This window comes from Dipteris shenzhenensis, chromosome 19 (genome assembly GCF_047967505.1).
Source record: "Dipteris shenzhenensis isolate YYH24624 ecotype China chromosome 19, Dip_SZ_1.0, whole genome shotgun sequence".
Classification (NCBI taxonomy): Eukaryota; Viridiplantae; Streptophyta; class Polypodiopsida; order Gleicheniales; family Dipteridaceae; genus Dipteris; species Dipteris shenzhenensis.
In genome coordinates, this window is record NC_141614.1 from 2860001 (window position 1) to 2919714 (window position 59714).

General features: G+C 45.1%; 2 protein-coding genes across 9 annotated transcripts; both read left to right on the top strand.

Annotated features, from left to right (window-relative positions):
- Positions 1-1688: 1688 nt before the first annotated feature.
- On the top strand, positions 1689-22718 carry LOC147889932 (putative prolyl 4-hydroxylase 4). Its single transcript, XM_087390118.1, has 8 exons — positions 1689-1857; positions 2026-2106; positions 2199-2256; positions 2369-2473; positions 21059-21116; positions 21240-21415; positions 21690-21750; positions 21829-22718. The coding sequence occupies exons 1-8, from the start codon at positions 1760-1762 to the stop codon at positions 22122-22124; spliced, it is 933 nt and encodes a 310-aa protein (XP_087246244.1). The 5' UTR covers positions 1689-1759; the 3' UTR covers positions 22125-22718.
- A 26702-nt stretch (positions 22719-49420) lies between these two features.
- On the top strand, positions 49421-52106 carry LOC147889933 (protein trichome birefringence-like 25). Of its 8 annotated transcripts, none has more exons than XM_087391094.1 (4): positions 49421-49985; positions 50436-50519; positions 50595-50872; positions 50949-52106. In XM_087391094.1, the coding sequence occupies exons 1-4, from the start codon at positions 49979-49981 to the stop codon at positions 51690-51692; spliced, it is 1113 nt and encodes a 370-aa protein (XP_087247220.1). In that variant the 5' UTR covers positions 49421-49978; the 3' UTR covers positions 51693-52106. The 8 variants fall into 8 exon arrangements, with proteins under 8 accessions (XP_087247220.1, XP_087247219.1, XP_087247216.1 ...); XM_087391093.1 differs by having other exon boundaries at positions 50458-50519; XM_087391090.1 differs by having other exon boundaries at positions 49421-50519.
- The last annotated feature ends 7608 nt before the right edge of the window (positions 52107-59714 follow it).

Here is a 59714-nt window from a genome sequence, read left to right on the forward strand (position 1 = left end):
TAGTATTGACTTAAGGAATTAAATAATGATCTACTCCTTGACAACCTTGCTTTATTTGGGGCACAAAGGGTTCCATTTATACAATTATCTCTCTCTCTCTCTCTCTCTCTCTCTCTCTCTCTCTCTCTCTCTCCATGTATAAAGCTTCCACATATCATGCTTGTTGGATGCCATCCACCGCCTGCGTGTTGCTATGTGTGATGAACTTGCCGCGTTAGAGTGTGACTCAAATGCCTGTCTCTTTGTTTGCACAGTCCCTCCCTCTCCCTCATGGCACGTGGCAATCTCTCTCTCTCTCTCTTTGTGTGCATGGGAGCGTGTGCGTGCGTGTGTGTGTCCCTACTACCGTGTGGCAGTCTTCCCTCCTCGCTATCTCTCTCTCTCTCCCTCTCTTTCTCTCTCTCTCTCTCTCTCCCTCTTGTAAAAAAATAAAATATAGATAAATATAACAATCTCTCTCTCTCTAAGATAAATAGGGAGAGAGAGAGATTGTTATATTTATCTATATTTTATTTTTTTACCCGTCCCTCTCCCTCCCTCTCTCTCTCTCTCTCTTATATATATATATATATATTTATATTTGTATTTGTATTTATATTTATATTCATATTTATATTTATAAATATATGAATATATATATACATACATATATATATATTATTTTTGTCATACTCCTAAATAATATATTATATATTCTCTCTCTCTCTCTTATATATATATTTATTTATAGGTATTTATAGATATAAATATAGATATATTTATTTTTATATAAAATAATATTAAAATATAAACAAATATATAAATAAATAAGTATAAATATATATATATTTATAAAAACCTCCCCCTCTTTCTCTCTCTTGTCTTCTCTCTCTCTCTCTCTCTACTCGCCTTTCTCTCTCTCTCTCTCTCTCCCCGGCCCCTGTGCCACCGTGTCGCCAAATATTGTGACGCCACGTGCCCGCTCTCGCAGTCGGATCCTTGCGCACAGTTGCTGATGTGGCTTGCATGCAGTCGTGCGACCCTATGCAACCCCTCACGGTGCCACATGGCAGTTGATCCCTGTGCACAGTCTCGCTGATGTGGCTTGCGTGCAGTCTTGTGCTGTGCCCCTGTCTTTGCAGCCCCTCGCGGCGCCACATGTCATCTTGAGCCGCGGACCAACTTGATGGCAGCCATCCCACACGTGCAGTCTCGTGCTGTGCCCCCTCGCAGCGCCACATGTCATCTTGAGCCGCGGACCATGTTGATGGCAGTCATCCCACACGTGCCATGTGGTGGCTCTGCTTGCTAAGGCTATCTGTGCACTGTGCAGTCCTCTCGTTGTTCACACAGTTTGCGAGTCCATCATCCCCCAGGTGGCAGTTTTATGTTCTCCTCTTCCCGAACCTGGCTCCTCCTCCCCCGAACCTCTATAATTCCTCCCCAAACCTCCAAATCCTCTCCACGTCGGAGGTATGGTATTTCCCTCCTTAAGAAATAGTATAGATAGTATAGATAGAAGTATAGATATAGATATAGAAGAAACGGAAAATTTATAAATCACACAAAAAATAGTTTTCGCTTCTTCGACATAACCTTTACATAGACCTGCTCCTACGGCGGCAGGCCAAAAATGGATAATTTTTGAAAAAAAAAATTGGCTATTTTCTCATCGTGTCGAATCGCCTTCACTTAAGACCTGCCTAAAAAGTCGCTTCCCCATAAACTTGACAAAATTAAACTTTGAGCTGAGCATTACGCTTGCCTGAGAGGGCTTGCTATGGCTATCCCTTTCCTTCTCGTCTCCCTGCTTCTCTCGATGACTTTGCGACCGCTCGTGGGTGATGTTGATGATTTTCCTGGCTGGATGGGCGAGAGGTGCTTTCTTGATTTCGCTCGAGATGGAGAACTTCTTTCTAGATTTACAGGCGCTTTGTTAATGTCGACATTAGTGGTGGGGCTGAAAGACGCTATTTTTTGAAGTATCAGTTGGCTCCTTGAAAGTTTCTCATATCTCTGAAACTGTGGGCTTTCCGTGTAATCCAGAAAAAAATCGACTGTTGAGCACGATTCAACCTCGTTTACTATCGATCCAACGAAGGTGATCAGCATTTCTGCGAAACCTAGGTGTGTACGCAAAACTTTTTAATTTAACTAGGTCTCTTCACAGAAAAATATATGCCGGAGAACAATTGATCCATTTGCATTGCTGCATGCAGAGCTTTTTTATATAAGGAATTCTTGACAGAGGAGGAATGCGACCATTTAATTTCACTGGCAAGATTCTAAGACAAGTTTACTTGTATGGCTTGGATAACATGTACGTTTGCAGCCTTGTTTGCTGGATCAGCAATTTTGTTGAGGTAAAACAAAAAATCTTTTCTTGCAGGCTAGAAAAGATTTACAGCGGTCTGCAGTTGCAGACAATGATTCAGGGAAGAGCGTCTTAAGTGTGGTGCGAACGAGCTCTGGAATGTTCATCGAGAAAGATAAGGTAACTGGGTAATTTTGTCGTATCTTGTTGGGTTAACGGAACTGGAAAATATTAATTTTATCTTCCTCTAATGGGTATTCCTAACACGGCTCTTGTCATTTTATACAGGCTTTTGCAATCTTCTAGCTGCAATTTACGGATCCTTATTAAGAAACATTTACTCTATTTTACTATAGCGATGGGGGCACTTTCCACTTTCAGGGCAATCAACAATCTGCACGTCGCCTTATCCCATACATGATGGCTTGCCTTGACCCGCCTAGCCAATGGCCCATAAAGACAACATTCAATCCTAAGAGTGAATCTCTCTCTCTCTCTCTCTCTCTAATGTGGGGGTAGTTGGGGGGGGACATCCATGTAGTTCCACGGCCTCAACCTCCAGAAATCCTCGTACAAGGGCTGACTTTGTTTCGGCTACAAAGTGGAGGATGCCGACGAAGAGGGGAGTTGTGGGGGGCAGCCCTGTCTTACCTTCCTTTGAAGTCGAAGATGAAGCTTGGACAACCTCCAAGCTCTAGAGAGGGGTGTTAGAAAAGTGACCTCTCACATAGAGGGTATCCCGCAGTGGAAGTCTGATAGCTAGCCCAGGAGTTACACGCGGAAGTGTTCACTATGGAATCAATGCTTCATCAAGTGTGTGTACTTCACAACATTCAAGTATATGTGCAAACTAGCAAATAGACAATGCTCAGAGACAAATATAGAAGCAACACTTTATATTTCCGTCCGTTCACAAATTGGACAAGATAGAATACCAAAAGGTTATCCTATCAAAGCCTGCGTGCTCCACTGAGCGTATGTAAACTCTTTGCCAAAGGTTTGCTGTCTGGAAACCAGCCTAGGTGGGCAGCACCTACTAGCTTAGTCTGCAGCTCCTCTAGATCTCCTTCACCCTCTAGGAATGGGCCCAAGGAATCCCTAACTGCTGCTCCTGTCTGCTCTGTGTTGGCTGCTCCAGGTGATGGGTTATGGGGGCCTCCTTCTATAGGGCAAAAGCCCTAAGGCAGGGGCCCAGCCCCTAGGTCTGCCCTATATAAGGCCTGGTTGGCTGGCTTCAGCCAGCCCAACCAGTCCCTTCATATAGCCGACTCCCTCTGCTGGTCTTCCTCGTCTTGTTGCGCCCTTTGCTGGCACCCTGATCTGCCCACATGTGCGCCTCAGCTCCGTACAGTTCTATACTATTGCTGATGTCATCCGTGACCTGCTCCAGCCAGACAGTCCTCCATGTATCTGCTCCTGACAGCCAGGTTCTTTTCTTTGGCTTGCTGCCACATGGCAGCCCATGTGCTGCCCATGTGGCAGCCCCATACATTTTCTCTCTCTCTAGTCCACCCCCCCTCGATGCACACCTCATTTGGGGGACTCACAAGTGGGGAGGTGACCATTCATTTTCCAACACCCCCTCTCACCGACCCACATTGGCCCAACACCAACACGTCGACGACGATACTCCAGTAGCTCCCGTGTCATAGTCCTCTAGAAAGGTCCGATGCCAAAATAGTCCTTCTCTGGCTTTTCAACCAGTGGCTGCTGCCCCGCCACACACCGGTCTGGTACACAGGTCTATCTTGAGCAGCAGCTGATGGCACCACCACCTTCAGTTACGAACCCTCCTTTGAACTTGAGCTTTGCAGGCACCAACATCCTCCAGCTGTCCCCCTCGTGATGGGTGAACAGTCTGAAGTCCTCCGGGCTCTCAGGGTCTGTTTCAAACTGTCCATCTGGCTAGGTCTGCAACCAAACACAATACCCGAGACATCATATCTCAGGCACAAATCCAGTTTACATGGACCGTCAAGCTCCATCTGTGGTTCTTTGTTGTTGTCCCCCTCTAAGTCACAGTCACCGTTTGAGTTTGAGTCTACAGGTCTTGTTGAAGAATCCCCCTCTGCTTCAGCAACCCCAGCCAAGCGCCCAGATGATTTCAGGCACTCGTTGCTGTCCATCACCTTCACCTGACTCCTCTTCTGACCATTCCTCAATGTCTGGCATCCTGATAATAACACCGGGGTCCATGTATCTAATCTTAGCAGCACATGGAGTGGCCACCAAGAAAAGTTCCCCTATTACCACTTGAGTTGACTCCTCTGATTCTGAGTTGGCACCCTTCTTCTTCTTATCAGCCTTCTTCTTTTTGCAATCTTTCACAAAATGTCCTGGCTCATCGCAGTAGAAGCTATTCTTCTCTTTCTTTCTCCTCTTCTTGTTGTCTTCTTTTGAAGAGTCCGCTCCGTCGTTAGTTTTGGGCTTGCCTTTGCCGGGCTTACCCTTGCCCTTGCCTTTGCTCGTCTTGAGCTATTAGGACCTTGTCATCCTTGTTCGTACCATTGTATTTCTTTTTCCTAGCAACAGAGGAACCAGCTCCTCGAAAGTCACCAGCGCCACTTTGTGCCCTGCAGTCATTGTAGTCACAAAACTATTGTAGCTCCGGGGGAGCATTCCTAGCAACAACCTCGCCCTCCTGGTCGAGATCGTCCTTTGACCCACTGCAGCCAGTTGATTCCGCTCCACCTTCATCTTGGTGATGTATTCTTGTGCCGATTCCCCTTCATCCATACTCTTGCTAAACAGCTCTGTCTCGAGGTCCAAGATTCTCGCCTCATTGTTGAGCTCCTACATACCCCTCAAAGCCGTCTAGGCCTCGTAAGAAGCGTTCGCCATTTGTATATGTGGCAGCATCGCATCCGCTGTCGTACCCACAATGATAGCCAAGGCTTCCATATCCCAGATATGCCATGCTCTCACTAAGACAGGGTTTGCAAGCGTTCACCGCTGTGAGGTTGATGCAGTTGGAGTAGTCAAGGTGGATTGAGGTATTAGCTCCATCCGCGTTGCAATCCCCCACGACTCCCTCAACACCAAATGGCTCCGGACCTTCATCTTCCACAACGGGTAGTTCCCGTCGAGCTTGCTTGTCTCACCAAAGTTTGGGATCTGGTATCTATTGGCCATGATAATGAATTGAAATAGGACAAGGGTTTAGATTGTTGCACACTTGTCTGAACCTGAGCCTCCCGTTTGGGTACAATCCTTCAGACTTTGTCAGCTAATTCCTACGAGCAATGAATCAAGGTCGTCCTTTAGCAACGTCCTTGCCTTCAAGCTCCACTTCTCGAGAACTTCTGTCACGGCTTTGATACCATGTTAGAAAAGTGACCTCTCACAAAGAGGGTATCCTGTAGCGGAAGACTAATAGTTAGCCTTGGAATTACACGTGGAAGTGTTCACTATGGAACCAATGCTTCATCAAATGTGTACTTCACAACATTCAAATATATTTCAGACTAGCAGGGTGTCACACAGCGGCAACTATTTTATGCTTGGAGCTTCATGCATCTCTTGGTTCAGCAAGAAGCAGTCTACAGTTGCCACATCCAGTTGTGAGGTTGAGTACAGAGCAGCTTTCATAGCTACAGTAGAGTGCGTTTGGCTTCGCAAGTTACTTGTAGATCTTGATATCACTCAGTCCGACTCTACTACGATCTACACTGATAGCGAGAGTGTTGTGGTGGTTGCCAGAAACCTAGTGTTTCATGCGTGCATAAAGAATATTGAGGTTCACTGCCACTATGTTCGAGAGTGACTGTCTGGTGGAGACATCTAGTTGTCCTATGTTCCCACGGAGGACAACTTGGCAGATCTTTTCACGAAATCTTTACCACAGCCCAAGTTTGAGGCATTTCGACATGCTTTACCCTCGGCTCCTTATATTACGTGAGGGATCACTCTGTACATATCATAGGTTGCTATATCCCTCTGGGACGAATATGTGCAACCATGATGTAGTTTCCAAGGTATTCTTGAGATGTTTCCAGGATACTTCAGCCATACCATGGAGGGGGGTTTGTTAGCACTTAGCCCTAGTATGTGCCTTGTAGGTCAGGTCAACTCATAGAGTTGACTTCATTGGTCAACCAAATGGTTTTCTTGGGGGCCAAACAAGCCACCCCTTTGTATTTTCTCCTTATCCATTTGAGTAGTACTACGTTTTGCTCTAGCTTGTTGTTTGCTTCTTGCACTCCACTCCGGTTCCATTGCCTCCTTCACCCAACATACTTTTCTCGTATTATAGCCCATTCTGAGAAGTAATAAGGTTAAATATTGAGAGATAAGTGCATTCTTACTTGTGCAACCTATAGAATTGGGAGGTAATTACTCCATATTTAGCCATATCAGAAAAACACTATTACCATGAAAAATGCCTTCTTAGAAAGAAATGTGTCTTTATAAGAGCTTTAAGATACTCAAGATAGTGTGTCAATCATCAAAACTGGAATCCCATCTAAGATGCACATAAGCCAAAAGGTAGTTTTGTGCTTCATACAACTCACACACTTCTTTCTTATACATACTCTATTACATGTGCGTGCACCGCCATAAGCAAAATCACTGTGAAACATGCGCTTTGCTGCAGCCACTAATCACCTCCCAAATGCGATGAGGTCACGGTCAAACATGCGCTTTGCTGCTGCCTCTGATCACCTCCCAAAGGCCACCAATCGTCATCTCAAAGCCACATGAAAACCATAGAGGCTGATAAAGCTAAAAATCATTAGAACAACGAGGAAGGCAGCCTAACTTCTTTCTCATACATACTCTATTACATGTGCGTGCACCGCCATAAGCAAAATCATTGCACCGCCGTAAGCAAAATCATTGTGAAACATGCGCTTTGCTGCAGCCACCAATCACCTCCCAAATGCGATGAGGTCATGGTCAAACTTGCGCTTTGCTGCTGCCACTGATCACCTCCCAAAGGCCACCAATCGTCATCTCAAAGCCACATGAAAACCATAGAGGCTGGTAAAGCTAAAAATCATTAGAACAAAGAGGAAGGCAGCCTAATGGGCTAACATAGCTTCGTACAGAACCTGTATGGACAAAATGCCACATGATTGGCTATGCAATTTTCACCAATAAGGGCCTTGACAACGTATGCATATATCTAGATGGATCCAGGAACATGCCCAAACTCATCCTCTAAAACACAACATAGTGCAGTTTCAATCTCAAGATAGTCACTCATAAGGCTGAAACCATAAACCCATCACGCATAGTACGGACTAGCTACTATGACATCCCCACTAACGTCATCAGTGCCCATTTATATATACAAATCCACACACCCACACATACTTGAGCATCCATTTATACAAAGGTCTTCGTACCGAGTTTCTGTTGGCACTTCAGAGGTGAAGGGCAAACTCAGCTGTGACAAAGGTGAGCAATAAAGGAGAAGGCTAATAAAAAAGTAGTCCACATTCTCTTCATTCAAGCTACAACTTCTTGTGAAGACTATAAAATTTCATTTTAGTCTCTCCAAAACAAGCATCCAAGTAAAAATGCTTAGGTCTTCTAGCTGATAGGGCAACGCAATGCTTAAGATAGAAAGAATTAAACGCAATACCAGTAGACTGCAACATGGACGAAAACTTCACGAGGTGAAATTTGCATGTCCGCTAATACGGCAGACACATATCTCTAGATGAATCTAGGAACATGCCTAAACTCATCCTCTATAAACCCAACATAGTGCAGTTTCAATCTCCTGATAGTCACTCATAAGCCTAAAACAATAAACTCCATCATGCATAGTAGGGACTAGGTACTATGACATTCCCACTAACGTCATCAGCGCCCAACAGTGGGTGTAGTGTTAGAACGTGACCAACAGAGGGTGCGCACAGCGAAAGACTGATAGAATAGTCCAGGAGCTCAAGTACTGTGTGGGGAGTGGAATCACAAACTTTTTAAACTTATGTGCATCAAATAGATGTGAAGACTCATCAATAGACACTGATCCATCCAGATATGGAAGCTACCAAAACAATATGTTTCCGTGCAAAACTATAGACACAACAAAAGAGAGAGAGATCCAAAGTACCACCAAAGCGTGGTCCTTTGATCTTACTACAAGGTACTTCTACTATCTGCCGGATATCTCTAGACTTGAGCGTGTGTGCTCCACCTCGAGCGTATGTAGACTCTCTGTCCAGATCACAACACGTTGCTGCCCTGAGAGACAGCCAAGGTTGAGCTCCTAGAAAGCTTAGTCTGCAGCACACCTTCAACTCTCCTTCACCTCCAGTATGAGACCCAAGGGAGTGGCTTCTGGCTGCTCCTGTCTGCTCCTGTTTCTGTTTGTCTTGTCATGAGGATTCGACAAGATGGGAATGCTCTTTTTTATCATGTGGTTTCTACAAAAAGAGAATGGATTCCCCTAGACCTTGGTTCCGGATGCGCAATTCCTGGAAGTGGTCTATGTCATGCCTCGTTGGCTGCGATGTACGTGGTGTACTAGTCACATTGGGTGTACTAGTTGTTTAGTTTGTTATCTGCAGCTCTACAAATCGTATATGCACTGTTGGTGATTTGTTGGCGGCATGGTTGGCTGTCCACTCAGATTTGGATTTGATATCTTAGGTACTTCGGATGTTCATGATGTACCACTAGTGTGGGTCTGAAGAGATGGCCATAGGTGGGTAAAGGCATGCATGAACTATCCTTGGATAGTACGGTCTGAGTATTTATGTGCATGCATTAAGTGTTTACATATGCTCATGATGTACCACTGGCAGTGGGTCCTTAGGGATGGCCATATGTGAGGTGGATCGGACATCGTGAGGTGGATCGGACATCGTGGGGAGCATATTGTTGGTGAATGCATGTATGTGGAATGTTTGCTTGTCTTTTGCCTAACAAACATTGTAGTGCTTCCTCTTGGTTTTCTTTTGGAGGTAATTTTTGGCAATCGAGGACGTTTGCCTTCTTTCAAGAGGGGGGTCTGTCACAAGGACGTGAAATTATGGGACTTTTGATTTGCGACTCCCGTAATTTGTACATGACTACCTTGAGCCTCTGGGACGCAAGGGTTCGGTTATGGGGCGGGACTTGGGGAATTAAAATTCCCTAGTGGGCCCTTGGAAATAGTGAATGTGTGCCCAGTTACTAGGCAATTAATTCCTAGGGCCAAAGTGTGCAACAGGGGGGCGAAAAGAGTGGTGCAATTAAAAATTGCTAATTTTAGCACAGGACTCCAAAAAGAGCCCATAGCTCTTCTTTTGGGCTTAGAAGGCCAAATCAGTTCCAAAAGGAGCCAGATGATCAGTTGGGAGTCGCCAGAGCCTGCCAGGTGCTGCTAGAGCAAAATCCTATACCAGGAGCTTCTTGAGCTTGCCAAGAAAAATCGTCATCAGCTAGGGCCAGTTCCAGGGCATCCAGGGCCTGCCAGAGGGAATCGCACCTGATCCAAGAGCCTGTTGCAGATTGCGATTTCAGCCAGGGTGTCCTTTGCAGATTGCGATTTTACTTTCAGGTCCTCTGGGCTGTGCCAGGTGAATGTGTCCTGTTCTGGGTCTGTTTTCAGGTGTTTCCAGGCTGCTACAGGAAATTGTGATTTGTTTCCAGGTGTTTTCAGGCTGTCCAGGCTGTCCCAAGAAATTGTCATTTGTTTTCAGGCTGTCCAGGCTTTGCAGGAAAGATTGCGATTTGATTTGTGGAGACTTTTGTGTGTTGTTGCTGATTTTGGTAACTTTCTAGGCATGGGTGTTCTCTTCTAAGCTGCTTCCGGAACTGTACCAGAGCAGAATCATCTTTCTTTGCAGGATCTAGGGTTTTTCAGCCCGGGTGACCTTTCTTCTATGGATACTAGGTAGAAGAAGGCTTGTCTTTGCTTGCTTTTGCCGTTCCCTGATTGGTTGCTGGCTAGTTATTGGGTTTGGGTTTCTTTCCTTGTGAAGAAAGGTTGATTCTTGCTGTTGGGCACTGGTCAGAGAGGCTATAGATAGAGGCAACCTGTTTGGGAGTGCTTTGTCGATTGATTGCACCAGAGTTTGGCTGTTGAGAGCTTTGTCTTGCAGTTGTTCAGCCGTGTCTGGCTGATTGGGCACTTGGTTGTGCAAGTGCAGGTGTGGTATGGACAGTGGATGCTTTTGGGGTCTATGTTGCATGCTTTGGTTGGCTGAGGACAGGAGGTTGTCTAGTGATGGGATGCCATTCACCGTTTGGACTTGAGTAGGGAATTACAGGGTGGGCTGGACGGGGAGTCTACAGGTGTTGGTTTGCTTGTGGTGCAGCTTCCGAGAGACCTTTGTAATCAGCTGCTTGGCTTCAAATGAATGTTAAATAAATACTGCAAGGGGCGCCAACGTTTGGGGCCAATCGGTGTCCTTGTTTTTGAGTAGGAGCGCTCTCGCTGTGTATGCTGTAATTAAGTGGATCCTACCACCCTTTACGTTGTTGAGGCTGGTTTCAGCCATGTTGGTCCCTCCAGGTACCTTACTCTGTTTGATGTGAGGTGCTAGCAGCCCATGTGGGAGCCCAGGTCTCCCTCCCCCACGCTCTCCTCATATGGACATGTAGACCATAGTATAAACTTATGCTCTCACACATACAAATCCACACACCCACACATACTTGAGCATCCATTTATACAAAGGTCTTTGTACTGAGTTTCTATCAGCACTCCGGAGGTGAAGGGAAACTCAACTGTGACAAAGGCTAGCACTAAAGGAGAATGTATGCATGGCTAAGAAATCCCTTGAGCTCACGACTTAAGCCCTATGACTCCAACAATCCCCCTCTCGAGCTTGAGAGGGAATAAAAAATCACAGCCCCCTCTTCATCCAATATTTGGACCCCTACACAAGAATGTCCACTTGCTGGAATAAAGAAGACTGTGCAAGAATCGAGTTCTCTACACAAGAGCAACTCCCAAATTTCAAACAAATACCAAGCTTTCTACATGAGCTCACCAGAGGAATAATACCATCGCGAGTTCTCAAGAAATGATAGGTAAGCTAGGGAAGGGGGGTTCAAAGCGCTACTAAAACGAGCCTACCATCAATTTGGACTGCACAACCGCAGTTAATACCGTTATGTCTATGTCTGGCCTTAACAAGGCTTGTGTTATGGAGGTCAGGTTAACCTAGGGCCATCTAACCTAACCTTGGGACAGTTAGGACATGGCATGCCTTTAGTGCAATTACAATAGTCTTAGGATTGAGACAAGTACGGCACTCAATGCCTATACAAGTGTGAGCCTTAGCTCTTTTGGGGGTTTCGTGGGAGTCTTGAGAATATCCAGCTAGGAAGAAGCCCATGCAAGCCTATGATGTCTTAACGATATTTGTGCACAAATGGGGCAGCAATGTATGGGACACATACTCTTACCTAGGAATCATTGGTCCGTGGTTTCCTTGACCTCTACCTCGAGGGTGATACTCGCAAGAACCTACAATTGGCTGGTCACACACTAGCATACACCTTGTGTGTCCCTGTGTCTGTTCTAATCTTTGGTGGTGTTTGCAAGTGCTCATGGATAGTTGTAGCTAGCCTGTAAGGGGTATTTTACAACCAAATGGAGAAGGAAGATCTTGATTATTATTACCCTCTCTCTATTACGAACTTTTGCTATATTTCACATCCATACCACACACACACACTCTCTCTCTCTCTGTGCAAACACACTAGGGCCCAGAACAATTTGTCGGATTGGACCCTCTCGAAGGCTTTTATCATCAAGAGAGAATTTGAATACAAGGCTGCAGCTCAAAGCTGATTTTACAAACGTGAACAATCTGAATCCAAGGGAGAGAACAACTCTCCACACTTGGTAAGTGCCATGTGTCAATTCCCTAGCTACTTTCTAGATTACATGTCACATAGGGCAGCTTTGTAGTCTTCATAATCCTCAGTCACATGGACACCTTTTGGATGCCTGCTAGGCTCCACACTTAGTGGATATTAAACCATTCTCTTGGTACTGTAACAATTAATTAAATGCACATAGCCATGGCACCCATTAATCGTTAGCGCTTTGCATGCAAAATAAGCCTCTAGACACTGTGAGCATCCCCACTAAACACATGTGCACACATAACATGAAACATTCTTTGGTTGACCGAGGCATAGTTACTAGGGAACGGGAACATTTCGGCAACGTGGGGGATCGGAACGAGAACGTATCGGGAAGAGGGAATGGGGGAATGGAAACGTGAACGCCACGTCATATGACACATCATCAAATCACATGGAAACATACCAAAATATGCTAAGAATAACCATATGTAGCAGCTCGAAGCTTTCCATTTCAGCATTATACTTTTACAGACACAAAATCCTTAGAAAACTGAAATATACATCAATGCAAATTGCAATGGGCAATGTACATAAACTTTAAAGCTTTAAGCCAGAGAATTGCAGATTACTATAGATCATAGAGGCTAGAGCATATAATATGCAAAATACAAGAAAAGGAGCTTAGAAGGTAGTGGAAGGGGTTGAGCCTTGAGGCTTGAGAGCTTAGAGAGGGGGGCTTAGTGGGCTAAGAGGGGGCTGAGTGTATGAGAGCTTAGAGAGTGGGCTGAGTGCTTGAGAGAGGGGGACTGAGAGACTGAGTGGCTGAGTGGAAGGGGGTGGAGAGTGGTTGGAGAGGGCTTAAAGCCCCCCGTAGGTGCCAAAATGGTGCTCCCGTGCAGCCCTAAACCCAGAACTCTAGAGACCCAGCCCGGAACGCGTTTCGGCTGTGTTTCCGAAACGTTTGGGAACCTTTCATGATGCATTCCCAACTTCTAGAAATGTTTCTAGGCGTTCCCAGACGTTCCCAGACGTTCCCACATTGCCATCAATGAAACCGGCCTTAAGGGAAGTGATCTTCTTCTACTCAGTCATAAACTTTGTAAATAGCCACAAAGCAAACTTTAGTCACTTCAACCACTTAGCACAACTTCAACAACAACAAAGGTGAGGCTAGAATGCCCCTGGCATCCACTTCTGATCTGACCCAACTGAGAGGCATTCAGGCATCCAAACCACTGGCAAATTGAGCTCAAGAAGCCTCAAGTTTATCACATGCATCCACACACTGGCCTTGGGCCTACCACAGGAATACCCTTGCCTCTGGGTGCTTGCTCCAACCTGTAGGAGTCCTGAAAGGATTGCAAACAACACGCATGCACTGCAAAAAGGTGCAAAGCAAAAATGAATAAAGAAAAACGGAACCTGGAATCAATTCCCGCTGTCTGTGGCAGAGGGGCGAGCTCTTTCCTCGCACCCATTCTTTGTCCAGGCCCCCCGTAGGGTGCAGGTGACTTCTAGCAACCAGGATAAGAGAGAAATGAAGGTAGAGAGCGGAGAGTGAACAAGAAAGACCTGTAGAGGAAAGATGGTACATAGATCTGCCCCAAAATGATTGCCTCGGGATCTGTGCTAGAGTCCTCCTAAGAGAGCATGCCAAAAGTACCAGGGGAAGTTTCTCCTGCAGCCTGCACTGATCCAGAACAGCTCCAGAAGCGAGCACGCAGCTAGAAACACGTGTAGAAAGGTCCAGAACAGGAAAAGACAACTTGGGCACCTGCTGGAGACAGTCGTACACGTCTGTACACAAATTCTCAGCTTGTTTTGTGCGGCTTAAAACGGGCTGAAAACAGGCTTGAAATAGGCTTAAAATAGGCTTAAAATAGGCTTGAAACAGCCTCTGTTTTCAAGCCTATACGAAAGTTGGAAATAACTGATGAAAACGGCTGAAAATAGGCTTGAAATAGCTGAAACAACTCAAAAACTGCACAAGAACAACTGAAAACGTCCAGTACCTTTGGGAGAGTGAGGGGAGAGAGATGGAAGGTGGGGGAAGGGCATGCATACACATGCATGACAAATGGCACCTCCTTCTTGCCATTTGCCCCTTCATTAAAGTCCTAATCCCCATACCAAGGACAACGTTGGTTTTCCTTGGGCCCCACTTTTAGGACCCTCTTTTAAAGCCTTTGCCTTGCCCCTAGGACCTAGTGGTGCACCTAGACTTTGTCCCTAGGAAGTGTGCACTTCCTCTGGCCAATCCCTCATGGCCAAACCATTACTACACTTAACCATGGTTAATCTTGGGTTAAACGTGGGTTGAGTTACAAAGATACTTTTCACGTCCCCGTGACATTCCACCTGGGAAAGGCGTTCCCACTTTCCACAGGTGGAACGACGTTCCCACTTTCCAGGAAGACGGAACGCCGTTCCCTAGTAACTTTGGACCGCGGTCAACCCTCTTGATTGTAATTAAGGGGCTTTGACCAAGGGTTGAGGCGCCTTAATAAGAGCCAAAGCTCTTCGACATGAGTCGGGTATATCTTGGCTGACCAAAGTTAACCCTCCTTGGCTAAAGCCAAGCTTTGATGGCCGAAACCAACACTCTCGAATCGTAGTTGGCGTTGTGGTTCTCTGGTTAACCACAGTTAACCCTCTTGGCCTAAGCCAAACCAAGGTTAGGCTTACTGAATTGGGATTAATTATCTTTGACCGAAGTCAATACTTTGACCAATTAGAAGAATAACTACTTGACCATAATTAAATAAATGGAGAACTCTATAACTATGATCAAATAAATTCAACTGGAGCTTTTGACTTCTAGTATTTACACATCCCCTCGGCTTCTCTTCAGTTGCTCAACTGAAAAGCTTCCTTGTAAACATCCAAGAGTTGTGAATGATCAAACAACATGTCTTCATCCATCCGCTACAGCAAGTCTTCACGCTGAAAATCGATGGACTTTGATGTGCTGAAAGACTAGAAACACCTCGAAAATGACTGGAAATGCAGCTCCAAGGTTTTGAAATGCTGCAGCAGCAACAAAAGAGCTTGAAATTGCAGTAGCAGCTCCAAAACAGGTCAAAAAACCTTCAAAAGACCTCGAAAATCTGCAATGAATGCTTACTGATGGTCAAATTCAACTGCAATAGCCTGCAAACCCTAAAAACGGGGATAGAATAGCCCCTATGCAGGCTTTTCTTGGAAAACGTGCCAACCAGCCAAGATATTCCACACGTGCAAGCACTTGGCATTCAATGTGGATTAGTTCTTGAATTTTACAAGATACCTCTGAATTCCTTGCCCTAGGGACCTTTGCGTAATGTATGGTACACAATCTGCTATGGCTAAAGGACTTCCTCCAACTCATCTACTTCCGGTGGATCTTCTATTAGTGGCTTTGTAGGCTTCGGCTCTTGATATTTCTTTAGAAGACTCACATGAAAAGCATTGTGAATCCTCCAATGCTCTGAGAGTTCCAATCTATATGCAACTTCATTAATCTCATATGAAACCCTGAAAGGTCCATAATACCTGGGAGAGAACTTTGCACACACTCTCTCTTTGCTCTTTAGCTGGCGGAGCTTGACTTTTTCAAACTTCAAAAGTACCCAATCCCCTTGCTTGTTCTTATGCTTCTCTTGAGATCTTTCTATTGCTGTCCGGACCTGACTGAAAGTTGTTTGGAGGTCTTTGACATACTAATCAGCTGCAAATATTTGTCTTTGGTCCTTGTGACAGGTGGCAGAATCACCTTTCCATAAATGACCTCAAATGGGGCCTTCCTTGTGGAGCTGTGGACAGTGTTCTTATAGGCAAACTCCACCAGTGGAAGGTACATTTCCCAATTTGATTTTGATCAGCCACATAGCATTTCAACATATCTAGGACTGTTGAATTTGCTATTTCTCTTTGTGCGTCTGTCTGGGGATGGAAAGAAGAAGAAAAATTTAGATTCGTCCCCATATATCAAATAATGCTCTCCAAAATAAGCTGGTCATCTTGGAATCATTACTAACACTGGACTTGGCATACCATGGTGCTTAAAGATCTGTGCCATAAAAACTTTAGCCATATGATCAGCCTTTACGTACTAGAATAAAATGGGCTTGTTTACAGAATCTGTCTATGATTGTCCATATCCCATCATTCCCTGTCTTTGATCGTGGCAAATCAAAGATGAAGTCCATTGCAATACTTTCCCATGGTGCCTGAGGCACGGCAAGAGGCATAAGTAGGCTAGGAGCCTTCCACTTGTCATATTTAACCTTTTGACAAGTGAGGCATTCTGTAACAAATTGGTATACATCTTTACGCATAGCTAGCCAATAAAAATACCTCTCCAAAGCTTGAGTGGTAGCTGCCATTCCTCTATCCCTAGCATATGGAGGTGTATGGCATTCCTCCAGAATCTTTTGCCTCATATCTCCGGTGATGCATAAGCAGTCATCCTTCATTAAATACCCATCTTTTAGGGAATACTGACTTGAAGACTGTCCCTCCTGTATTTGTTGCAATATTTCATCAAACTTTGCATCAGTGGCATAGTGCTCTTTCATGTCTTCAAGATCCCTGTGATAAGCAATTGTCACTTTATTGACCTAGGGCCACTCTATTTTGTGCTCCCGGAGTATGGACAATTTGAAAATGATACATTGACAGCATATCTTCCCATTTAGTGCTTCCAAGTAGTAATGGCATGAATTACAGCTAGCAACTCTTTTTCATAGATTCCCGAGTATCTCTTGACGTCCCGTAGTCTTCAGCTTTCATAAGCCACTACATGACCATTTTGATGCAATGCAGCCCCAACAAATCTAGCTGGTCCACTATCCCACTGTGCCCATCCAATGTGTGTGAGCTGGCCTAACATGCACCCCTCTGAATGTCTGACCTCCGAGTGCCATATGGGCGGCTATCTCTCAAACTCCTCCCTACATGATGGCCTAGCCCGAATGAGTCCTCCCGCCAATCTCTGCGACACCCTGTAGAGACTCCTCATCAATGGAGAGCCCTCTCCTGTCAAAGGAGCCTCGAAGAAGATACACCTGTAAGATTGGTACGACTGACCTCCTGTGCGAGGCGTGTTCCCAAGAAGTCCCCGCTAGAGGAGGAGCTTCCAGGGTTCAACTCCTTGGGTGAGGCCTCTCACTACCAGCTTGCCCAAAAGGGCTCATGGCAAGGACCTAGTTAACCACCAACGCTCAGCCTTCAAGCGAGAGTTTGGTGGAGCTCCAATACAATAGATTACGCCAAACACTCTCTAGGACTGAATTGAACTGTTGCTCTGCAGAGGTATCAATGCCAACTTGGCAGCCCAAGTATCTCGCCATCTCCCCTCTCGGCATCCACCGAAAACCAAAATCAGCTCCTCAATCTCGAATATCGCGGATCTCCTCTTGGCTTGTGAAGAAACCAATAGATTTGGTCCAATTTATGTGAGCTCCGAAAGCCTTGCAGTAAATGGATAGGGCTCCTGTGACCCTCTCTAGACTGGATGCTGAGCCGTACACATAGAGAGTTGTATCATCTGCAAACTCGGAGTTTAGGAGCTCCTCCTCCCGTTGGATCAGAATCACCAAAACAAGCTTGGAGTCAGGCCATTCTCTCCAGGGAAATTCTGGCTAGAAAGAGCCTATAGGGCCTCCCAAAGCTCCTCAACAGTAAAGGGCACCTCCAAAAATCTGCTAAGATGGTAGCCCATCATGACGCCACTGTCCAAAGGAGAACCGTAGGCTGCTCGAATGCTTGGTAAACTCAGGCTCGCGACATGGATCCTTGCCGCTGATCGCACGCACAAATAAACTGCTCCCAGGTACTTCTCTCCCCAACTGGCATCTCTGCGAAAGCGGCTCCTTCTTGGTTATCCTCTGTAAACTCTAGGTTGTTGAAGTCGCCTCCAACAATCTACGTCTCCACCTATGGGAGGCAGTCTGTGAGTTGCCGCTTGAAAGCCGGATGACGCTGTCTGCTTGCGGGTGTGTACACATTCATGATACCAAACCGAGCGTGCCTGCTTGGACAGCTCGACCTAGTATGCGCTCACCTTGTGCAAATATCTTGGGGGCCACCGCCTGGGATATCGATATGCACACCCCTCCGCTCCTAGCAATTGCGAGGGACCAAACCTCTGGCCCCCTGTCTGGGAGGAGATGGTGTCAACATGTGATGGCCGGTGCTGAGAACATATGCTCTTGAATCGAGAGGAAGTCAACTGGTCTACCTACCAAAGCCCGTTGTAATTCCTGACGGAGAACGGTTGACTAAACGCATGGTCGTGAAGCCCATGCACGTTCCAACTCACCACTGTCAAGCTCATGGGGATGGGGCGACAACGTACAAGGATCGCCTCCGCATGGGAGCTTGCTCTAGGAAACGGGATTTCAACAAGTTCGTCGGAGGTTTTGAGGGAGAGTAGTTTGTGTTTGTGCGCCGACGAACTAGGGTCGCCACTAGCTCAATCCCAACCCTCTGTGCCTAATATTGTATGAAGGAAGCGTCTACGCCAAAAAGATGAGTGCACTGCTGTAGCGTCTAATAGTGGGACTATGTGAGTACTGCCTCTGGTGGCAAGCGGATCAATGCTACTGCTAAGCTTGATCCTGGCTTTGCTTGGGAGAAACCAAGCTGAAAATACGTGGAAGCACAGTGAGCGAGCCAAAGTTCCATGCCCTGTGGCCCCATCCACTTGTCCATCATCTAGTATACCTGATGCTCCATCATCGCGTCGAAAAGCTCTAGAGTCCACTTCTCCATCCATGTGGAGGTAAAATGGAGGATCCGAATTGGATGGGGTGTGGGATCCTACTGCGCTGATGTCCCCTTTTTAGTGGAACGGGAGTGGATTGTAGGAAGTAAACAAGTTGGAGCAAAACATAGTATTGCTCAAATGGATAAGGAGAAAATACAAAGGGGTGGTCCCAAGTCAACCATATGGTTGACGAATGAAGTGAACTCTCTGAGTTGAATAGAGTTGACCAGACCTACAAGGCACATACCAGGGCTAAGTGCCAACAAAGTAAAGAAGAAACTATGCTTGTCCTTGTAGTCGTCATACCTTCAGAATTTCGGCTTTGGGTATGTTTAGGATCCTTGAATGTAGAATCAAAATCCAAAGTGGGGAGCTTCGCTTCATAGTGCATTTTCATTTTACTTCTTAGGTTTGTTCTATTTTTCGAGTTCATCTACTCTTATTTATTAGTTTAAATTTGAAATAAACAAATAAAAAACGAGCTAATTAAAAAATAATGATAATAATTTTTTCCTTGTTTTTGCCTTGGAGTTTCTTTCTTTTCTTATATGTACGTTGGTTTATCTTTGCTCTCTTGTGTTAGAACATCAGTAGTTGTTTCGTTCTTCTTCTTTCAAATTTATTAAAAAAAAAGTTTAAGTTGTGTTGTGATGGAAATTCAACCTATTTTCATTCTCTCTCTCTCTCTCTCTCTCCCCCCCCCCACCCCACCCTCCACCCCTTTCTTCGCATTTCTTCTTCTAGTTTCTGCTTTGTTTCTATCAAAGTTTTTGTTGCTTGGTGGCGATTTCGAAGCTTATTAAACATTGGGTTTACCCAAGAGATACTGGAATCGTTCGAAACCCAGATGGCAGCTTATGCTTGGGTATTGATGAGAATAAAAGCTTGGCTTTACTTACCAAGGTATTATTCTTTTTAATTTTTCTCATTTACACAAAATTTTGTCTAAAGTCACTTACAAACTCCCTTCTTTCCTTTGTTCTATTGTAAGATTGGATACATTCTAGTCTTATGAAGGTATATATTTTTCTATATTAAAATCAATTTCTCAGAAAATCTGAGTCCTTTTTGCAAACCTTCCATTGAAATGGTTCGAACACCCATAGGCCATATCTAGAGGAAGTATCCTCAACCAAGACGGTGCACTTATAATTTTTTTTTGATAATGCTTCAAGCTACAAACAAGTGCTGATTCTTGCTTTTTCTCATCATCGTCCTTCAGCTCTCTAGGGTTAAATGGATGCAAGAGGGAGGGAAACATGTGGGAACTTTACCTTTTTTGCAACAAGGAGAGCTAGAGCAGCATACATTTCGTGCTCAACACTCGGCATTCCATTATTTATATATATGTGTGTGTGTGTGTGTGTGAGAGAGAGACAGAGAGAGAGAGAGAGAGAGAGAGAGAGAGAGCAACTTTCAGGGCAAAGATGGGCTGACACTCCCAGCCAAAATGAAGGTTATGGTTTTTCCCAAAAGACGGATCACAGGCAAAACGATCTTAGTGAAATTGAAGACGCAGCGATGGTATCAACTGTAATCTTAGGAAATCTCACGTCATCTGAACACTGCACATGTTCAGCCACACAAGAGTCTCCCCTAGTTGACAAGGTGGTTGGTGGAGAGCATTGATGCATTGGAGGCTGGCAGCTTCCAAAAGCTCTTGAGCTTGTGATCTGCATGGGGATGCTGGGACTATGAATTGCCAGCAACAGATCATGGACATACTTGGAGAGAGACTTGGTGACCCCTCCCCATGCTTTGCCTGTGGTCATTTCTGCTCTACATGCTTCGATCCTGTATATAAAGGCAGATAAGCCAACTGATGGCGTTACGACCATAGCCAAGCCTGATCTACCTTGTACTAGCTGACACTGCACTCAGCTCAAGAGTGTATACTTGGTGTATTTCCTTTAGTAATCAGGAGAAGCCATCAGGATGTTCCTTCTAGCATTTCTTACATTTACCCTTGCAAGAAGATTCTTCAGTTGTAAGCTCTGCAAGCATCTGTCATCTACTCTGAAAGTTTGTTAAAAGCATTGGCCATAGTTTCCATGCTTGTTATAGCATATTTGACTATGCATTTGCATGATGAAAGTGGATGTCTCTCTATTTTTGCATCTTTTTTTTTGAGTGGTGTTGTTGTTTACTCATGCATGTCAAAGTTTACCTGCTTTTTGTAAAGTAAAGGTTGCATATGTTTGTGTAATTTCCAAGCACCTGCTGTTGTACGCTAATACATGTAATGCTTTCTTATGTAGGATGAGATTGTTTCAAGGATTGAAAATAAAATAGCTCTTTGGACATTTTTGAGAAAAGGTACATTCCTTTCGCTCCTTTGGTAGGAAAGTGCATTTTCTTTCTCTTAAGGGCCAGAGAAATTTATGTGTTTCTGTAACCTGTTCTGTATCGCAAATCATCTCATTCTGCATTTTGCATAAGAAAATGGAGAGCCGCTTCAAGTCTTAAGGTATGAAGAAGGGGAGAAATATGAACCTCATTATGACTACTTCCAAGACAAAATCAATCAAGCTCGAGGTGGTCATCGAATTGCTACTGTGCTCATGTACCTTACCGATGTTGTCAAAGGTGGCGAGACTGTTTTTCCAAAAGCTCAGGTAAGCATCAATTGGTGGCGCATGCTAGTTCTATGATTTACTTGAAGGTTATCCTTAGGACATCATAAGAATTTAAATACTCATCTGATCTATGTCTACAAATGACACATTCTCAGCTGCTTAGCTCATTGCTGAAGCTCCAAAGTGCACATGTACATGGGACCTTGCATTGCTTTTTCTTCTTTTATTGTTAGCAGCAGCTTTTTCATAAAAGGTATTCCAGCTCGAGTTGAGCAAAATCTTGCTAAGAATGTCGACAATGTTAATGTTACAGACAGATCGGCACTACTTCAAGGATAATACATTGTCAGAGTGTGGCAGACAGGGCATTGCAGGTTATTCTCTTTCTACTCTGGTTCAAAGCATGGCAGATTTGGAAATGTGGATGCTGATTTGTCTTTCTGCTGGTGCAGTGAGACCAAAAAGAGGGGATGCACTTCTTTTCTTCAGCCTCCACCCAGATTCTACACCTGACCCTGCTAGTCTTCATGCTGGCTGTCCTGTAATAGAAGGGGAGAAATGGTCTGCAACAAAATGGATACATGTTGAGTCATTTGACAAGAGCATTGAAGAGTCCATGGATTGCAGAGATGAAAATCAGAGTTGTGGTGAATGGGCAGCATATGGAGAGTGCTCAAGAAATCCTGCTTATATGATTGGTACTCAAGATGGGCCAGGGTTTTGTAGAAAAAGCTGTAACGTATGTTAAACCCTTTGTGTTACTTTTTGGTAGCTTTCAAATTTTGTAATATGCATTGAGGAGTTTCAATTTCCAGAGGGGATGATGGTTCTGGATTTCAGCATTTCAAGGACTAATGCCCTAGGGAGCTCTTGGCTTCTCTTGTACTGCAAATAGATGATCAGAAATAGTGCCTGCTGATATGTGAGATCATGTGGCAATTTAAGCCACATTTGAGAGAGAAAAAAGGGTTGAGGTCACAATGGAATTTGTGTGAGTGGAAGCATTCTTATTGGTTGATCTAGCTCGGAGTTGAAAGTGATTCATGAAATTATGTAATTATATCATTGGCCATAGTTTATCTTCTGAAGGGTGGTTGAAAAACTGAGGAAACGTTCGCCTTTGCAAGAATGAGAAAAGAACTGATGCTCAGAGGGTTTTGGAGTCCTCAATGTGTTGTCCTTTTGAGGCCAAGCTACAATTACATGGAGTGTCATTAAATATGTTGGAGTAGAGAATTATACCGATTTATCAATGACTTTGAAGAATACGGAGTCCACTGCGTGTTGCACAATCAAGCATTCCATATGTTCTTCTGCTCTTAAATCTGATATATGCTGTTGTGAAAAAAAGAATGCCATATAAGAATTGAAATCCGAAATTTCAATGCTACATACGTGCATGTTGGCTTAAGTGTAGGACCTGTAGGTGTGTCTCGCAGCAGAAGACTTACTTTTCGCTTGCGTAATTGGAAGAGATGGCATAAACATAACAGAGAGGACAGAAGATTAGAGCGAACATATATTTCTTGCTTTGTGTCTTTGGTGCAAATCAAACGATCAATAAAGATTGAGTCTGCATCCACCAACACTATTCCATGTGGTTTTTTTTTCAATGGTTGGAGATTGGTTGAGCGACTGGTTGCACATGCATGCCTTGGTTAACAAGCACATGGATGGTTGCTTTAAAGCTGTATAACTAGGCCAAACCAGTGCTCTTCTCTTGCGAGGGTAGAAGGTGGTTGGGTGATGATTTGTGGAGGGAGAATGAGGTCTTATATAGCCAATGGTGTTGTAGAATAATGGGCACTGTGTGCAAGCCCTTAGATGAGCAGCATGATCGAATGGCTCACATGATAGGCATAGTGGGTAAGCCCTCAATTGATGATCATGATTGGATGACTAACAATTTGTGATGTGCATGAACCCTTTTTGCGACAGTGTAGATGGACTTGCTCAAAATTGGATGCATAGTTTTCAAATAAAAGAATTTTAGAAGTTCAAACTTAAAGACATGACCCCAAACTTATTGTGAATAGTGAACGACTCATTTAATACATCTTATCACAAAATTTCCTACAATTAAGTAGATTGCCCATTCTTTAATCAAAATCTTATGGCTCCAAACTTCCATAATGTTGTTGAGAGTTTGTGTGTTTTGCCCCTTGTCCTTGTTGTGATTGGGTTTGCCAAAAGGGAGTTTGGTATCCTTAGGGCTACTTAGTTTTGCCATGCTATTTTGGAGGATGCACATGACATCCTCCGTCCATGAAATTGGAACCGAATGAGTTGATGAAGAATGAATGCTTGGTTTGCTTCCAATTACATGTGCTAATGGTGGGATCCAACCAAGGTTAGTGATAACGCTAATTGATATAGTTGTAATGCATTGTTTGATGGCTCAATGTATGTTTAAAAAGTGTTGGCTAGTATACTACATTAGCGTTGAGCATGAGTTTTGTGGAATTTAATTAGGGACTTCCACATGTCAAGTATAGATCTCCCACAAAGAATGTCGTCATTGGCATGCCTATCCTAATTCCTATTTAAAGGCGAATGTCAGGTTGTTGCATTCATTTTGTCATTGACTTAGTTATTTTGACATTACATGTCTAGCTTTGTATTGTTGGAGCAAGATTTTGCTTCTCAATAAATAAGGATTCTCATTTGGTGATTGTTGGCATGTGCAATCCCCACCTTCCTTGAGAGAGATTTAATTGTCTATTGTAGCTTTGCTCATTAATAAGTGTTCGTGTTTATCTCAATATTTTGGTTGTTGGCAAAGAATACTATAGGATAAGCTGGCAAAGAATGAGGTTATTCTAGTTTAGTTTTGTCTAATTAGAGCCTCTCCTAGTTTATTTTTATTTGATTTGGTATTTGGGGACTTTTTTTGGAAATTGTTACTTGGAAAAATTTGTCGGGGAAGATGCTCTAGTTAGTGGATGCTATGCAATGTTCTTTTTTCCAAAGACACCTCTTGAAAAAGAAGTGCCTAAGTGGGCTATCCTACCATCCTTATCCTTGAGAAATGATAGCCTAAAATTCTATAGTTGGTGGAGAAAATTAGCCCATAAGTTCATAAAATGATTTTTTTGATGCATGCAACTTTACTAAATGGTAAAAAAACATGACGAGTATCATGTCTTTGATTTGATATGCTGGATGACCCAATTTGGATTTGTTAATCAAAAGATATAGGCTATCAAAGATTGGTAGTTTTTGGCGATACACAGATTTTTCAAAATTAAATTGACTACCATGGTTGCCTAGCTTTTTGTGCGAAACCCAAATGAGTGCCTAATATTTGTCTTTACAAAGACACTGGTGTCATGTGTCAACATTTGCAATGTTGTACGTTTCAGAATGCTAAAGCTCTTGCTTTATAACACCATCAAATTTGTCAAGTTATTTTGAGCATAGGTATGTGGTAGTGCTGAAAATTATGCAATCTTGATTGATTTGTTGGCTAGCCTCTGATGCAACAATCAATGTCATGATCTAGAGATCTAATCATCAAGTTTATGCTAGTTTTTGTGAACGAGTTCGTGCAATGTTAGAGGAGATGTTCACCAAGCTTCAATTAGATTGGATTAGGTTTGACCTAACTTTCTTGTAGAAGCCTATTTATGGCCAGCATACTTGCCATCGTAGAAGAATCCATAGCTCCTCTTGAAAATGCTTGGCATCACCAATTTATATTCTTACTAGACTGTTTTGTGCAGCTAAGTGGCACTTTAAGGTAATGAACCTGAGCTGTAATAAGCTCGCAAAGTTTGGATAAGGTAAGAGGCAAAATTTGCATAATTTAGAGTTACAATTGAAGATAAATTTTGGTGTCTCTTGAGAAATCTTGATTATGTGCATGCCATGATGCTTATGAGAGCTCACATGGGGCATTGGATTTTGTCATTTGATTTGAACCAGGAACAAAATAGAGGGAAATTTTTAGGGAATTGGTTAAATCAAACAAAATTGAATAGTTCATTTGGCAATCAGAAGGTCAACTCAACCTTCCAAGGTAAGGGGTGAGGTAAGAGAAATGCTACTTTAGAATATTGGAAGCCATTTATGATATCAAGTAGGGAGGTATGACCATTCTAGGCATTGGTCCAATTGAGGAGCAATCCCTCCAACGGAAAGATGTACTATCTACTCAAAGTTATAAAAGTCCATCTCAAAATCTTAAAAATCTTCCCTCTCAAGATCTTAAAAAATTGGAAGAATCATGTGATGGGTTTGATGCAAAAGCACACCACTATATTGCAATACATGGGAAGGATTGTTTAGAGTGGAGAAAAAGATTGAATATGTGAAAAAGGGCCAATATCTTAAAGTTAATAATCTTTCACACAAATAAGAAGAAGTTGGTGTAGTTGAATTGATAAGTATTCTGCTGATTTGGTATACAGAAAAACTTGTTGTGATCAGACACTTTGCTACAAAGTTCAAGAGGCAAACATCACCATTGCACTTTGTATGTGGATGATTTGATAGTGACACGAAGCAATGACAGCTTCATCACAAGATTTTAACAAGATCTTGGACTCGTGCATTATTTGTCTAGTTTTGAATTTTGGAGAAATGTAGATAGCACATTCATGAGTCATCAATACCTTATGCTCATGCATTTTTGTCTTGGAATTGGATTTGGAGGGGACATTTATGAGCTAGCAAAAAATATGTGGACAACTTACTTAAAACATTTCTTATACAGGATTGCAAGATTGCAGCCATCCCTATGGAAGCTAACAAAAGATGAAGAAAAGCCAATTGTTAATGAAAGGTCCTATAGACATCTTATTAGCTCTTTGATAGATATTGTAATTATAAGTCCATATATATCTCAATCATAAGTGCATATATATTGAGATGTATTTAGCAACTCTATATATATTTATAAGCCTAGATATATTTGGCAATTATAAGTTTATGCTATTAGTTCATGAGCATGGTTTATAGCTCAAAAGTAGTCACATTGGAATGGAACCAAAAAATCATTGAGATAATGAGATGTACAAATCAGTTTGGAATAGAGTACAAAGGAAGCCATATCAAGTTACGTGGTCTTTGTGATAGAGATTATTCTAGTGATCATAATATAAGAAGATCAACCCAAGGCTATAGAAATTTTCCTTTGGACAAGAAGCAATTTCCTGGTTTTTAAAAAAATGTTTGACTCTTCTTTGTCATCTGCACAATAAAAATATAGAGCTCAGCACGTGAACCTATATGGCTCTGAAGACTCTTGTTAAAACAAGATGACTTTGACAAGACAAGTCAACCACAAAATACAAGGATAATAAGTTAGCTCGAGCCCTTACAAAGAATCTAGTGTATCATTCCATATTAGTGACAAGACAAGCCAACCACAACATAGAAGGATAATAAGTTAGCTCGAGCCCTAACAAAAAATCTAGTGTATCATTCCATGACAAAGCATCTCAGTGTGAGATCATTTCATCATAGAAAGTGTACTATTTTATGATATCACATCGCAATATGTTATAGACATCTTTACTGAATCACTTGGGAAAGAACTTTTTGAGAAGCATCAACAAGCTATTGGTTTGACTTATAGGAAGGACATTCAATTCACGGGGAGTAATGGATAATAATTCCGCTCCTTCTTTGAACCCCATGATCTTGTGGAAAGTTGTTAAAGAACATCATGTACATTTGTGAATAAATAGTGCACTAGATGCTAATAAGGAAAAGGGTTTAGAAACCCTAACCCTAACCTTAAGTATGCTGTATACATTCATTCTTTTTAGCTAGTTTGGTGTACAAATATACATTTGCGTGTGTTCTCTAGAGGTGCCCTCTCTTGTCTTTCTCTACTCTCTCCTAACTTTTTACATGCATGTGCACGCGTGCACGCGCATGCACACACACACACACACACACACACACACACACACACACACTATCCTCTGTTTTCCTCTTGAACATACTTATTACTTTTCTTCCCTTGAAAACCCTTGTAAACTACCTTTTCCTCTTTCTCTCTCTATTTGGAAAATTTTCCTCACTCTCTCTCTACCCTTCTCCCCTCGCTATTCTCTTAAATTCCCCTAAAAAAACCTCTCAATTTATCCCACTCTTGTACCTTTCTTAATTTTTGTAATCTTTCGTAACCCTTTTAACCACATCTCCAATTTCCTTCTCTCCCAATTCTTTTCGCTAATTTCTACCTAATTATTTCTTAAAATTTCCTAATTCTCTCATATTTTTTTGTATTTTTTCCATGTTCCCCTGTCTTTCCCTAACTTTCCTTACTCTCCCAATCTCATGATTCTCCCTAATTATTTCCTATTTCTCCCTATTTTTCCTAAATTTTCCTAAATACTTTCTAATTTCTCTCTATTTCTCCTAATTTTATTATTTCCCCCTAATCTTTTCTTTATTCTTCCTACTCCTTTTTTCCTCATTTCCTAATTCACCCTGTTTTTTCTTATTTTTGTCCTAATTTTTAAATTTCCCCTAATTATCTCATATTTTCTCACTATTTTTCCTAATTTTTTCTAAATTATTCCTAGATGAGTCCTAATTTTCGCCTTAATTTTTGTTTCTAAGTATTCCTAAATCTTTTGACATTTATGTCTTCTCTACTTTTTTAAGTAATCCTAATTTTTGTTTCTAAGTATTCCTATAACTTTTCCTATTTACTACCCGACTCCCTAAAACTACCCCCACCACTATGACTACCTCGCTTACAAAATACGCCGATTAAGCAGCAAAACTACCTTCCTTTTTTGTTTATTTCCTACCTTATACAACCCCCCCCCCACATTTACTATCCGCCCACCACTCTCTACTCTTCCCACAGTTTTAGCCGACCTGCATTTCCATATATTATCTCCTCGCATTTATTGTTGGTCCGCCTTACACACCCGACTCCCTAGCCCTTTACATTCCCCCGACTCCCTAAGCCTCACACCGGCCTATTTAAGGAGGTACTGCCCTCCACCCACATCTAATCCTGTCGCTGCTCCACTGCCCACGTTCACTCCTCTTCTCGACTACCATGCCTTCTGTGCTCCCTGAGTCTTTCCCCCAATTGCACTAATTGCTCTTCGACATTCATGCTTCATATGTGTGCTTGTGCGGATTGTTCTCTCACTGGCCTGCCCTACTCATCGGGACTTAACTACGGTGCGCCTCATTACCTCTTGCTCGTCTCTTGTTGATTCTCTCCCACTACTCTTGGAAGTTCGTGCCTTTATTGTCATGCCCCTTTCTCTTCTCTGCCTAGTGCTCACATGCTTCTACAATTATGGAATACTCCTTGAGCACTCCTTGAAGCTCGATCACGATTCGGGCTGCCTTCATTTTGCCATCCAACTACGAGGTCATTATTGCCATGTGTTAACCCCCCCCCCCCCACTGCCCTCCCTCGGAACCTGGACTGCTTGAGGATTTGACATCTTTTTTCAATATTATGTTTGTCAAACTCAACATTCTTAAAAATTCTTAATTTTGATTGAAATTTTTGAAAACTCTAGTTGCATTTTTCAACTTAGATGTCTCAAACATTTTTTCCTTATATGTTTCCCTTTTTTAACTTTTTGTCCATTGATGGAATTAATTGTATGGCTCAATTATTGATGGGACTTTTTAATCTAAACACACACACACACACACACAACTTTTGATTAGTAAATGTATCTCACACACAGACACTTATTTCTTTACACACACACACACACACACACACTCCCCCCCCCACACACACACACTCTCTCTCTCTCTCTCTCTCTCTCTCTTTGTCGCTCGCTCTCTCTCTCTCTCTTAGTCTTATTATTCTTCATTATTCCTTAAATTCTCTGTATTTTTTCTTTTAATTTCTTGTTAATTTTTTAAATTTTCCTCTTAAATTTTCTTTAAAACTTTTATTATTCCATTCCCTTCTTCTCCCCCCCCCCCTTTTTTTGTTTCTATTTTTTGCTATTTTGCTTATGTCCTATTCTACTCTCTCTCTCTCTCTCTATATATATGTATTTACTCCTAATTCTTATGTTCTTTTCTACTTAATCAACTATAATATATTATAAAGTCCTAGTTCCCTAACCTTATTAAACCGTGTTTCATAATTTCCTTTTGTTAATTCATTTCTCTAGTCTTTCTCTAATTATTCATGGTGTCCTTATCTTCCAATTACTCTATTATTCCTTACCTTATTATAGGATAATGAGATTTTTAAAATTTTCCTCTATTAAATTTAGTTCCATTTACTTTGTCCTAATTTAATTTTCATGTTTTGTGATTTTTAGGAAAACCCAAATACCCCCCCCCTATATTAGTGTTGACTATTCCTACCTATAATAAACCCAATAATCGTGGTTATCTAAGCCTATTAGTGTTGAATAATCCTACCTATAATAAAAGACCCCCTACCCGCACTCTATACCGGGCGTCATTTTCAGATCCATCTCATCTAGCCTACCCGCCTTCCCCTAAAAAAACACTCACCCCAAAAATTTAATCTATGGACTACACGGGTCACCTGACTATAGTCACCAATCCCAACTAACCGATTGTAGCCCTGCTTATATAATGTAGACGACATCCCCTCCTTTCTCTAGCTAAATCCCTTGTACTGTGAGCTTCTACTCCTCCCTACCACTGTGCCTTTTCTCCTATAGCCCTATGCCTCTACGGTGGACTGCGCTCCTCGACTATTGCACCCACAACAACTCCTCATCTATTCAGTGGCAACGCTATTCTTACAGCTGCCAACCCTTCCTCGGCTCGCGTACCTTTGACTCTCTGCTCACCTCCCACCCATGTGGGAGCGATTGAGTGGTCTCCCAATTTCTCTGCGTCCAATCATCTTCAATGACCTTCTTTACACGAAGTCATGAACTATGTGTGGCCATCTCTCTTCCAAAGGCCCTTGTACCAGTAGATCCCAGCATCCCACTCCATAGTTTGCAATGACTGTCGGCCTTGTACGAGCTCATAGGCGCGTACTTTGTAAGGTTATTTTTTTAGTGACTTATCTTCAATTAGTGTCTTTAAAATGTTCTTATGAGAACATGTAATTCTTTGCCATTTTAGTTGCCCATTTTTGCCTCTTCTCTAACTCCTCCTTTTCCCTTGTATTTTTTTACCGCATATATTTGTCTATCTTAAAATTTTTTCCCTTATATGTTTTAACCCTCTTGATAATTGTCTTGTAAGGTCCCTTAAAGAACCCCCCTTTTTAAACTCTTTATTTAGTTCCTATAAGGGAGCCCGGCCCCCCATAAACCCCTCCCCCTCTTTTTTCCCATTTTTTCAATTATATAGGTTCTTAGTCCTTGATTTTTTCATAATTATAAGCTCTCAAATTTTTAATGCTATTGTTAACTAAATTATTACCCTCTCTTAGTATTTATTAAAATAAGTTCTATAGTTACCCCTCTTAGTCTTTCCTCTAGCACCCCCTATTACTATTTAAAAATGTCAATCTCTCTTTATGTTATTTTCTAGATTAGTACTAGACTATATAGACCTATATTTTTTTAATTGATAATTTGTGCTATTCTATTTAAATTTTCATGCATTTGTGTTTAATCCAATGAATGTTCTTCTCCTTTAAACTCATCTTGTCAATGTATCAAAAAAAATTCTTAATTTTGATTGAAAATTTTGAAAACTCTAGTTGCATTTTTCAACTTAGATGTCTCAAACATTTTTTCATTATATGTTTCCCTTTTTTAACTTTTCATCCAATAATTGAATTTTAAATTAATTGTATGGCTCAATTATTGATGGGACTTTTTAATCTAAGCACACAAACACACACACACACACACACACACACACACACACACACACATTTTTCTCAAAAAAATTTCACACACACGTACACATCTCCCTGACTATAACCCTAAAACCACCACTTGGTTGTTGTAAGCTGGATAGATTTTGATAATCGCCATAAAGGCGATTCTTAGAATAAAATAAAATTATCCCCAAATTTTTAATAATATAAAAGTCTCCCATACCTAATTAACCACCTCCTTCTTAACTGAACTCCCTACCTAACCAATCCTTTAACTCTCTTAACCATTTTGCAAACCCCACTTTTCAACCCCACCTTCCCACCACGCTTCACTTTTGGTCCCTAATTTTGTGGTTTTTTTTTTTTGGGTTTCCACCTTGACTTGAGTGCATTGGTATTACCTCCTTCTCTCCCTAGGTAAACTTCTTTTCTTCTTTATTTAAGGGATTACCTAATATAATTCCTTACTTATTAATAACCAACCCCTGCTCCCCTCTTTTTCACATAATTAACTGCTCTTAAATTGCTCTCTCTTATTTAACTTCCTAATATACCCCCCGTACGACACCTATAATTGGTAATATATGCTTAGTTCCTTCATTATTGTAGTGTTTTTTGGCTTTATTGAAGGCTTTTTAATAGATTATTTATACACAATTGCTTTTTGTGCCTAACTATGCATTATCCTTGACTAAGTACCCTATATTATTTCCTCACTCTTTTCCTTTTCGGTCCCTTGTAACCCCCTCACCACCCCACGTTCTTCCTATTGCTTTCCCCTATTTAACTAAGTTGGAACGATTGCTTTTCTTGCTACCGTGTTTGTTACTATTTTTCACACTAGCCTTGGCCACCCTCTATCACTTGATCCGCCTCCTTTATGGCTCTTCTTCTCACTATTCTATGACCTCAGTGACCTCTTTTCCCTCATTGCCTTCTTCTTTTCACTGTACACTCTCCGCTTGCTAGTCCATGGGCAAGACTTGCTTGGCTGACTACTCTCTCAAGGTAAATCTTTGGCCACCTTTAGTCTACTCTTGTCTTAGCTTCTATTGTCAAGCCTCTCTGAGCTACTCGTGGTGCTCTTCTACCTTATACCCTTTGCCAAGCTCCCTTCTCAGTCCAAGGTCTCGCTAACTTCTTCGCCAACCCGGTACCTATTGTTCGACACTTAGTGTATCCTTGTCTTTCCCTCTCATTGCTACTGTGCCACCTTTACTGGTTTAATGGTTCACAAGCAACTATTGCTTACGATAGCTTTGGTTGCTTCATCACTTAGAAGCGGCATACTATCCTTCCCTTACATGATACATACTTGATATTCCTTACCTTACTCACTCCGGTCGTGTAAATGCTTTGTTTTCTCAACCCTTTCTTGCAAGCTCTCTTAGTGCTCTTTATCTCACGAACTCTCTCAATGGGCTCTTGGCGATCTCTAGCTCTCAATGATCTCTTTAAATGTTCACGCAAGTTGACTGAAGAACCAGATACGATGAACTGGCCATCTTAGTTGTGGTCAAGCTTTACGACTCTTTCCACGAGCTTGTTGAGTCTCTGTTTCATGCTCTTGACCTTCTCCGATTGACCACGTTTTTTGTCAGGCAACCTTTTTAATGGATTTGTGGTTAAAGGCGGCACACTCTCTTTTCTCATTCTTGGTTGCATGGGAATTGTTCGAGGTCATAGAGACATGGGTGATGAACATGCCTGCTTGTTTCTCCCTTTGACATGTACCTTGTTGATTTTTAACCCTTTCACTTTTGTTTTTGGGTCAGTCAACCTTGGGGTTGACTAACCGTTCTGAACATGGTTTCTTTTTATGACCTTTGTGCTCATACTTCTTTCTTGTAATAGGATTTTCCTTTAGCTTCACACACACACACACACACACACTTGTAGACCTTTGCAATCTTATGATGTGTTTACAAATTGGCACCCCTGGCCAATCCTCCCACATATATTAAGAATATCGATATATCCTCTAAGGGCATATCTTGGATGGTTTACCCCCAATGGGACACATGGTAAGAATAGAAGAAACACACTTTGAAAAGAGTACTATGGTCATTACTTAACCACTCGTTAAGTGGAGCCCACTCAAGACAAAAGTGGAAGAAGATGGGTATTGATTGAGCGGGGACCATAAAAAAACTCAAAACCTTAGGAGCATCGCTTAGGAATGTGTAGGGAATCAGATCTCGAAGTCGATTTTCGACCGTCGAGATGGACGAGGAAGGGCGCATCAGCCACGTGGCAGTTTTCGATTGTTTATTGCATTTTTGGAGTTGTTTAGCATGTGGAGTTGTTTGGTTGGTAGTTTCGCACATGCAGTTGTTTGGCCACGTGGGCTACCATCTGTGGTGGTTGTACATGTGGGTTGTTTTAGTTGTAGATGTGCTGAGTGGTTGTTGGTGGGCTTGTGCTTCGTAGGATTTTTGCTATGGACCATTGGATGTGGGGGTTAAAGGTCACTGTGCCTTTACCCTGAGTATGTACAATACTCAAACACATATATAAATGAATGAAAAAGAAGATTAGGGTGTTCTGCACCACCAAAACTTGTGTGGCTCTCTGTTTCTCTCTCTCCTTTTTTCATTCTTGCTTCCGTTGAGAGCACTCTCAACTGGTATCAGAGCCCGGGTGATCTAGCTGAGCGTGTGTGAATGCCTGGAAGCTCAGTAGCTTTGTGGGAGGAAGGAGAAGCTCTGTGGAAAGCTTTGTGGGTGACTTTACTTGCATCCGAGTGTGCAGAGACCTTGGAGGAACCTTTGGAAAAGTCACTTTGGTTTTGCGAAGTGGTTTTGAGAAGCTTGTTAAGTGTTTTCAAACAAAAAGTCATTTTTAAAGCTTTTCCCTGTTTCGTTCGATGACAGAGACTCCGTACTGACTTGTAGAGGCAACTATTGCTTGCTTTTGGTGTCCATTTCACTAGAGCTTGGAAACACCTTCATTCTTGAATTTGGGATCATTTCATTGGTTTTCTGACTCATTGTGTCAGTTTTTACATTTTTCTACCCGGGTGTTGGAACTCAAGTTTGGAGCAACCATTTGCAGATCTGTCAATTCCGGTGGACTCAGGACGTCCTAAAACTTCTATGTTGCTCATCATTCGCACTCCAGTGGAGTTTACAAATAGCTCTATTTCCAAAAACGTTTTTCAGTCTGTGTGTTGGACCCAGTGATTGAGACCACGGTTTTTAAAACCGTTTGTCCCATTACGTTTTGGACGCCTAAAAACCCCTACTTGATAGTTCTTGCGCGATTCGGTGGAGTAGTTTTAGAGTTATAGATCTCTGTGTATTCGATTTCGTCTCTCTGTTATGCATTTTTCATTCTAAGGTTTTGAAACCTTAGATTTATGCCACATGGTAGTGGATAAGTGTTGACTCCCATTTCTCACTCATCGGTTGGATTTTGGAGTTCTAGCAGAAGAGAGATATTTGCAGATTTTCTTGCTGAGTCTGATTATGCAATGGCGCCCATGTTTTGAGGCATCTTAGATTCTATTTTGAGTAGCGGTCATTACCGTGGGACCATGATTTCTTGAGCATACCTTATGCAGATCACTTTGGTTGTAGTTTGAGCCGTGTGCGCTTATTTGTGGTGTGCATTGGGTTGCAGTGGATGATTTATAGGCCATTTGGATGCATTGCGATCCTTATTGGTTGCGCTGATAGGCCCAGATTGCCTTGTGGGATGCTATTTTTATGGACGCTTTGCACATGGATGCTATTTTATGCTGAGGGACAGCTTTGACACATTGCAGGTGATGCACTAATAGTGTTATGCTCTCTTGGATGAGATATTGTTGATGCATATGCCCATGGACGATGTTTATGCTTGAGCCATTTGGTACTTATTGGCATTTTGGATTGCCATTGCAGTTGGCATTTTCTTTTGGGCCAAATTTGCTCATATGGATGCATAGTACATGCACACGAGTCAACTGCATCTTTTGATGCTTTGAGCTTTGAGTTTTGGTGATATTTCACTCTATTGTGGCATACACATTAGGGTGCACATGGTATTTGGTGTGATTCTCTCTTGCAGGCACTAGCATTTGGGATTTTGCTTCATTTGCATCATGGCATCCTCTTCCATGTCTGAAAATGAGTTTTTTAGCATTAAAAAGTTTGATGGGACAAACTTTTCTTTGTGGAAAGAACAGATAAGAGATGTGCTTATTCAAAAGAAGCAGATTAAACCCTTGGTAGGGATTGAAGCTAAGCCTGCAGATATGTCTAAGGATGATTGGAATAAGTTGGATGCATTAGCAAAGTCTACTATTAGACTTCATCTTGTAGAGTCAGTTTATTTCACAGTAGTAAAAAATGAGTAGACTACGGAAGATTTGTGAAAGAAATTATGTGCCACTTGTGACTTATGAGAAGGAAACTGCATCTGATAAAGTTTACTTGATGAAGAGGTTGTTTGAGCTGCAGATGAAGGGGTCTCCATTGCTTCTCACTTGAATGAAATCAATATTATTTTCAGCCAGGGCTTCAGGCTCAGAAGATGAATTTTGATGCAGAGACTAAGGCAATATTTCTCTTATCTTCATTGCCATCCTCATGGGATACCTTCCGTACAGCTGTTAGTAACTTTGCATTTGGTGGAGTATTGAAGTTTGATGATGTTGTGGGTAGCTTGTTGGCTGAGGAGATTAGACGGAAGTCTATGGACGACAACAAGCAGGAAGTAGCCTTAAATGTGCAAAGGGGCAGATCACAGTTCAGGGGGAAGTCCCAAGAAAGAGAAAAGTCTTGTAGCAAATCTAGGGCATGGAACATTGAGTGTTACCACTGTGGCAAGAAGGGCCATATGAAAAAGGATTGCTACAATAAAAGAAGGGGAAAGAAAGAGTTTGAAAAGCTTGATTTGGTGCATTCAGACGTATGTGGTCCCATGCCTACACGGTCATTAGGCGGGGCTGAATACTATGTGACATTCATTGATGATGCAACTAGGAAAGTGTGGGCTTATGGAATAGCTCGGAAGAGTGCTGTGTTCTAGGTATTTCAGAAAAGGCTGGCCTTGGTTGAGAATAAGTTAGGTAGAACGCTTAAATGCCTACGGACTGACAATGGTGGAGAGTATCTCTCTCATGACTTTCAGCATTTCTGTCATACATGTGGGATTAAGAGGGAGCTCACATCCCCTCATACTCCAGAGGAAAATCCAGTTGCAAAAAAGATGAATCGTACCATTCAAGAAAGGTTGCAATGCATGCTTTCCAATGCAAGGCTTTCTGGTGGTTTTTGGGCTGAGGCAATGAAGACTGCAGTGCATGTGATCAATAGATCACCTAGTAAGAGTTTGGATGGTGGTATTCCTGAAGAGGCATGGAGTGGCAAGAAGCCCTCTTACTCTCATTTGCGTATATTTGGGTGTGAGGCATATGCACATGTGCCAAAAGAGCTTCGAAAGAAGTTAGATCCTAAGTCTAGGAAATGCATCTTTCTGGGTTATGGTGAAAGTGGAGAGATGGGCTATCATCTCTGGGATCGAGAAGCAAAGAAGATCATACACAGCCATGATATAGTCTTCAATGAGAAGAAGATGCATAAGGCACCCATGAGGGATGTGGAAATGAGGAGAATCACTTTCTAGGACATGAATCCACCTGCATATGTTGATAGACAGCAAGCCGTCCATGCACCAAATGTGCAAGAAATGGTACCACCAAGTACTCCCACAAGTATACAATCAAGGTTAGATGATGGATCATCTATTGGTGGAAATGATGAGCCAAATGTGGCTGATATGCAGGTGGGATAGCAAGCTGAAATGCCCTTGAGAAGATCATCTAGAGTGTCTAGATCGCCTGATAGGTTTGTTCCAGGGGTAGACGATATGATGCTTATGATTGCAGGGAACCTTCTTGCTACAGAGAGGCTATGATGCGCGAGGATCAATGCAAGTGGGAGTATGCTATGCAATCAGAGATGAGTTCACTTATGAAGAATAAGACTTGGGACTTGGTTTCTTTGCCACATGGAAAGAAAGCATTGCCATGTAAATGGGTCTACAAGATGGTCACAGGTGATGATATGCCTAGGTACAAGGCCCGTTTTGTCGCTAAAGGTTCAAGCAAGAGAAGGGTGTGGACTTTGATCAGATATTCTCTCCGGTTGTGAAGATGACCACACTTAGATGCATGCTTGGACTAGCGGCAGCAAAAGATATGGAGCTTATGCAGATGGATGTCAAGATAGATTTCTTGCATGGGGATCTACATGAGGAAATTTACATGGTGCAGCCGGAAGGCTTTGAAGAAAAGGGCAAAGACCATTTAGTTTGCAAGCTGAAGAAGAGTCTCTATAGGCTTGAGCAAGTGCCTAGAGAATGGTATCAGAAGTTTGATGCTTTCATTCGCTCCCAGGGTTTTTGAAGAAGTGAAATTGATCACTGCCTCTACACTAAAAGGGCTAAGGATAATAGCCTTATAATCCTGGCACTATATGTGGATGATATGCTATTGGCTAGCAAGAACACTTATGAGCTAGATGCATTAAAGGCCAAGTTGCATGAGGCCTTTGATATGAAGGATCTCTAGGATCAACTTCAATAGAGTACTTGCAACCTTGACGTCACTTAGTGGCAATAAAAGGTTGCACGTTCATTGCATGCATCCCTAAATCATCAACCGGCATCCCTACAGTCCCATAGTTACTTGGCGTTGCATCAAGATTGCTATCCTATGCCAGTGTACTTTCTTTGCCTTGTGCCATCGTCCAGGGAGTGAGGAGTGATGCCCAACAGCGTGAGGAGGAGAATGCATCAAAATTAAAAGTGAGGGGAGGTCATGACATTGAATAAAGAAAAGGGGAAGATTGTGATTGTGCGAAGGAATAGGAGAGCAGGAGCTTGCAAAGAAATGTGGTGAGAGGAGCCTTTGATGAGGAACTTGCAAAGTGCCATGGTGAGAGGAAAGAGAGAGAGTCGAGATAAGAGAAGGAGAGTCACCTACGCAAGCAACCACAAAGAAGGAACTATGCGTACTTACCTCGCAGAGAAGTAACTATGCGTACTTGCTTGCTTGAAGGATAGATAACGAAAAGTTTTGCAAGAAGCTTTAGAGGAGCTCTATGCTTGGATATTCCTTGAATGAGTTGATCTTAGATTTGAACCCTTGATCTTAGATTTAAAAAGAGGAGATATAAGGGAGTCTCCATTAGACTAGTGGACAATTCCCTCAGTCAGTGACAAGTGTGGCAGAGCATGTTGAGTTGGCATAGTGAACATTCTAGTACCTACAGGTGGATTATACTGCACGCAGCATAATCAGTACCTAGAAAGTAGAAGGGAAAAGGCACAAATGGGAGGAAATCAAGTGGAATATTGGGTAAATGAGACTTATGGGAGGAAATCAAGTGGAATATTGGGTAAATGAGACTTTCGCTCAACACATTAATGACACGTCCTATCACCCAGTACACGGTGAGGCAGTAATGGTACTGCTTCACCGGAGTAATGGTCCTATCACCCAGTACACAGTGAGGCAACAAATATCGAGGGAGCATTGGATACTCCTTGTGCTTTGAGGAAACTAGTTTTGGAGTGGATCTCAATAAGCAAAAGGTACTTCTGGAGCCTTCAAATTGCACCACTCGGTTTCCAGAAGCTCTGAGCAGCTAGGTGAGGAGGTTGTTATACTTTGGAGCTCCCTGCATGCTTGCTTGGTGGAGATGCAGGGCTCGGCTCACTGCAGAAACAAGAATTGTGCTATTCAGGATGATAGGGAGTCACAGGCTCAACTTGGTCGACTCTTAAGACCTAAGTGCTAGTAAACAAGCACGAGGGTTTGGGAGTGTGCACAAAGCACTATGATGCTCACCTCCCATTCTACTACTACTCACAGGGGCCTCGGAGCGATACTTCATGCACTATACTCCCTTATTAGCTTCTACGAGTGGGACAAGGCTTAAGTTCCACACAAGAAGCTAGAGCTAGTGCATGGACTTCTTTGTGCCATTGCATATTGCGTTAACCCTTATGTTTTTGATACACGCTGCCTTTCATGGCTTGATGTTTGTTTGATTGACCACTACGTTGGGAGAGCTCTCCGTAGACAATGCAAGGAAGGACTTTGATGCTGATTTGTAGGGCTAGCTTCTACATCTACAAGGTGCCGAAGTGAACTAGTTGCATGCACCCATGGTGTAATGGCATTGGCCTGCAACCCACTTTGTAGAACACATGTAGTTCGTTAATGAGCCAAATGCTGAGCACGATTAATATAGTACCGCTTCTCAACTGTATGAAACATTACTAGGGATGTATTAGCAGTTTAGATAGCATAAGTTACTATGGCTCATGGTTTGAATGCTTCATTGAAGCTATGGGATCAATTCGGCGTGCCAGGCTTTTGTGATCACTAGTGTTACCCAATAAGGATATATGTTGATATTGTTTTCTTAGTCAAGGTTGAACAAGCTCCTCTGGATGCAATTTTTGATAGCGTTGTAATCTAATGTGTTGGGCATGGGGTGTCTTAATGAAGCGACATGCATATTGGAGCCTTTATGGTTGGCTGGAGACTTTGGAGCTCCTGGGATGAAGCCCTAGACCTTACCTTATGGTGGTCATCAGGGAAATAGTGCTTTTGGCCAAATAGTTGGCATAGTAAGACACCTCGATAAGGAGACAAGGGTTTGTGGGGGTTCGTATACTCAATCCCCAGGAGAGAATCAAACTTTTATGTGCAACCACCCAACCCATAGCAATAGTCACGAGCTGGTGGTGTCCTGTTTTGTCTGGCCTTCAACTTGTGGGTGCTTAGAGACAGTGCCATGACCGTCAGTCCTTTGGTTGAGCTCTTCGGCCATGAGAAACGAATGCACAAGCTGTTGAGTTCACTACTTGCACAAATAGACCCTTAAGGCAGTTCTATATAAGAAAAGTAGTTGGTTGGTCTAGGGGACTAGTTAAAAACGGTTAATGCTAATAGATTATTACTATGCTTAGGAGAAAAGTGGTTGTTTATCCTGCTAGCTTGCTAGCTAACTGTATGAATTGGTGGTAGATTACTTCTATACTTACAATATGAAGTGGAACGGAGAGAGGAAATTTCATTTTTACAGTGTCTATATTACTTATTGTCTGAGACAAGGTATTGGCAACACTATTTATAATATTTTAAGACTTACTTGGTTAAAAAGCAAGAAATTAAGAACTCCTAGGTCATTTGGATGTTTTTTGTGGAGTGACATGGATAACAAATGTGGAGGGGTTGTGAAGCCTACCTTCCCATTGGAATCTAACTATAGTTGTTTTCTTTGGATGGTGGCAAGTGAGTCCTTGAACTTCTCTACAAGATTCTATGAAGACATCTAGGGTGACTCTAGTGGAGGGGTAATGGGAAAACAATGGCATTGACATTTCGTTATTAGGATAGGAGATGAACTTATATGATGCCTTGATCATGGTGGAAGGCCCAACTCTTTTTGCATTTTTGAACATACAAAAAAAAAAAGTTTTATTACCAAGAAGTTTATAAATTTCTAGGGTGATTTCATATAGGTTGAATGATGAATTAGACATATGAAGTATAAGATCCATGCCTACCCGTTTTGATATGAACATTTTTTGTTTTGGATGCTATCTGAAATTCTGCAATGTGTATTCAGGCAGGATTTTGCTTTGACTAAAGAGAGGCTCTTATGGAGAAAATATTGGCCTTTGAATATAGGAGGATTGGGTTGCAGTTATAAAAGTCATGTTCCCCTTGCTTATAAATTAATATGAAAAAATAGAGATCATGGTGGCTTCTACTTTTGATTGATTTTGATAACATGTCCCTACAGCTTGGTGATCTTGTATACATTGAAAAAGATATATGAAGAATGGAGCTTGAAGTGTAAAGTTTAGATTTTGCGGAATTAGTTGTAGTTAGGAAAAACACACACAAGTCACACCATTTGGAGATTACAATAATCTTTGGTCTAATGGTGGACTTGAATGATTTTTTGTTTGCAGCATCTTTCTTCTTGGCATCAGGATTTGAGGGGGCTTGGTTATATGGAACCTCTCCCTACCCTCGTTGGGTTGGCAAGATGTGTTTATCTATGTTCAAGAAGAAGGTCCATGAGGCTATCATAGCATTGGACTCACAAAATTAAGAGACCGCGCCCGGATTCCATAAAGCTGTTTTACTGATGCAACTTTCATTCAATTTGTTATCTATGTTCAACAAGAAGGTCCATGAGGCTATTATAACCTTGGACTCACAAGAATTAAGAGGCCACCCGGATTCCATAAGGCTGTTACTCATGCAACTTTCATTCAATAATTGGTGTCGAATATTGGTCTTGGGCAAGGGAAGCATCGAGAAGACCTAATTTCTCATCAAACAGTTGTCAGAAAATTTAGAACAATTAATGGAGGAAGACAATAGTACCTTAATGGGCTATGCTGAAAAATCGCCTGAGACAATGAGAAATCTGTTTGTGTATTCCAACTACCACCTCCAGCTGCTCCATTGTCCCCAGATAATTTGGGATTTAAATGCTTTTCACTTCCTAAAACAACTTCCAATGTTTTGCAACATAGCTTCTGCAACATGGAGGGGTTGTCAAATCAAGAAAGAAAGAAAGAAAGAAAGTGTATTATTGTCCACTAAAGGCCAAAATGGGCCCATGGGACATCAAGAACTCTGCGTACAAGATAGCACAAAATCAACGTGCCACAAAGAAGAGGCATCGTCGAATATCATCTAAGTGTTATGCAATACAATGCAAGTGAAAGTACATAATGTCAAATCCGAGCCTAAATACAAAGTAAGCTAGATGCAAGGAAACCGCCCCTGGGTGCAAAATGGGGGGATGAGTACAATATGTCAATGCAAAGATACAAGTCCATGTATCACGGAGTCTGAGAACCAAAATAATACTGGAAATCCTGTCCATCGACTCTGCCTCCTGCTATGAGAGTACAAATCTGAGCAAAAGTGAGGTGAGCGGCTGGTGGGGCGAGATCTCCATGAGTAAGTCTCCTCCGAAAAGCTGCCATCATCCTGGATCGTCTGGAGATGAAGCGGCGAGTACGTCCCCTATGTAACAAGATCCTGCCGCGTCTACAAACCATCTCATATGTACATCCACAGGGTGGAGGCATGTGTCCTGTGTGAGCTCTGACCTCCTCGTGCTCCTCCTGATACCTGTCATCTGGTATAGCGTGTGTCTGAGCTCTATCGGGCTGGGCTCTATCACGCTCCGGTCTGTGCTGATGGTCTCTGAGGTAGTGTCGTCGAAGCATAGTGGCCTCCCTGACATAAAGAGCTAGGCAATGCTGATCCTCATAATCCATCACTCGTGAGAGAGGTCCAAAGCCATCCGTGAAGAGACAGTGGAATCTCCCTTTGATCTCATAATATAGCGAGCATCTGCAAATGAAGTGCTCCTCTGACTCCACCTCTCCCATGGTGCAACAAGGGCAGATCCTGGTCTCTTGGCCTGGACGCCGTCCATCCTCCATGCGTCGCATCCTACCAGCCTCTATCTCGAGCTGATGCGAAGAGACTCTAAGCTGGCCAAGGGCAATCCTCAGTGAGTGGGACATGTGGATACCTGTGTAGCCTGGTGGAATGACAAATCCATCCTTTGAGATCCGAAGGAAGTGGTCACGATATGTGGCCATCTTCGTCGGAAGCTGCGTGGGATAAATCCAAGTGCGGTATGTATGAAGCTGCAGCAAGTCTGCTCTCATGACCTGACTAAGCTCGTGGCGAGTCAACTCGAGATGAGGGGCATCTATGCTGTATCGGAAGGGAGGCAGTCTATCCATGTCTAGTCCAAGAGATGTGAGCCACCTAGTGAGTCTGAAGTACCAGCAGTATCGGGCCCCAGATCGTGCCAACTCCATAGAAGATGCAAGTGCTAACCATGGCAACCGAGCTCTGCCTGCTGCTGAGTCTCCAAACTCCCTGACCCTGTGCAAATACATGACCGACTGAAACGCTGCATCCAATGCAAGGGGGGTAGCTCCAAACTCTGCTAGCATGATCTCGTGCGGAACTGTAGCCTTGGCCCTAATGAGCCGAGAGAACATGATGATCTGTAACCTCTCTACTCGTCTCCAATCTGCAGCGCCAAGGTCTCCTGCCCAGAAAGGAGCTGCATACATCGCAGCTGGTCTCACCAATGTGTCAAATAGCAGGGATTTCGTATCGGGATGCTGAAAGTGGGACTGAAAACACTGACGCTCAAGATGAGCCAACGAAGCATACCCTTTACTAATCCTATCTCGTGCTGCATATGTCATGGTAAAGATCGGTCCCCTGAAAACTGCCCCCAAAATAAGTGTACTCTCTAACAAGCTCAATGGGCTGTCCGTCATAAGTGAAGCAAAACTCATCCATGCTGTAGATACGATCAGAGGTGTTGAAAACCATAACCTTGGTCTTGCCAAGGTTTACGGTCAATCCCTTGTCCTGGCAAAACCTGTGGAGTGCCTCAATATGTGCTTGGAGGCCCTGAGCAGTAGAGGAAATGAGAACCACATCGTCCGCATATAGGAGGATAGGAATGGAGGATCCTGAGAGAGTAGAGCCCACACCGCCTGTCATCTGTACGAACCTCTCTAGCTCATCAATATATAGTCCAAAGAGAGTAGGAGAGAGCGGGCAACCCTGCTTCACCCCAATCGTGCTGCATACCTCCTTTGAGAGCCCCTCACGTGTCCGAACCCGACCAGTGACCCTCTCATACAAAGCCATGATAGCCCACTGTGTTTCTCCACTGAAGCCCATCTCGCGAATCCTCTGAAACAATCTGAATCGCGGAACTGTATCAAATGCCTTCCTGAAGTCCACGAAGCAACAATAAAGCCGTTGCCTTCGTGACTTCGCCTCCTCTACTAGTGCCCTGAGTGTGAGAATGTGGTCAAGCGTCGAATGATCCCTGCGAAATCCAGCCTGCCCTCTGGCTCTGAGTCCTGTCGTCTCGGCATGGTCATTTATACGGCTTTCCAAAACTGATGCATAGATCTTGGCCATAACGTGGCCAATCATGATGGTCCTGTAATTCGATGGCTCCATAGGGTCCCCCGACTTGTGGATAGGTACTATGGTATTGCCTAACCAGGACTGTGGTAGGCCTGTACAAACAGACTCATTGAAGAGACGGGAGAGAACAAAAGCTAAGGTATCAATCCCATGGATTACATACTCCGCTTGCAATCCATCATGATCCTTAGCTCTCCCGTTCTTCAATCGGTGGACTGCTGCATGGACACTCTCCGGTGTGAAGAGACTAGATGAAGCTGGCCTAGGGGAGTGGGATAAATCGATATCTGGCTGATCTGGAACATCGTATAGAGTTGAAGTATATGCAGACCAGACACGTGGATCTGTGAGGGGGCTTTGAGACTTCGAGCGGAGGAATTTTCTCCAGAATTCCTTGGAGTCACAGCTGAAAAGCAAGCTTCTCAGCTCCTCCTCATTCCGGGCTAGAAATTGGCGTTTCTTGCGCCTAACCAACCACTTGTAGTCTCTCTTGGTTTCGGCAAGGAGGGGAGACTTCTCCTTGGTCTCAAGGTTAAGTTTCCTGCGGAGTTCCTTACACTCCTCGTCATACCAACCGTTGCAAGGAACAAGACCAACCGGTGGGGGACTAGACGAATGACATGTGGCAGGGAACGACATGTGAGCGGCAGAAACGAGTGAAGTATGTACAAGTTCCCACCGGTCCCGCGTGGATGGTAGAGCATCTAATAGATGAGGACGGAGTAGGCGGCTGAGGTTCTGGCTATATACATCATCGAACTGGTGGTCAAAATGAACCTCATAGTAGGGTTGGCGGTCGTGATAACGAGGGGGAGGTGGGTCATGGGAGACATGAGTCAAAGTAAAGTGGATGAGTGCATGGTCGGCAGAGGGCATGAAGGGGCTAACAGTAAGGCTATGGATGGAAGGGACTAGGGTCGGGGGACCTATGATGTAGTCGATCACGCTAGTACCACGCCCAGAAGCAGAAGAGAATGTAGGCATGGAAGACTGTGGCCACCTGGACAAGCCGTTATAAATGACCATACTGTGCGAGGTGAGGAGCTCCAGTAGCTGACGTCCCTGATCTGTGGGCTGTACTGTGCAGTCTGATGAAGTCCGACAGAGGCTATCATCGTGAAATGCTGGGAGTATGACCGGATCCTCCATGAAGTCATAAGTGAGGGCCTGTCTGTCTGAGGTCCTCGCGTTGAAGTCTCCTAAAAGGATGACTTCTCCGCGACGTGAAAAATCTGCAATGTCCGCTGAGAGATCCTCAAATATGGACTGGCCTGGTCCAGTGGAAGAATAGATCGACTGCGCCAGGGGAAAGTAGCAAACTGCAATAAAAAGATCTCGCTGAGGGGCCCTGCGGCAGATGCGTACCCACAAGAATCGGGCATGTGAATCTGCTCTCTCCGCTGTGATGATCCGATCGAGATGCTCTCTGTACAAAATGGCCACTCCTCCAGATCCTCTCACTCCAAATGTCCGGGCGTGCTGTCTGAAGGCAGATCTCCATGTATACCTTATCACTCGTGGTAAAGGTCTCTCTGGACTCTCGTGTCTCCGTGAAAAAGATGATATCTCTCCCAAAGAATGCCCCCCGTAGATTGCCTGGTTGTGCTGTAAAAGAACCATTGCAGTTCCATACAGCGATGCGTAGACTATCTGACGGGTGGTGTGTCCCATGGGCCCTGTCCCGTCAAGCGGACGGGGAAGGAGGTGGAGGTGGAGGTGGAGGTGGAGGTGCTGGTCTGCCATCTCTGAGCACTGTGGGAGCACGCCTCAAGGTGCCTGTGATGAGTCTGCCATCCCTAATCACTGCCCACTTGCCCTGAGCTCGGGCTGCATCTCTCTGAGGCATGAGCGCCTTGCGCTCCTCAACCTGTATCTGAGTCAGATCCTCGTCCATGGAAATCTGTGGGTGGTCTCTGAGTGTCCCTCTCCTCCTGAGGGCAGCTAGACGTGCCTGGGCATCTCTGAATCTGATAATGAGGGGCTGCTCTCTAGTAGGATCCCTCCCGACTCTATATGCTCCTACTATGCCATGATCCTGTACTCCCAATGTCTGAGAGACAAAGGTCACAGCCTGTGTCATCGTGGACTCTGTCGCCGAGGGCAAGATACCATGAATGCGAATGTTGAGGGCCTTTGTGGCCCTTTGCTGTGACTCGGCCAATGTAGCTGATACAGTAGATCTCTGAGGCTGTGATGGCTGATGGCGGACTACATCCACCCACTCTGTGGCTCTTTGGACCTCTGTCTGAAGGGAGGTCAAACGCTCCTCAACCGCTGCTACTGCTGTAGTAGGAGATGTATCCATGTGCTGAACGTGAGTCTCGATCTGTTGCACTCGCTCTGTGTGTCCATGAATCTCTCCAGCAAGAGTCCTATGGGTCGCCTGTAAGACCTGAAGATCTGTCCTAATAGATAAGACCTCCCGATCCTGCTGTATCACTCGATCAGCAAGAGATGCAACCTGAGCCGTAAGTAGAGAAATGGTCTCGTCCTTCTTGTGAAGCATCTGAAGTGCAGCTCGGAGATGGGTCTCAAAGTGCTGAAGCTCTGGCAGGATGTGGCGGCAAGGACAAACAGTGCAAGGCATGGAAGGAGAAAGAGAGGGAGACAGGGGGGAAACCGGTAAGGTGGGTAGCGGGGATGAAGGAGAAGGCTGGAAAGGGGGAGAGAAAACGGGTACCGGGGAAGGAGAGGAGGGGATGGGTAAAGTCTGTAGAGAGGATGAGGAGGAGGTAACCTCTGGCAAAGTAGGTAAAATAGGCAACAAAGGGGAAGAGGTGACAGAGGGCTGTGAGAGGGAGAGAAAAAAGGGTGGAGAAGGGGTAGGAGAAGAAGGAACCTAAGAGGGGAGGGGTGAAAAAAACTGCGGGTACAAAGTAGCTATGGGCGGAAGATGAGATAATGGAGCTGAAACCGGTGAACCTGCGACTGGGAGTGCGGGCACTGCGCTGGGCGGAAGATGAGACAATGGAGCTGAAACCAGTGTACCTGCGACTGGGAGTGCGGCAAGTGCGGGCAGTGCGCTGTCCTTTGTAGAAGATGCGAGTCCTCTTCTACTATAGTGCAGCATCTCGGTCGTGGCGGCCATTGATGTTGCTGCTGTTGCTGCTTCAGACTAGCTTATGACTACTATTCACAGTCACCCCTAAGAAAAGCTCTTCAAATACCTACACAAACCCCTTTTTTCCACCTCGGTTATTCGAAGTGGAGTTGATGGCATATGATAATAAAACTTGGGAAATGCATGGCATGAACTTGTTGGCACCATTTGCCCGAGATACCTGGCTATTTTTGGCAGATCTATTGGCGAATGAAAAGAATATCAAAGCCGAAGCAAAGAGAGTAGCACATAATTTTTAGATCAGCATAGTACATAATTACCCAATTGCTAGGTTTTTTCCCCTGTCGGCCTTTGCCACAGGTAGATGTGCATCACCCGTCGGGGCCTTTGGAAGGTGCAAAAGCAGGCTATCAAAAACTCAGAGTAGGACGGCCAAATACTTAAATGACATCTTCAATGTTGGACGCCCCTACTTGAAAAGCAGATGCGTGGAGGAGCGCATTGATTGTAAGGCCTAGGCATTGTGGTTTGACCACGGGATATGGTTCATTGCTAACAACCTCCCCTCCTTTTTTCCCAACTGCCCATTGAAAGTTGCATTCAACTCCTTTTTACTCTTTATGAAGACCAACGATATGGTACAATTCTACAAAGCATCAATCAGTTTTACTACATGAGGGAATTGGTTCTGATGGCGGTCAAGAATCTGGAAAAGAACCCGTGGGCCCCTTTACTCTACACTGCAGCCATCCCCCGGTGTCATATCCTATGGGGAGCTAATGTTGAGGTCATTAAAGGCACAACCATTGAGATCTTTTGGACCTGCTGGCCGCACGGGAACGACACGTGGACATGTACACAATACTCCATACCCCAAGAGAGCTCAAGGAGCTAGCTAGCATATGTATTGATTGGCAGCCATCCTTAGACAGTTTTGTCTACGTGGATAGCCCGGAATCACAGGTAAGGACTACAAAAGCACTAAGAGGGGGCAAAACAATCTCATATACAAGCACAAAGAGCGGTAACCTCCCGGTTTGCCATTTGTTGTATGATGACAAAGATTCATGACTAAAAGGTATATTTGTAATTATAATCGCTTAGTACAACCACTACGATCCCCTTTGGATATTCGGAACAACACTTTATTAATGTCAGCAGAGATAAGATATCCAATTTAAAAAGGGTTAAGTTTGTTCAATTTATCAGAATCGAAGCTTATTGCAACTCAAAGTGTGTATGAAGAAATTGCTTTTTGCTGTGATCAAGTATTATTTCCATCCTGAATCCCACTTCAGTGTCATTTCATGGTAAACAAGTTTGAAGACTAAGTTGAATACTCACACAATCAGGCACACTTCCCCCAAGCTCCCTCTCAATGATTTTTTGACAGGATAATTGATTATGCACTCATGCACTGGATGGGGCACACATTGAAAACATGCATAGACGTAAGAGTAAGTCGAGCTACTAGAGACCTCATGTTGTTTCAAAAGTGAGAGAGAGAGAGAGAGAAATGGAAGAAGGGAGAGAGAGAATGAATGCACGTCTAAAAAAATGGAAGAGGAGATAGAGGGAATGAATGCACGTCTAAAAAAGCACACCCAAATTTGAAAGAGATGCTCTAAAGTCAACACACCAACCAATCACGGTGTAGAGAATCGGCTCCGGGGGGAGGAAACCGGGGTCACTTGGTGACTCAAGAGTCGGTCGCTCAGGCTTTCGACCAAGATCGGCGACTAGGCCGAATTCTTGGCTGTCAGCATCGACGGGGAGGCGATGGCCACGTGGTGTACATCGAATGGTTGATGCGAATGCAGATGCAACATGGAACGTCGATTTTGAGACACGAGACACGCGCTTTTGGATCGTCAGATTGGAAGATTGATCCAACGATGCACGGAATGTGCCTCTTTTTGACCGTCAGATCGAGATCATATCTAAGGGTGGCAGACTGTCCACTGTGCACGGGTCCAGTTTTGACCGAATGAGGAGTTCTTAGGAATATTGCCGGTCCCACGCTGCACCAAACAGAAGGGGCCTCCCTTGATCAACGGCTGGGATCGATCCTCCGTGAAGCGAGTCGTTGACGGAATTCGGGAAAAAACACACCTGAAAATGCTAGAAATTATTTTTGGCATTTGAAAGTTGAACCTTCACTATCAGGCTACCTAACGACATGCCAGAAAGCGTATTCTGTTTACGTACGGATAACGAGCAGGACTGGCTTTGGCCGCCCTTGTCGGCCTTACTTTATTTCACTGGTCATTTTATTCACATCATACAAATCGCTACAGCAGCGCAGACCCAACGGAGCGGAAATCGAACGAGGAGGAGGAGGAGGAGGAGGAGGATCAAGGTCACGGGAGAGATCGAAGTTCGCCGGTCGCACACCTTTATTTCTGTCAGCATCGTGAAATCGAAGGGGGAGCATTAGCAGTCACATGTAACTGACAAGGGGGAGGTTGCGCCAAAGTTGATCCAGCAGACCCATCGCGCGGGAATTCAACAAACACGCAATCAACTATAGAGGTTGTTGCAGCAGGCCCATCGAGACTCGAGAGGCCTTAGGTAATGAACAGGAAAGCAGGAGGAAGGTCAGTGGTCGCAGACCTACAGGGAGAAATGTCACATCGACTTTGCTAATTGAACAAGAAACCAACCAACTTGGTCCAGCCTACGACTTGTTCTACACGTGAGCAAGTCCGTTGTTCTCCAGCATCATTCAAATGTGCATCTTGGTTGTTTGGCATTACAAGCTACTATTATACCATGCGAGGTAGATTCACTGTCCCTTTCCTTTCCCTGCCCCGTTCCATATAGCACGATAGATGCCTCGTTGGCCCGGGAAGGCGAGTACTTTCCCTCATTTTTCTAACGCCGTGAAAATTTTGATAGTCGTCACTGTGGCCAATTAAGCTGACTTAGCTCCGTAGCTTTTAGAGAAAATTCTGCATGACTATAAGGGCCGTCGTTCGCTCTTTCTCAATAACAAGGAGAGAGACAATGACAGGAGGAAGTAACTGGTTTAGAGGGAACTTTCTCGGCCCAGCATCTGAGTGTTCTTCTGGGACGAGTTCATCATGTAGCCAAGTACTTAGTATGCTTCTGCGTGAGAGATGCTGCAAAGCAGCTGTTTTACTTTTTGTCCTCACCTTCGCCTTTCTCAATATTCGGTGGTTTCTCTTTCTTCCTCGTCAGGCAAATGTAAATCTTCCTCATCCGGTAGGCTTCCTTCTATCTGCTAGCAGCAACCACAGCAGCAGAAACGTGAGCATTGATGCGACAAAAACTTTCTCAGCTTCATCATCAGGTATTTCTTTGTTGATTTTATTTGGAGCATGTAAGCCTCAATCTTGTGACCTGACTAGGGTCTTTACAATCACAGGGAACTGTGATCTTTCTAGAGGAAAATGGGTACCTGTTTTGAGACCTCCTCTCTATACAAACGACTCATGTAGACATATTCAGCCTTCCCAGAATTGCATGCAGAATGGAAAGCCAGACACGGGTTACCTCAACTGGAAATGGAAGCCAAATGATTGTGAACTACCACCATTTAATTCTTCACTGTTTCTTGAATTGATGAGGGGGAAGAAGCTGATGTTCATTGGGGACTCAATTGCACGTAATCACATGCAAGCACTTCTGTGTGCTCTCTCACAGGTGTTGATCCCTACTTCAACACGATTATTTAAAGTTTCATTCATGGCAATGATCTAAATTATGGTTAAATATGCAGGTCGAAGATGCACAGAATCTGTTTCACAACAAAGACAAGGAATTCCAATGGGGTTTTCCTTCCTACAACTTCACAGTGACAAACGTATGGTCACCCTTTCTTGTAAACCACACATACGAGCAGGACATTTACAAGCTTCAGCTAGATATGCCAGACGAGGTATGGTCATCCATGTTAGCCAACTATGACATGGCTATAATTTCCACAGGATATTGGTTTTTCAGGCCAAGTATCTACTTCTTGAACGGCACAATACTGGGTGCTAACCCTCGCTCTGGACTCAATCTCACAACTATCGAAGTACTCCCAGCATTGAAGATCGCGCTGGAGAATGTTTTTAAGTACTTGGTGCATGAGTACAGGGGAATGACCATGCTAAGAACGGTGACGGTCGATCATTTTGAGCATGGTACATGGAGCCATGGAGGAGTTTGCAATAGAACACGGCCGTTCGTTGGACCAGATATGCAGCTGCCATTGCCTTGGATGAACAGCAAGATGCATCAAATTCAAATAGAGGAGTTTGAGAAAGCTGTGGCATTGTCGGAGGGATCATTGAGGCTGAAGCTTTTGGATGTGACCTACAGTGCTTTCATGCGCCCAGATGGACATCCTGGTCCTTACAGGATTCGGCAACCAAATGAGCCTCCCAATGACTGCTTACATTGGTGCTTGCCAGGGCCAATTGATATGTGGAACCAACTTGTCTTGCGTACCCTTAAACGATGTTTGACTAACTTCTAATGAAATTCTTTCACATGGGTATCGAACCATGTGTTTTTTAAAACCAAAAGGTATTGAATCTGTTCTCCACAGATTGGCTGGTTGGTGTGCTACAAAGTGACAAAGAATATGTGATCACAGCAAATTCCTAAATAAATATGGATGTACAAATGTGGAGTAAACAGAGCAGAGAAATGAGTGCCAGTTTGATTAGGGAATTCGTCTTGCAAACTCTTTCTTAAAAGAGGGCAATGTCTACATTCGTAAACAATCACTTCAGTGAGCTCTCCTTGAGCCACGTGTAGAATTCTAACCCATTGATTTTGGATTGATATAAAGGCTAGAAAGTACGGTGAAAAAGCTCCTTTTCAAGTTCGTTGGACATCGTCACAAAAAGCCTAGGATTGGTTTTCTGATTTTTCCATTTTTTGTTTGCCAGGGGGACATATTTTGCTCAGAAGCCTGGTTGATTTATCTTTCAATTCCTCTCTGACCTTTTCTCAGCCTTGTATTTGTCAAAGCTCGATTCACAATTCAATCCAAGAATTTGACTTTGTGGAGCTTCGGATCCAAGCGCAAGAGATTTCGGCTCACACAATATTGTAATGCTCAGGGGCTCGTGTCACTTCGATGTGATTTGTGTAGGTTTTGTTTATAAGGCTCAGGGGCTCGTGTCAGTTTAAGATGATTCGTGCAGGGTGACTCCTCGTTTGAGTAGAGTGATCCTTTTTTTTTTTTTTTGCGCAAAAAGTAGTGCTAGTTATATTACTTGAAAGCAAGAGTACAAGAAGGCCTAAAGGCCAGCGGGCTGTAATCACAAAACGGGTGGATACAAGCCTCTTAGGGCATAATCATCGGAGAGTGGACAAACAGCCACGGTGGAGGGGCGTAATGCCACTGAAGACTCTGAGTGAAGTGCTGGAAGAATAACTCCCGGTGGTCCCAGTCGCGAAGGAAACGTCGTCTCTTTTCCTTCCCTGCCCGGGACTCTCCATGAATTTGATCCCATTGACCCTTGAGCGTGTGAATGATCGTGCTCCAGATATCTGCTAGGGTCTGGGTAGTAGAAGTGTATGAGCTCCTACAGTCTGCGCGCATTTGGAAGTCCAGATATGCCAGCTTGCGATGCTCCCTACGATCTCCCACAGTGGGTGCCGAGGCAACGCTCCTGCATCTGTCTCTGTCAGATGCCAAGGGAAGCTGTCCATGTATGCCCAAGTGGCCTGCGTGATGAAAAAGACGGGATCCCGGCTCAGTGCTGCACCAACAAACGGCTCCCCAAGTGATTGGTCCTAGCTCGGGTGTAGCCCTAGCTAAGATCCCCATGATTCCCTTCCAGACCGTCTGCGCATGCGAGCAGCTCCAAAGGCAATGCTTCAGGGACTCCTCCTCCTAAGAACACATCTGGCAATGCCCCTCCTGCCCCATCTGTCTCAGCCAGCTGCCAACTGGAAGCCCCTTGTGTGCCACCATCCAAAGGAAGTAGGAGATCTTTCTCGGACGCCAGCTAGCCCAAAGAGTCTTCTAGAAAGTGCGAAGAAAGACCAAGGAAATCCCTTGGGCATACCACCTATGTGCCTGTGTGGGTAGCCCACGCTGGAGAGCCCCAAGAGCACGCCGACCCGTGCGTGCACTGTAAGAAAAGAAGGGGATAGGGTTCTCTGAGGTCTTCGATGGTGGCCAACGCCACTCCCCTGGGTCCCACTCCACCTCTCAAGGAACGGCCCTCCCATATCCAGAGTCTCCAATCCTAGTCCTGCATAATCAGGGGGTCTATATGCCACGTCTTCCCTTGCAGCCCTACAATGCGAAGGCGCTGCCAGGGAAGCTGGGGGTCGATCACGGCCTCTCTGCTCTGTAGGCGACTGTCATCAGTGATGGAGAAGAAGTGTATTGAGGAGTCCGAGAAGAGGCCTGCCACCACCAAAGGAATGCCTCGTGGAGTGAACTGTCCTAGCCACCTCTCATCTCCTGGGAAGAGCTGTCCGGTGTCTACGGGAATCCTCCAACCTGCAGGGATGGCAGCATCAATCTCCGCTTGCCGAGCCTGGATCCCACGTGCTGAACCAACTGCTGTTGCCAGCTCGCCTGGGCTCAGCTGACTGTAGACGTCCCTCCAAACCCGGAACGAGCACGCGGGCCCACGCACCTAGAGCGCCCAAGGGATATGGGATCTCTCTCCAAGCTGACGACCTGTATCATCTGTCACCTGGCTGCTCCAGATCAGGGGCTGTCTGTCTGTCTCCTCTCGGCAGCTAGGGGGAACCTGGGAAAGGCTGTGTTGCAACTTCCTCCAGACCGAAATGAGGCTACGGAGGAAGGAGGAACGGGGCTGAGTCAAAGGAGCTGAAGTGAAGATCCATCGGATAGAAGGCTGCCAAACACCCCCTCTCTGGGGGATACACGCACTGAGACCATGCTGTAGCAAGAGCTTCCACGTCTGTCCTCCTGGGGTCAGACCGCGGATGACTAGCTTGCCAAGAAGTGCCTGACTCTGCAGCTCTGGATCTATGATGCCAAGGCCGCCCTCTGCCTGGGGTAGAATGACCGTCTGCCAGGCGACCCTAGCTCTGGTGGTGCCGGAACCGTCTGAACCAGACCATAGAAAGTTCCGCACCAATCTCCTCAGTTGGGCTACACAAGACCTCGAGAAACATTAGCAAGAGGCCACATACCAAGCAGTGGCAAGAAGGACCTGGTTGACCACAAGGGCCCTGCCTGCCAAGGAAAGCCGAGCCGTGCTCCAGAAAGCAAGCTTCCGTCATATGGAGGCTAGGATCGGCAAGAACTGCTGAGCCGGTGTGATGTCCAGGCCTACCTGGAATCCCAGGTAATGTGTCGTCTGTCCTCTAGGGATCCAGCGAAACCCCAAGAAAATACCCCACTGTGAGCTGGCTCCCGGATCCGTAAGAAAACCAACTGACTTATGCCAGTTGATTTTCGCTCCAGCCGCAAGGCAAAAAATCTCTAGGGACAGTCTCACTCGCTCCAGTGACTCGACATCTTCCTGCACATATAGGGCTGTGTCGTTTGCATACTCGGAGTCCAGCAGCTCGGCATCCTCTCGAATAGGGAGACGCATCCCGCGAAGACCAGTGGTACGGGCTCGAAGGAAGTGTGTCATGGCCTCCGCAAAAAATAGGAAGAGGTAAGGCGCTAATGGACAGCCCTGACGCACCGAGCGCTCGAGTGTGAATCTCTCCCCCATCCTGCGGCTAATGATAACCCGACTGGAGGCCGATCTGTAAAGGCTAGCAATACCTCTGATCCACTTGTCCGGGAAACCGAACCGAGTGAGTGTACCTTCCAAGAAGGACCAGTCTACCCTGTCGTACGCCTTCTCAAAGTCGAGAAGGAGTATGGCAAGGTGTTGGCCACTGTGCTAGGCCCATTCCGTTGCCTCCGAGAAATTGAAGATGTTGTCCAAGATGCTGCGATCTTGGACAAAACCAGTCTGGGTGTCATGATTCAGGTCGTGTAGCAGGGGGCGGATGCGACTGTTGATCATCTTGGCGAGGATTTTGTAGGCGGTGGGGAGGAGGGTGATTGGGCACCACTGTCTGATCTCTTGGCGGTCCCCCCCTATGGGGATGAGGCAAATCAAGCATGTCGCAAGGCTCTCTGGCATCTACCTGCTGGAGAAGATGTGCTAGAAGGCTGCGAGCAAGGGCCGGTGGATCTGCTTCCAAAAGGTGGTGAAAAAAGCTCTAGAGAGGCCATCCTCACCTGGGCATTTCTGCCCATCAATAGCGCTCACCGCATCTTGCATCTCCGCAAGAGTGAAAGGGGCGAGAAGGGTGTCGCTCATGCTGGGCTGCACGAGTCGCGGTGTAGGTCTCCACACCTTCTCCCTGCAAATGCGGCCACGAGGGTCTGGGGGCTCCAGTTGGAATAATGATCTGTAGAAGTCTGTCGCCAAGTCCCGGACCTCATCTGGATCTGTCCTGACACTACCATCCTGTGCCCTAAGAGAACGGCGCTGTTCCCCTTCTGACCGCTGTCCATGAGTCCTGAAGAACTCTCTGCACATCCTGTCGCCTTTCCTAGCCCAGAAGGACTTGGAAGCATGAAATGAAAACTTTGAGCGACGCTGGGTGATCTCCTCTAGCATGGCTCGGGCTTGAACCTCCTACTGTTTGAGCTCCTCAGAGCCTGGAGAAGACTGCTGCATCCTCTGAATCGAGGCGAGATCACGTCTGAGACCCCTCTCCCGCGCCCAACACCGCTGTCTGACCTGAATCGCCTCCTGCTGGCAAATGTGGCTAGACTCAGCAAGTGCCTGAGCTACCTGTACTGCCATATCCCTGGTAGGGTCCCACTCCTACTCCCATAGGTCCACTATCCTGCTGTGAACCGCTGCTCTGGTGTAGATGGAGTCTGGGATCTGGCATGAATGTGGAGGTGAGGACTGAGAGGCTGAGTCCAGGACTAGGATGACTGGGGCATGGTCTGAAAGTGTCATCCCTGGAACCACTCCCGACTCTCCTCCTCTGCCAAGCACCCAATCACTGACATAGAAACGGTCCAGCCGCTCCAGAAGTCTGCCTCCCTCCCTCCTGTAACCCCAAGAGAAGTCTAGACTCCCAGGCCATCTGCGAAAGGAAGGCTCCCTCCAAGTGTCCCGACCTCCCACTGCAAAGAGGAAGGAGTCCCAATCTGCCTGCTCTTCTTGTGCTATACCGAGGAACTCTGGGCCCCTTCCCTGCTGATCCTCTAAGGTCTCAAGGTTGTTGAAGTCCCCTCCTACAATCCAAGAGTCCATCTCTGGCAACAGGTCTGTCAAGGATCTCCAAAAAACGGATCTACGTCTGAGATCAGTCGGGGCGTAAATATTGAGGATGCCGATGCGGGATCCCTCAATATGCAAGCCCACCCAAAGCGCACGTCCTAGGATCAAAGTGCCAAAACCACACACATGCTGAACTAGAGAAGCGTCGATGGAGGTACAGACACCCCCGCTTCTCCCCTGCTCGCCAATCGAAGGTTTCCAGTAGGTGTGGGAGCGTCCTGTGAGGACCTTCCCACAAATACTAGTCTATGAAGCCGAAAGCTTGTGTTCCTGTAGTAGGAGCACATCTACCTTTCCCACCAAGGCTGGCTGGAGCTCCTGTCTGAGCACCATCTTCCTGGGGCCACGGGTGCCTGATGAGTGGAACCCGTTAACATTCCAAGAGAGAATGCGTAAACTCATGAGGAGGGAAGGTGGGCCACAAACAGCTGTCTGCTTGCGGTCGAAGTCGAAGTGGTCGGAGGATGTCCTGTGTGGAGACGAAGGCGCTTTTGTGAAGGTTTCGAAGGAGAGGCCGGATCATCGAACCCATCCTCTAAAACCTTCAGCAAAGGGGAAAGGCCCTTCGTCCCGTGGTGGTAAGCTCTCTCTAACCAGCTCGACGCCTTTGCCAAGGAAATGCTGTAGAAGCCCGCAACCTCTGAAGTCCTTCAGGGGCGAAGCCCTTCCGTGTAGGCCCACTCCAGCGATGGTCTAATAATGACCAGGAGTCGGAAGCGTTTGGCGCTGTGGCGCCAACGCAGACGAACATCACCCTCCTGCCACTGCTGCTGAAGAAGCTCCGTTGCCCTGCTACCAATCCAGTCCTGCACCTGCTCCTGGGTCTGGTCTCGTATCGTCTCCCAAACATTTTCATTCGTCCATTGCTCATTCCCTTCACTAGAGATAGTGAAGGAATAGCTAGGACCATCGTGCGGAGCAAGAATGGACACCTTACCCTCCGCCCCCTTGCGGAGGAAGAAGATGCTGATGTCTAGGCATGCGGGAAAGGATCCAATACCCGCTGCATCCAAGTAGTCCCAAGGACCTGCTCGGTAAAACTCCAATGGAAGAGCTCTAGGAGCAGCCCTTGGGCTTGGGGACGAAGATGAGGAGTCTGAACCGGAGGGAGGGGTGCTGGCCACCTGTGGGGGAGGGCCGATCTCCGCCGTTGGGTCCGGAGGGATAGACGAGGGTGAGGTCTATGCTGGCTTCGGGGCTGCAAGTGGCGCAGGTGGAGGGGGGGATTCCTTCTAGATCATGCTCGAGGAAGAGGGTGGAGGGGGAACCACTGGTGCGGGGGGGGGGTCCTGGAGGGGGTGGGGGTCCGAGAATCGAGGAGGAGGGGGGAGGGGGGGGAGGGCGGGGTGAGGGATGAGGGGGAGGCTGGCTGACCTTCTCCTTCCCCTTCTCCTTCCCCTTACCGGGCTGTTGATGAGTAGGGACCATCGGAGGGGGCTCTTGCTGTAGATGGGTAGGTTTTTTGGGGCTTGCTTTGTTGCCCTTCCGTTTTCGTTTGACTTCCGTCTAGCCTTCCCCTTCGGGAGGGGATGTCGCTGACTGGTGCGGAGTATCCTGAGTTGCCTGAACGGGGGTCTTTTGAGGTTCTGTACCCGTGAAGCGAGGACATGAGCGAGCCTGGTGCCCGAAGCCATGGCATCTCAGACACTGGTTTGGGCGACCAGTGACCAGAATGCGCTGCGTCACCACGCCTGTGTCTGTCTCTATCTCGAACTCCGAGGGGATGCTCTGTGGATCAAGGACTGCCACTTTGACACGTGGCACCCCTTGGGCTGCCGCCGCATCAACGTAGGTGTCTTGCATAGGCCAACCAAAGTGCGCCCCCAGGTCCTTGATGATCGGGCGAAGCTCGGTTGCGAGACCTGGGAAGATAAGGGTAACTCGGTGGTGAGGAATGAAAGCGGGCATCGAAGTCCGCTACACTGAATCCCCTATACCAAGGGACCATGAGGATGATCTTCCCATCCACAGAAGTAGGGGATCGCCTGACTATGTCGCTCGCAGCCTGTGCTCAGGAGAGCTTAAGCCAAAAAATGCCACGTCCCATAAGTGCAACCTCCTCAATGTGACTGTCCTCGAGGTAGAGGGTGGACTGCAACCAGTCCCTGATGTCTGCTCGTGAAAGGGAGTAGCCAATGACCCTCCCATAAACTGATGTCTGGGAGAAGTCCGTGGCGGCCCGCTTCACCAAGGAGACCTGGTGCTCTGTCAATGTGACGCGATAGGCTGATGGAGGGGGGGGGTCCGTCTGGGCCACCGGTTCCGGGCACGTAGCTGCCATATCGCTTGACTAGTTAACTGCGAACTCCCGAGGTGGGGAAGGGAAAGGAAGGGGAGAGGAATGGGGAAGCGGGGGAAAAAGGAGGAGAAAGAGAGGGGGAGGTGAGTGAGCGAAGCGGAGCGAGGCAGGGGGGTGAGGTGAGGTGGGCGGAGCGGAGCGGTGCGAGGCGGGGTGAGGTGAGGTGAGCGAGGTGGGGTGAGGTGAGTGGAGTGGAGACGTGGTGAGGTGAGCGGAGAGGGGGTGAGGTGAGCGGAGCGGGCGGGTGGCGTGGGGCGGAGCGGGTCGAGGCGGGGTGGGGAAGGTGAGCGGAGCGGGGGTGAGGTGAGCGGAGCAGGCGGGTGGCGTGGAGTGGAGCAGGTCGAGGCGGGGTGGGGTGGGTGAGCGGAGCGGATGGAGAGGAGCGAGGCGGGGCGGGGCGAAGGAGCGTGGCGAGGAGAGGGGAGAGCGGAGGATGAGGAGAGGGGGGGGGGAGCGTGGCGGAGAGGGGGCGGCTGGCTGCACGGCAGCAGCTGACGGAGGGAGAGGGAGGGCCGCGCAGCATGCGAGGGGGGGGTAGATGGGGCACGAAGGGGAGGGAGCTCGCAGGAGCAGTGCTTCGATGCTAGAGTGATCCAATTTTGAAGGAGTATAAGCTTGTTTTGAAAAAGCCTATCTTTCAATGGTATGTTTATCGGAAAACTTGGCATGAACTATGTCTAACGCTTGAGCAGCCTACACTTTGGCTAATGTTGACAAACAGTACTCTTCGGAAAAAAAAAGTTTACAATGGGTATACAGTATAATTGAGATGGCTGCATGTAATGGAGTCGTGACAGGCGAAAGCTAGGCTTGCTTCCAAATGAATTGGCTCAACACCACACAAACAGGAACGTTTGAAGACGAATTGAGCTTGGCTGTCATTTCAGCTATGGAGGTTCTTGATTATGGACTAGACCTCCAACAAGTTCACATCCAGACAAGAAGTGCATAATCA

Bases quoted from the DNA above. Each gene is read 5' to 3' on its own strand.
- LOC147889932 (XM_087390118.1), top strand. From the start codon at position 1,760: ATGGCTATCCCTTTCCTTCTCGTCTCCCTGCTTCTCTCGATGACTTTG. The intron at 1,858-2,025 runs GTGCTTTCTTGA...CGTGTAATCCAG, and splicing joins CCTGGCTGGATGGGCGAGAG to AAAAAAATCGACTGTTGAGC. The intron at 2,107-2,198 runs GTGTGTACGCAA...TGCTGCATGCAG, and splicing joins AGCATTTCTGCGAAACCTAG to AGCTTTTTTATATAAGGAAT.
- LOC147889933 (XM_087391089.1), top strand. From the start codon at position 50,162: ATGACTATAAGGGCCGTCGTTCGCTCTTTCTCAATAACAAGGAGAGAG. The intron at 50,873-50,948 runs GTGTTGATCCCT...TTAAATATGCAG, and splicing joins TTCTGTGTGCTCTCTCACAG to GTCGAAGATGCACAGAATCT.